The following is a 72,089-nucleotide window of genomic DNA, read 5'->3' as shown; positions in this document are numbered from 1 at the left end:
GGAATAGCAGCTGATGACAATGGCAATGAGAAGGTAGACTCACTGAGGGTGTCTTGCTCAAAGGCCCTCCAGAACCTGGAGCTGGCACTGGCTTGGATTACAGTCTGAGCCAAAGAAGAATTTTGAGATGAGAAAGAGATCTTGCTTCATAACAGAAGCAAGCACTACAAGTCCGGAAAAAAACACATATTCCAAACCCGATCATACCAGAATTCAACAACACCATTAGGAACATAGGGAGCTGCCTTCTACCTTCGTCCATCTAACCCAGTATTGCTGACACTGACTGGCAGCAGCTCTCCAGGGTTTCAGGCAGGAGTTTTTCCTGCTGTACCTCAAGATGACAGGGGTAGAACCTGGGACCTTTTACATGCAAAGCAGGAACTCTACCTCTGAGCTTCAGCTTTACTATTTTCTGTGTGACCAAAGTGTGGCTCAAACTCATTTTATCTTCTGCGGCAGGAATGGAGGCCTGTGGCCCTCTAAATGTTATCAGACTACAACATCCCCAACCATTGGCCATAATGGCTGAGGCTGATAGGAGTTGGAGTTCAACAAGATCTGGAGTGCTGGAGGTTCTCCATCCTTGCTCTGTGGAGTATTCCAGCATGTCCCTTTTCAATTACCATAGTGGAATATCTCATTCTCAAATAATGGAGGGTAGCTTTGCTGCTGTTTGCATCATTAACTCCACAACAGAAGGAGGAAATGAGACATTTACAAAATGGTGGATTATTATAACCTCCTCTTCTGTTGTAGAGCTAGATTTCTTTTAATATTCCACACACTAAACATAAGTATGTATGATGAGCTCTACTGGATCAAGACAAGGGTCTGTTTAGTTCAGCAGCCCATTCCTAGCAGTGGCAAGCCTCCATGAATCTTGCAAGCATGGCACAAAGGCAACAACCATATCTGACTATTTGTCCCAACACTGGGTATTTGAAGGTAGACTGCCTCTGAATGTGCAGGTTCTATTTACCTAGCATGATGCTGATAGATGGATTTTGCCTAACCATCCAATGTGGTGCCCAGGGGGATCCAGGAAATTACAGGCTGGTTAGCTTAATGCCTGTTCTGGGTAAACTGGTAGAAAGCATTATTAAAGATAAAATTAATAAGTATATAGAAGGACAAGTGCTGCTGGAAAAGAATCAACATGGCTTCCACAAAGTTAAGTCCTTTTTCACCAACCTTCTAGAGTTCTTTGAGAGTGTCAAATAAATATGTGGACAGAGGTGATCCAGTAGATATTGTTCACTTGACTTCCAAAAGACTCCTGAGCAAGTTTAGCAGTTATGGAATAAGAGGAACGGTCCTCTTATGGTTCAGTAACTGGTTAAAGAACAGAAAGCAGAAAATAGGAATAAATGGTAAATTCTCTCAATGGAGGGATGTAAACAGTGGGGTTCCACAGGGACCAATTGAGACTAAATTGAATTGAAAATACTCAATTGGTATTGAGACCAATGCTTTTCAACTTGCTCATAAATGACCTGGAGTTAGGGGCAAGCACTGAGATGTCTAGGGTGGTTAAAACAAAAAGGGATTGTGAAGACCTGCAAAAGGATCTCTCCAAACTGGGAGAATGGGCACCAAAATGGCAAATGCAGTTCAATATAAGCAAGTGTAAAGTGATGCATGGTGGGGCAAAAAATCCCAATTTCTCATATAAATTGATGGGATCTGAGCTAGCAGGGACTGACTGGAAAGAGATCTTGGGGTTGTCATGGACAGCTAAATGAAAATGTCAGCCCAGTGTGCAGCTGCTGTGAATAAGGCAAGTTCCATGTTAGGCATAATTAAGAAAGGAATTGAAAATAAAACTGCCAATATCATACTGCCCTTATACAAATCTCTGGTGTGACTTGGAATATCGTGTACAGTTCTGGTTACCACACCTAAAAAGGATATTGTAGAGCTGGAAAAAGTGCAGAAAAGGGTAACTAAAATTATCAAGATCTGGGACTGTTTAGCTTCGAGAAAAGGTGAGTGAGGAGAGACATGACAGAAGTATACAAAATTATGCATGATGTGGAGAAAGTGGATAGGGAGACATTTTTCTCCATCTCTGAATTCAGAGTCATCCCATGAAGCTGATTGGTGGAGGATTCAGGACAGATAAAAGGATGTACTTCTTTACACAGTGCATAGTTAAACTATGGAATTCACTACCACAATATGTACTGATGGCCACCAATTTGGATGGCTTTAAAAGGAGGATTTTCATGGACGATAAATCTATCGATTTATCTACTATTATGCTACTAGTCCAGTTGCTGAGGAACATGAGCAGGAGGGTGCTGTTGCACTCATGTCCTATTTGTGGATTTCTCACAGGCAGCTGGTTGGCCACTGTGTGAACAGAAGGCTGGACTAGATGAACCTTTGGTCTGAAGCAGGGCTCTTATGTTCATCATGTTCTTCTGTTCTTCATAAATTTAAAAAAAAAACTAATGTGGGAGAGAGCGAAACTGAAAGATTTGCTCATCTGCAGTGTGTGTGTGTGTGTGTGTATACATACATACACACACACATATAGAGAAAGAGAATTTCTTTCCTTATTTAAGGAGAATTGGGGTTCCTTATTTAAAAGCAGGCCCCAAACAGACCATTTTTTTTAATAAGAGAGTTGAACCTGAAAGTGGTATGAGGAAGATTTCACTGCTCATGGCATCCATATTCACTTTCAGTCAGATTTTGCCGGGTTTTGAAACAATACAAAAACCTACAGAACCTGTTTCTTGGAGGTAAGAGTGGGAAGTGTCAACACGGCATGCCATGAACATGCAATCCCTCTTTCAAACCACCTTCAATTCGCTGAAGAAACTGAAGAATATTTTCTTTTCCACAAAGCCCTGATTAAAGCCCAAGCACACAAAGACATTCAAAAAGATTTTGACTGTTGTCACATTCATTCAGGCTCTCTACTATACATCCATCCATATGGAGATGTATTTTCCTCCTTTTGTAACAGAGGGGCTTCCGCTTCATCTGAACAAAGGATCTGTTTTCTAATTTTGTTATTGACTGCTTGCAATGCAGAGTGTTCATTGGCTTCCATTAACTCTGGTTTTTGAGAAACTCCAATTTATAACTCTCTATGGCTGAAGAAAACAATTGTTTTTAAGAGCGTTGACAAACACTTGAAAGGGATGTTGCTTCCCCACACTTATTCTATTTCCCTATGGAGGGTTTTTCAACAAGACACCTGCAATGGGTCCCCTCCCTCAGTGAATCTACCTTCTCATTGCCATTGTCACAGGTGCTATTGCGCCACATCATTACTCTCTTTTACCAGTGCAACCACTTGCTTCCTTGACAGGCAGTGAGCAAGTAGGCAGGGGCATCTACTGTTCCTCCTTCTCAGCACCCCCGTTGTCTAGGCCAGAGCAAGAGGCAGATGAACAAGCAGGCTGCAATGGTGAAGAGGAGGAGCAACTCCACAGTGTTCATGTCAGTGGGCCCTTGCTGGAGTATGAGCCCTTGGCAGGTGGCCAACCATGCATACCCTTGACACCAGCCCTGAGCAGAACAAAAATACAGCACAACAGTTTACTAGAGGCAAAAGTGGGGTGAGTGTACACACCACAAGCAGCAATCTCCTTTTCAAATGACTTTCAGTTCTCTGAAACAAACTGCTTTCTTTCTTCAGACTCTTTGCCACAGAATTTGCACTTTCAAGATAGAGCGAGTTGAATGCATGCAAAACTCTCATGGGTTTGAATCTGAACTCTTTTAAAAGGTCTTTGCCAGTTTCCTTGCAATGTGTATGCATGAGAAGGGCGGGAGTGTGGCAGTGGATGGATTCTTTGAGGTCTGATTCAGAAGGCAGCAAAACACGCAGTTTCCATTGCCTCTTGATCACTCTCTGACCTCCCTTCCAGTGCCAAGATGGTGATGAGCAAGTTGGCAGTAGATGGTGTAAACAGTAAAACAGAAGAACAGCGAATGCCCCCAATCAGCAGTTTTATGAGAGAGGGGCAAGGGGGGGCATTGTGACAAGGGCCACGGGTATTTTGGGTAGGACTCACAACACAGTGGTGATCTGGGGGAAGAAAACACCTACAATTGTGTGTGTGTCTGTGTGTTGTGTGTGTCTGTGGTTGTGATTTATGTTTGCTCTAGGGGACTGTAAATCTTTTCAACAGCCCTGGTCCCAGTCCAAATGGATAAAATCAGATCACATGGTCCAAATAACAAGTTATATTGCTACCACCACCACTCAAATATAATTAGTACAGTGTCTCCCAAAATGAAGAATTTGAGCTTTTCTTCTCCTCCCCCCTTTTTTAAAAGAGCAATTTATTTTCTTCTTATTGGTCTTCATGTTTGCTCTGGGGGCCCATAAATCTTTTCAACAGCCCTGGTCCCACTCCAGATAGATAAAATTGGATCACATGGTCAAAATAATGAGTTATATTGCTACCACCAGCATTTCAAATAGCGTTACTACTGTGCTCCCCCCCAAAAAAAAATTTACTCTCTTTTTTAAAAAGAGCAATTTCTTTTCTTCTTACTTGTCTTCTGGAACTGAAGCCTTTAGTCACATTTTATTCCATTCTACACATGTTGATACACTATAAAATTCAACAGAACATGATGGAATTCACCTTGTGGCATTGGCTAGGAGAAATATGATGAGTTGGAAAGATACAAGTAACAGGATCATCGGAGATACTATGAACGCCTCAACAACTGGAGTCTAGACTTCTTCCTTTTTTTTTTTTTTTTAAGGAAAACTAAGTACTTATTCATATATGCATCTGCAATGCGGTACAGTCTTCACATGGTGACTCTTTAAGTTTAATATGAGATGTTTATTTGAAACTGCCCTGTTCAAAAATAATCCCCATGCCAATGAATTAAAATCAGATAGAAGGTTTGATCTAGTATTCACTCTCTGATATAGTTAAATTAATGATATGGAGGTTATTTTCATGGGCGGGGGTTACTTTAAAATGAATAGCTTCTCACATGAAACTTGGGGTGGTACAGTTGCTGTGTGAGGACTGTACCATCCCGCACAAACAGTTGTCCCTAAAATTCCAATTTAATCAGGACAAAGTTAAGCGGGGCTCTATAGAAAATAGGACTTAACAATCAAATCCTTAGAGTGGTCAACATAACTTAACAGCACTCTTTACATTAATGTCTTTGCTATGACAGCAGGCCTTTAAGAGATGGAGGTGAACTTAAAGAAAAACTTCTACATGCAAAAATAAAAAGCATTTGGCACCTGTGCATTCCAGTGCTTGACACTAGAGTGACAGATCAGAATCCAAAGGAACAGAATAAAGGCGCACTGCAGCCCCGTCGCGCCTCTGTCCCGGGCCATCCTCCCAGCTGCAACAGCATCCGCTTCAGGCCCAGACAACAATTCTTACCAAGTCCTTTGCACAGATTTCTCTCTCTCTCTCTCTTTAAAATCCCCCCCCCTTTTTTTCAAACATATCATTACAGCAGAAACAAAAATGGTGGGACAATAACGCTATTGATACAGCCTTCTCGTCCCCCTGCCTCCCTCTTTGGTGCGTGCCAGCACTCTTTCCACCCGCCCAGGGCTGGAACCAGTGCCAAACAACCTCTGCTAATAAACAAGAGGAACCAGATAAACCGGGAAGACAATAGAGCGATTTGTTGCACTTAGAGATGGTGGGAACAATGTCAACGTCGCGCGCAGCTGCATTTAGCCCCCACACACTCGCAACCAAGCCAGTATGATTTATGAAAGGTCAAGGTTTGTCATGTCTTAAATGGTCCCTTCTTTACATCACTTATTAACCCTTCCTCTATAATGGGTCCCTATTTTGTAGGGTGATGGGTTTGTATATACAGTATTTCCTTTGAGGAATTGAGGAAGAGGAGCTCAAAGATTAAATTGTAGGCATTCTTCCATCTTTGGGCTCCCATTGATGGTTGCTATCAAGCTATGACTCATTTTACTTGATTCCAGTGATGATAAAGGAAAACTAATTAATAACGAACACAGAACGAAGGAACAGTCTCTGCCCCAAAGATAGTACATTATATATCTAAAGTCAAGTTGACCACGCATGGATACTACAGATGGAGGGGGAGCAAAGAGAAGCAATGACATGATAGAACAGATCAACATACTGGTCAGTTGACTTCACACATTTGATGCTAGACTGCTATTAGTTTTTCAGTAGGGATCACAGTAAATTAAAAAAAAAAATGGAAAAGGTATTAGCAGAGTTCACTTAAAACTGACTCCACAATAATTTTTAAAATGTGTTGGCTAGTTAAGACTGCGCTGGTTCAAGGTATTCATACATACATAACTCGATCTCAGTACAAACTCATTTTAAATTTGCAAACGTTTACATAAATCAGCACATACAACATAGCAAGGGCTGCTCCACTCTCCATATTGACTGTATAATGTGAAGCAACCCTGTGGATAGTATGGTGGGCATGTTTATAAGAAAATGGATGGAGCTTACACTGGTTTGAGACTGATTTGTGTTGGGTATATTACTTGCAAATGATGGGAGAACCCTATGAGTCAATAAAAGCTTTATTGATGAAGGACATCAGGCTGTTGAAAGTGAGTAGGAAGTGGGGAGGATTGTAACATGCTGGACTTCAAGGACTTTCCCTTCCAGTGATTCAGGATTTGGAACCAATTAGTACTTCATCAACAACCACACCATTCTATTGGTGGATCCTGTTTCTTAAAGTTTGGCAATCATTCTTGTGTACCACAACATAATATATAAGCAGATTAGATCATCATCTCCCTTGGTACATTTTGGATGTCAGTTGGGATTAGTTGTCAAGCTGGAGAGTGACCATAACTGCTGGCCCCAAGACTGCTGCTTCATGAAGTTATTACAAATCTTCTTACAAAACAAAAACACTCCATGACATTGCAACTTGCTAAATTTCATTTTTGGGATTATAATGGCCTTCAAAATATAATTTGCAGGACCAGATAGTGTAACCATTAAATTTATTTCAGCCCACTTGAGATTGGATTTACTTTCAAGTAAATATTGCTGACTGTTCTGAATTTGTATGTCATATAGGAATGTATTCATTGGATGCACCTATCTGGCTGCCTCAGTATCATCTGTGATACTAGGAAGATTAATCTCAAGGCTTCACCAATGTATGCAAGCCTGGAATTGTGAAAGCACGAGTGTTCATGGGGAGTAAGATGTTATATGACTGCTTTTCCCAACCTGGGATCTTCCAGGTTGGCCATGCTGGCTGGAAATGATGGGGGTTGCTGTCTGACACATCTGGAGAGCACCAGGTTGGGGAAGGCTGCTCTATGACAACAAAAACATTAAAAGCATGCCTTTAGGGAACTGTGTGCTGCTCTAAGAGTAATATATTTCAAAACCTGTTTTTGCAGAGCTTGCTTCCAGTTCCTGTAGAAGACTTGTTTGATTATGAACCCCATGTTTATTTAAGCCAACAAAGTTTAGATTCTCTACCAGCAGGGGAAACTCTTCCACATCTATTTGTCTGCTGATAAATTCCACATTGTAGTCGAGGATTAGGAGGTGTGTTCTCTAGGAGGACATGTTCTTAGTCCATGCAGGATGATACTGAGGCCTGCAGGATAATACTGAGGCCTGCTGGGCCCAGGGCATCACCCAATGCTTCCCTATGGCTGTGCATTTTAGGAAAAAATGGCTATTGCAGCGTTTCAGAAGTGTGGTTTTTTTTTTCTGCTTTCATCAATGGACAAGCACAAGCTTTATATGAAGAAAACTAGGGCTGTGCATGGACCCCCCACCTCCACTCTTCTTTAGATGCCACTTCGGATCTTCTGAAGTGGCCCCGCTCCACTTCAGACTATTTCGGTCCCCCTCCACTTTGACTCAGATACAGATCTGAAGCAAGATTCGGATATCCGAATCACTAGTTTGGGGCATTTCCCCATTGACTTGCATGGGAAAACACAAACAGCCATAACTTTTCAGTTTTTATGATACATACATGAAATTTGGGGAGGGGACTCCACCTGTCAAATTTCAGACAGTTTGGGCCAGTGTTTTTTGTGCTAGGTGCAGGTGAAATTTGTTTTTTTTTCCACAAAAACTCTCAAAGCAAAGAGCTTTAACTTTTCACCGTTTCTGCATAAGTGCTTGAAATCTGGGCCCCTCTCAGCCCCGCTGCAGGGCATCCCCCACCAAATCTCAAACAGTTTGGCCCAACAGTTTTTGTGCAAGGTGCAGGTAAAATGTGCTGTTCTCAGAAACTCAAACCAACGTTCATAAAGGGATAATCAAGTTAGGTGTTGAAGCGGTGAGGAGGTCGCTATCCCTAAACTCTGCTGTAGGTTTCTTTGGTGCAAATAGTACTACTTTCCTGTTCACAGTCAATCACCCCAGGGTCTCTTTGACTGAATTGCCTGGGAAAACACTGGCTGGTAGGCAGGAAGCAAACAAAGACAGCAACCCTGCCAGGTGGGCACATTGACTTGAATGAAGAGCAATCTGCTGGACTGATGGAGGCAGGAAGTAACACAGCAACCCTGCCAGGGGGGCACAGTAGCACCTCACCCACCTCTGCCCCTGCAAAGACCCCGATGATGCCTCATATTGGGCTTGCTTGCTTTGCAACACACAGTGTAGTATTATATTATTTAAATAATAGCTGTTAAAGTGTGTAGTCCTTTGCCCACTGTTTTGGGAAATGTGGACTGTGTGTACTCCTTTGACACACACTGTTTGCTTGTCCACACAGCACAAGTACACACACATACACACATGAGCAAAAGAAAAGCAAACACTAAACTACAAGCAAAGGGGTGGGGGTGGGGAAACTAACTCTATTCCTAACAGAAGAGAAAGGGGTGTGTTTTTTTTTTTTATGGAAAAGAGATCAAAAATGGGAAGGGAAGGAATACAAGCATTGAGAAGGAGAGGTGGAGGGGAGCCAAGAACAAAGAAAAGAAAGTTCTCTCTCTCTCTCTCTCTCTCTCTCTCTCTCTCTATCTATCTATATATATATATATATATAAATCTAGACAGAATCAAAGTAAGGGCAAACTAATGGTTGAGAAAGAATTGAAAAGGTATGTGTGTGGTGGGGGAGAGATAAGCAACTACAGTGAATTTTTCTGGATTTTTACATGAACAAAGAACAAGAATGATTGGTAAACCTATTACAGAAGGGTGGGGTGGGGAGACACTAACATAGCTGTCATAGCACACGTTTTCTTCTTGGCTTCATTCTGCCAAAGGAGAGTGGGACGGGTTTAGGCTTCCTCTGCCATACCTGGCAGAGACTGGAGCAGTTGCTCCCAGTGGGTGCAGCAGAGGCGGGATAGGACTGGAGCGGAGAGAGAAATGCCATGGAGCTTCCCTCTCAGTTTCCTCCCATCCTGCTGCCGCCGCCACCACCACCACCATCATTGGACACAATGGCAGCTCTTCAGGGCAGCAGGAGGCTGCTCAATTATCAGGCAGCTCGCACACCCCAATGGATGGACTTGCACTCTCCCTGGGGTGCGTGCACCCCACTTTGGAGACCCCTGCTCTAGCCAGATACCATTCAGACTGTCCTCTCCAGTAACAACACCTCTCTCATAATAAGCAAACAGAGGCTGACTCACAACAAAACTTACTCACTACTCCTTTTCCTCCTCCTCTGCCCTTCCCCCTCCCTCCTCATCTTCTGCCCTTCCTGGTGGCTGGATCTCTCTCAAATTGATACATTTGCTGCCTCTGCATCCTCTCCCCTTCTGCCCTCCCTCTTCTTCCTCTACATGATCTTTCAGAAGCTGATACATTTTGGAGACAGCTTGTCTGGGCTGCTCAGAAGACATAAGAGCTCCAAATCTCTGAGGCAGACTGTCTGAGGTACCTCATAGGTGACCCACTTCAGTTTGGGCCACCTAGGTGCTGTTCTGATCTGCTTCATAGCAAGACAAGGCACCTCCAAATCAGCCCGCTTCGCCTCATTATTTGGGTTTCGGACTGAAGCAGTGCACAGCCCTAAAAAAACCCAAGTGTTTAACAGCCATTTTAGCAGTCACAGGTGGCTTCTTCTTCCCACACTGCCCTGGGAGACAGATGGTCCCTCTTCCAAATTAACTCTAATTGACCCACAGTAATTGCTTGTATTTTCTTTACCACATAGGTCAGTGTTACCTGAAATTCAGCCTATCCCTATAACCAATCTTCTTGTCACAGAATCCCAGTGTTATTTTGTTGTTGTTGGTAGCTCCTTTAGTATCCTACCCTGATTCCAAGGAGCTCAGGATTGTATATGTGGGGAATCATACCATTTTATTCTCACAACAACCCTGTGAGGTAGGATAGAGTGAGAGAGCATGGCTGATCTAACATCACTCAGTAGGATGGCCACTTACATGTCACCAGAAAAGAGGAAATGCATCACCCTAAAAATGGACAAAAGAGGACACAGTTTCACAGAAAAATTGCACAGGCTAATTTATATGTATTGATGCACCTTTAGAAATAATTACTATAATTAAGTAAAAGTAAAATACATCTCAGCATAGCGGGGAAGCTGTGACGAGGTGAGCTGCATGCTTGCATAGTCTGCTGTCCAGGTGCTCACTGTTGATGGGAAACTTCAAGGCCCCTGCTCCTCTTTCTTCTTTGGTTCATTGTCTCTAAACTGGACTTGGACTGGACAGCCCTTCAGATAGTGGACATCTTCAAATAGAGGATAGTCCTGTGTAAAGGACATAGGAGACATACCTACCCTATCACTCAGTAAGCTTTATAGCTGAGCGGGGATTTGAACGCTACTCTCATCATCCAAGTCCAACACTCTAGCTACTACACCACAGTGGCTCGCCACTGGATTCCTCAATCCCCTTGCCTGAAAACCTTTCAGATATATTTAAGAGTAACTAATGAGGGTGCAATCCTATCAGGGTAGTCAACTGCCTCCGAAGTCAGAGGCAGCCGGTCATCCTATGCAGGGCAGGCGAAGCACGGAAGGGATCCTCTCCTCCGTGCTCTGCCCACCCTGCTTTTGTGGCTAGATGGCCGATTTTGGCTGTCTAGCCAGGACGCATGGGAGTAGGGGAGGCTGCGCATGCATAGGAAGCCACATAAGCGGCTTCCACAGTCTCCTCCCCTCCCCGCCCCCAGGAACACCCCCTATTCACCTGCTCTGGACTCTGTTTCCGAGTGCGGAGACCAGTGAGAACCGTACCACTTATGAGCTGGCGAGGGTGGGGAGTGCGGTTCCTGGCAAGCCAGCACTCCAACCTTGGTTCCTGGGAATGGAGAAAACCTATGGCCCACTAGACACTGTTTAGTGGCAGTAGGATCCCCAACCGGGTGCCTCCAGATGTATTAGACTAAAACTCCCAGTATTCCCAGCCAGTTTTAAACCCTCTGTCTAAAGTCCTTATTCTTCCTTCTGTTTCCTGCTATTTTTGGCCCTGCCCCTTTTGCCTATGGCCTCACCCCCTTTAGCTCCACCCACCGCTGGGATGTGGCCCACAAAAGCTTCTGTGAAATTGAATTTGGCCCTTGGGCTGAAAGAGGTTCAGCACCCTTGAGCTCGGTAGATATCATAGATCAGCCTTCCCCAACCAGGCACCTTCCATATGTGTTGGATTACAGCTCCTATCATCCCCAGGCAGCCATGTTGTTGGTAAATGATGGGAGCTGTAGTCCAGTACATCTGGAGGGTGCATATGGGCAGCTGTTATAGAGCAAATAGGTCTGAGCTATTCATGGATTTCTCAGGATAAAGTAAAGTAGGAGCTTCAGCAGGTAAAGAAAAAGAAGTTGCCTATTATAGGACAGAGAGGAAGAGTGAATAAAATGGCTGGAGACATCCAGTTCCTAGTATAGATGTTGAGGTTCAGAGTTTAAAAAGGAGAAATGTCTCTCTGACTGAATACAAGTTTATATCTCTAGATACCAACAGAACTGTTTGTGCCCTTGCTTTAGCATCTCAGCCTCGGGCCTTGTCCTCTCTCACATGTGCGCACACGCGCACACACACACACACACATTCCTTTGGGAGCCGATCAGGGCTTGAATGACACCCCAGATGACTCTTTGCTATTAATTCTTGAAAACAGAAAGAACTCCTTGTTCTCCCATTCTTATTCCCTGGGAGGAATTACAGGGAACAAGGCAGCAGACTAAAAAGTTCCTGACTTAACCCTTCCCCTGACTTCCTGGGACGCTCCACAGAGCAAGGGAGCCAAAAGCAGAGGAGTTGCATTACCCTGGCATCTCTTGATTCTTGTCCAAGAGAACCACTCTTCTTGCCAAAATATGCTCCAAACTATGGTCCCAATATGGTCCCTTCCCCGCCCAATACATTAGTTTGACATTTACAAACTAACCTCATTCGATTAATCCCTCTTGAAAATCCCATGTCACACAGTTTTTACTCTTTGTTGTTTTTAAAAAATTTTTAGGGCTCAATCCTATGAATGTTAAGACAGAAAAAAAAGTCCTGCAACTCCTAGCATTCTCCAGCCAGCATAGGATTGCACCCTTAAATGTTTTTACTGTCCTTGTTTTTATTGTTGCAAGGTTGTATTGTTTTAGATTCTTGTACACCACCTTGACCCCTTCATGGATCACTGCCTTGTTGTGGCGAAGGGGCTTGCGTAACTCAGTGAAGCCATAAGCTATGCCGTGCAGGGCCACCCAAGATGGACAGGTCATGGCAGAGAGTTCTGACAAAATGTGGTCCACTGGAGAAGGAAATGGCAACCCACTCCAGTATTCTTGCCAAGAAAACCCCATGGAACGTATCACAAGGCTAAAAGAGATGACGCCGGAAGATGAGCCCCTCAGGTCGGAAGGTGTCCAATATGCTACTGGGGAAGAGCAGAGGGTATTTCCAAGTAGCGCCAGAAAGAGTGAAGCGGCTGGGCCAAACCCGAAAGGACACTCAGCTGTGGATGTGTCTGGCGGTGAAAAGAAAATCCGATGCTGTAAAGAACAATATTGTTTAGGAAGCTGGAATGTAAGATCAATGAATCAAGGTAAGCTGGAGGTGGTCAAACATGAGATGGCAAGATTGAACATCGACATTTTGGGAATCAGCGAACTAAAATGGACAGGCATGGGTGAATTTAATTCAGGTGACCATCATATCTACTATTGTGGGCAAGAATCCCTTAGAAGAAATGGAGTAGCACTCATAGTCAACAAAAGGGTGGGAAAAGCAGTACTGGGGTACAATCTTAAAAATGATAGAATGAAGCAGTGACAGATTTTACTTTCTTGGGCTCCAAGATCACCGCAGACGGTGACTGTAGCCATGAAATTAAAAGACGCTTGCTCCTTGGGAGGAAAGCTATGGCAAACCTAGACAGCATAGTAAGAAGCAGAGACATCACCTTGCCGACAAAGGTCCGTCTAATCAAAGCTATGGTTTTCCCAGTAGTAATGTATGGCTGTGAGAGCTGGACTGTAAGGAAGGCTGAGCGCCGAAGAATTGATGCTTTCGAACTGTGGTGCTGGAGAAGACTCTTACGAGTCCCCTGGACTGCAAGGAGGTCAAATCAGTCCATCTTAAAGGAAATCAACCCTGACTGCTCATTGGAAGGACAGATACTGAAGCTGAAGCTCCAATATTTTGGCCACCTAATGCGAAGAGAAAACTCCCTGGAAAAGACCCTGATGCTGGGAAAGACTGAAGGCAAAAGGAGAAGGGGACGGCAGAGGATGAGATGGCTAGATAGCATCACGGATGCAATGAATATGAACTTGAGCACGCTCCGGGAGAGAGCGCAGGACAGGAAGGCCTGGCATGCTATGGTCCATGGGGTCACGAAGAGTCGGACACGACTGAACGACTGAACAACAACAACAACAACACCTTGATGGCTTTTTAGCAGATAAGGCGGTATGGAAATGTGAATTAATAGTAATAATAACAATAACAACAACAACAACAGTAATGGCCCAAAGCATATACAACTCGATTATAAACTCATGTCCCTCCCTTGAAAGGATCTTGCCTACATATGATGATAACATAACCCTGATAAAACCTGATACTCAATTCAGGGTTCTTTACATTGGTACTAGCAACCTAACAATTCTCCATCAGGACAGGAGTGGGTTAAGAGCAAAGGAACAGGAGGTGGGGTACCACCTGTCAGAACAGGTAGCAAACAGGCTGGGCTCAATTTCCCCTTTGATCTCCTGAGGCCCTAGTTATGCAAACACATTGAATCCTTTAGCAATTTTAAATCTTTGTTCTATCTGCTAAACAGCCTTAAGATAATCAGGTATGTGTGTGGTAGATTCCTGATTAAAACCAGGCTCCCAAAACCTCTCCTCGATTCTTTTGTTGAGTTGTCTGTCTCGGTAGGCCATTATGAGTGAGGATGATGCAACATATTTTTGGTGCATTCACCGAAGAGCTGCATGGCATGGGTCAGCCTTCCCCAACCTGGTGCCCTTCAGATGTTTTGCACTACATCAGACCCAGGCAGCATGACTAGTGGCCAGGGATAATAGGAGCTATGGTCCAAAACAACTGGAGGGCACCAGGTTGGAGGAGGCTGACATGGGTAGTGCCCCATGACCATGTTCTTAAATTCTGGCAGAGTGAAAGATATTGTTTCGGGTTTCCTATCAGACTTCTGAGAGGAGGGCTATTAGTGTGGGTTGCCCTGAGGCAGGGCCGGCCCTACCATTAAGCAGGGTGAGGCAGCAGAAGGAAGGTGTTCAAGGAGTGTGTCTTGCAGCCTACTCTGCGCCCCTAAGTTATCCTGCTGCCTTCAAGTTCAGGGTAGAATGTTGTCCCATCATTCATGTTGAAGGCAGATTCATCTGCCAGTCCAGTCAGCTTCTGTACATTGAATGGGGCGGCGCTATCTTGTCCTTCACCTCAGGCAGCAAAATGTCTTGGGCCAGCCCTGCCCTGAGGCAATACCTGGACTTGACAAAAGAGTGTTGATAGCTCACTATGGTAGGGTTCTCATGTAACAAGAAGCCACTGTAGGGGAATTTCCCTGTTGGATTTCTTATTGCTGCTACAGCTGCCATTTTGAATATGCAAGCCGTGGCAGGGGCATACCATAGCTTGTCGTTATATGTGAATCCAGTGAGGGTGGGTTGATGGAGTGCTTGGCAAGTCACCCAGAACCATGGGCTGTTTCAGGGTTGTGGGTGGCTTGTCAAGCACCCGAACAACCCACTTACGCTGGTTTGCATGCAACAACAAGCTATGATTCCACCCCTCCCTGGAAGCTTGAATATTCAAAATGGCAACTGCTGCTGCAATAAAAAGCCCCATGGTGGCTTCTTGTTATGTACAAACCAGGTATATGTCTCTATGGGAGCTAAGGAGGCCAGCTGATGGTCAGAAGAGATGACTCATCTGGATTTCTCTCCCCACCCCCCACCCCTGCCCCACTCTAACCAGGGAGAGAGGGCAGGGTGTCTCTGTGTGAAATGAACAATAGACTGCAGTTGGAATGAGAAGCATAGAGAGATACAGAGAGCTAAGTTTGGGTACTGTAAGCATCTTAGGAGGTTGGCTGTCCCCCTAGAGATCTGATGTGAGAGCAGTGGACTTTGGCTGTATGTTGGAGTGTTGAGCCTATCTTCTGCCTGTGTATTTGTAAATAAACACAAATATTACAAAACACCAGTAAGCCTCTAGTGACCTCCGTCCAAAGGGAACCAAGCCTGGGCAACTGCTGTGTCTTTGGAACTTCTCACCCCTTGGAGAAGCGGGGTGAGTGTAACAATCTCTTGTGGCATCTCTGGTAGGCACGTCAACAAATATAAACGAGCATAGATGACTGGGGGTTTCTGGACTATATTGGGGTTCTCAAATTTGTGATTTGGACAGGCATCTCCAATCCATCCAGTCTAGCACTTTCTACCTTGACTGACTATAGCTCTCAGTGGTCTCCAGCCGTAGCCTTTTGTGGCTTTGCTATCTGAGATCGTTCAATGAGAGATGGCAAAGTTCAAACTTGAGACCTTATATATAGAAAAGAATCATAGAATCATAGAATAGTAGGGTTGGAAGGGGCCTACAAGGCCATCAAGTCCAACCCCCTGCTTAATGCAGGAATCCAAGTCAGAGCATCCCTGACAAATGGCTGTCCAGCCTCGTCTTGAAGGCCTCCAGTGTGGGAGAGCCCACCACCTCCCCAGGTAATTGGTTCCATATCATGTTATTAAAATATTTTTATCTCAGCTTTCCACTCCAGCATCCAGGGTGGCTTACAATCCTTAAAATTAACATGTAAGACAGAAGCAGTGCAACTATCAATGAAAAGCAGCAAAGAACAACACAAATCATTATCCCATCATTGCCAGCAGCAGCAATGCGGCCGCAGAGGGCCCACAATGGAAAGGTGCAATCATCATGCAACTGCACCAAAGGCACAAGAAAAGAGTTACCTTGTCCCAGTGCCTGCATGATAACAGTGCCAGCATTCGGTGGACCTCCCTCTTAGTCATGGACTTTGGGCAAACAGATCAAAGGAAAATTGGGGGGTGGGGGCAGATTTATTGCATGAGGCTAAAACAGGAATTCCCATGGCCAGGAGCCATGCTGGCTGGGAATGTTGGGAGCTGTGGTCCAACACATCTGGAGGGCACTAGATTGGGAAAAGCTGGCTTGAAACATGTTTCTTTGAGGTACCAAAGCAAAAGGGCTGGGGGAGGGGGGGTAGCTGGCTACATGATTGATCCCCATCACTAATCCGATGGCCGATTCCAGAAGGTGGTGCTGGGGGATTATTGCTCTGTGCCATGGCAATTATGCCATGGGGTTCCACAGGGCTCTATTTTATCCCCCATGCTGTTTAACATCTACATGAAACCGCTGGGGGAGGTTATCCGGAGGTGTGGGCTGAGGTGCCATCAATATGCAGATGACACCCAGCTCTACCTCTCTTTCTCATCAAAACCAGGTGAAGCAGTGGCTGTTCTGAATCAGTGCCTGGGCACGGTAATGGACTGGATGAGGGCTAATAAACTGAAACTCAATCCAGACAAGACGGAGGTACTGTTGGTGGGTGGTTCGTCTGCCCGGCTAGGTGATATTCAACCTGTTCTGGAGGGGGTTGCACTCCCCCTAAAGGATCAGGTTCGTAGTTTGGGGGTGCTCTTGGATCCAGAACTGTCACTTGAGGCACAGGTGAACTCAGTGGCATGGAGCACTTTTTATCAGCTTAGGCTGGTATACCAACTACGCCCTTATCTGGACAGAGATAGCCTTGCTACAGTTATTCATGCTCTGATAACTTCTCGTCTGGATTACTGCAATGCGTTATACGTGGGGCTGCCTTTGAAAACGGTCCGGAAACTTCAGCTGGTCCAAAATAGGGCAGCAAGATTGTTAACAGGGACTGGCCTGCGAGCTCATATTACGCCAGTACTTTTCCAGCTGCACTGGCTGCCAGTCCATTTCCGGGCCCGATTCAAAGTGCTGGTGTTAACATTCAAAGCCCTTAACGGCTTGGGGCCAGGTTACCTGAAGGATCGCCTCCTCCCATATGTGCCTGCCCGGACCTTAAGATCATCGTCAGCGGCCCTTCTCCGTGAGCCCCTGCCAAAGGAAGTGAGGCGGGTGGCTACTAGGAGGAGGGCTTTTTCTGCTGTGGCACCCCGGCTCTGGAACGAGCTCCCTAGTGAGGTTCGCCTGCCGCCTACATTGTACTCTTTTCGGCGCCAGGTGAAGACCTTTTTATTTTCCCAGGCATTTTAGCATTTTAGCTTTCTAAATTTTTATCTTTGCTGTTTTAAATCTGTATTTTAAACTCCTGCACTGCTGCTAGGTTTTATTGTGGTTGTATTGTTATATTGTGGTTTTAATGTTCTATATATTTTAAATTGTTTTATTGTGTGATGTTTGGTTTTAATTTTTGTGAACCGCCCAGAGAGCTTCGGCTATTGGGCGGTATAGAAATGAAATAAATAAATAAATAATTGATCAAATTAACACAAAGCTTGGCACTTTGATTATTGGATCAGTTAAAGACACATGGAGTCCCATTGTGGCCAGGGTGGCTTCCAAAAGTCCCCTAGCAACAGTGACCCATTTTAAAAGTGACGCAAGGTGCATAAATGGAACTGACTCGTGTGGATGAATGCATGGTCAGCATCAAATTAAATCAGCTGCTGACTCCTATACATGGAGTCTTAGTGCACACCAGGGAAGCATCGCCCTGGCTGTGGATTTCTGGTGTGCCAGCTGCACATGCTGTGTCCCATGGCCTGATTTAAACATGATACCAGCCACAGGTAACCCTGGACAGGTACATTTCTTTTACACATCTAGCATCATTTTTGAACTGGGCTCACCTCATGCTTTGAGAACTACTGGACTGGACTAAACTAGGGATGTCTGAGAATTTTGTTTCTGTTCACATATCATGCAACGACTTTTAAAAAAAGAAATGTTTGCCAGTTTCCGAATTTGCAGTTGCATTCGAAAAATGTGCATTTTTAAAAAGAAGATGCATTTACATGCTTTAGTCAATTGAGGAGACACTTTTGAAAAATATGCACCAAAATGCACACTTTCCCCATTCAAAATGCATACTTTTCCCTTTTGAATGAGCTGAAAAACAGGTCAAAAATGAAAATGGGAGCAAGCCAAATCGAGCTTTGAAGTGATTTTCAGAGAATTTATGTGAGCTCAAAAATCCCTGGTTCTCTCATCTTTATACTAAACTGATCCCTTTTCCAAGTGGTTTCAGAGATATCACAGAACAACCTTCCATATGATACAAATGCTCACATCTGTACTGGCCTTGAAAGCAAATCGTAGCCTAGATATGAAAACTCTACCTTCAGTTCCCCAAGAGATACTTCCGCACTCGTGAAAGGCTTTTGTAACTCTCACAGACCTTACCGTGACTAGGATTTGGGGTGAATCCTATGAATCCTAGTTAAGAGAACATCTGTCCACCTTACCCAGGCTTGGGTCAAACCACACATTACACTAAATGCCTATTCACGTGTGTGTATGTGTGTGTGTGAGAGCGTGCATGTTTTAAGAAAATAGTGGGGGGCGGGGGCTGACCTGATCAGGACCATGGGCCACATGTGTAAATGCCTAACAAATATGTGTATACATTGCTTTCTTATTTGTGTGGTCACTGAGCCCCCAAGGCATATTAGAGGTTGTACTTCAAGCGTTTCCACTTAGCCACACAGATAGAAACATACTTTTTAGAAATGATTGCCAAAAACATCATAAGACTCATGGGATTGATTATGTGGTGATAAGCCACTAGCCCAAACCATTTTTATTATGGGTGGAAATCCAGTAAAAGCGATAGTATTAACACTGCATGATCATCTTTGGTCTGCACCTGAGTCAAAGTCACAACAGATAGTCATTTTACCCACTAGACCTTTTTCCTTTTGCAGACTCAACAGAGTCAAGAACTAGAAAATATTATAGGAAAAGTGGTTCTGATCAGACTATGGCCTCTGCATTTCCACTTTGCCCACAGAGGTCATTATGATCTCATGTCTCTGTATCTCATTTTGTAATGAGGAAGAAGTATGTTGATTCAGTTGACTGGTCCCATTGAGGGCATATCTCTCCACTACAGATTTAACTGTCTCTCACACACACACAAACACACATGCACACACACCAGAGAACTCTGGGAGTTTTAATTCTATGAGGGGAGCTAGGAAGCTCTAACAGATGATGATGATGACGACGACAGCAGCAACAACAACAACAACTTCTCAGCACCTCACCAGATTACAAACCCCAGGATGCTTTTTTGGGCAGCCATGACAGCCATAGAATGGCATGAAACTGGTATATGTTTGTCATGTAGATAAGGCCCTCTAGACATCACACTGTCTCTTAAATAAAATGATATTACTAAAATGGAGTTGAATGCCTTGCAAATGCGGAGGCATGAATAGAGGAGTCATGTAACTAGTCAACCCAGTTACATTCATGTTCAGAATTAAAGCTGGATGCTTTACAAGTGTCATAAAGAAGGCATTCCATTTCCCCTCCCTTCTGAGCATCAGCCTAAGACCTACTTTACACAAAGAGAATGTTTTGCAGGCCCTTTGCAAATTTGTCTGGCTATTTACTGGCATTTCCCTTTCATAGTCTTGATGATTATTCAGATAGCTGTGTGTCAACAGAATCTCTCTCTGTCTCTCTTCCTGTAGAAGAACACCCATCCCAGACTTTTCACTTAGAGGGACATGAAAGGCCCCTGCAGCAAATGGGTATCACTATCTGTAATAGAGAAGGGATGTGATAAAACAGAAATGCATGCAATGGGCAGATACTAAGGATGGAAGGGCACAATCAGGATTAGAAAGTTGCACACACAAGTATCATTGCTTCTTCTTCAGGACCCTGCTGAGGGCCTTATTGCCTCTGTGATGATGAAATGTGATGTTAGCAACACTGCCTTGTGTCACCTTCACGTACAAGACACCACTATTCTCAAAGGCATGTTTACTTGAGGCAATGGATCATCTGGAATATGTTGGATGGCCTCTCATTTGTAGCCTCTGCTTTGGCCCTAGTCTGGAAAGATCCAGTGGAAATCTCCCATCTTTGCCACTCATATCTTCATCTCATTGACTCTGGAAACATGCAACCCTCTCTCCTTTCTTCCAAGCCAAATTACGGAAAAAAGAGTGAATGTTAGTCTCTGATACAGCCGCTTCTCCTAGGGAAGAAGACAAATGTGTGCATGAGTGTGAGAGAAAATGCTTTTTGGGTGTGGAGCAGCAGAGGATGGGAATGAGAAGAATTTGGCTTTCCAAAGCATCTAACCCACCCTTGCCCAAGGCAGTGCCCTCCAGGTGTGTTGGACTATAACTCCCATCATCTCCAGCCAGATGGGATGGTAGGCTTTGTAGTCCATCACATCTAGAGGGTGCCACTTTGGGGAAGGCTGATCTAACCATATGAAAGACTCCGCAAACCTTGAAGAGGAACTTCCAATCTTCACTTTAGGCAGCCCCTTCTTCACCTTCTATAAATGTGCAATGTAAAAGGGGAAGCAAACAAACAAATACAGATGACTGACCTTTTGCTCTCTTCGCCATCCCCCTGCTTTAGTTGCACTGAGACTTCACAATATCAGCCGTGACAGATAGACGCAAACAGACAACCAAAATCCATGCCAGTTGAAGTCCCCTGTCAACAGGGCCTGGGTGAGTGGAGAGTCAGACAGCCACATGGAGGTGACCACAAAACCAGGGAGAACAGCATCAAGCAAACAGGCTTTCAGAGTTCCCTCAGAAACAAGCAAAAAGGCCTCTCCTCACATCCTCCAAATATCTGGTGCTGCTTCTCTCTCTGGCGAGGAAGCATTCCACTCAGGAGGGAGGCACAGAGTGCTGTACCTTGGCCACAGAAAAAGGCAAAGATGCAGCCCTGTCATGGCCTGTAGTCCAAGTCTTGATGCCTCAGCTCCTCTTGGCCCTATTAGCTCTTTGGTTCTTCTGAGGCAAGACAGGACGGGCCTTTAAAAAGCTTTGTGCATGTGTGTGGGGAGTGTGTGTGTATTAATCACATGATTGTTGTTCACCTGTATCTTGAACAAAGACAGTGCACTGTTAAAAAGCCCAAACAAGAAAGCAGGCAAGAGAAAAGAGGGGCGGGGGGAGTACAGAGAGAAATTGAAGGGGTTGTTGAGAGAAAGAGAGAGCTCTTATCAAACTTCCAATTCATGGGTCTCCCGTTCCGTCAGCACACTGGTGTTATTGTTCGGCTGCTGTGCGTCGAACGTCTCTCCCCCCCCCCCACCGTTTATACTCTACGGTATAGAAATATTTAATTGTGAGCCCCTCCAATTTTCCCAGGCAGCCTGGGGACAACACAAATCCTGTGCCCCCAAGACAGTAGGTAGCCCACACAGCTACCACTGTCTTCTTTAGACTGCTATTCAGGGCACAGCCTTTCGCGTGCCGATAATGCATCCACACCTGTGCATACAAGTTCTCTCAAATGTTTAGATGAGATGACTGAGAAATAAGCAGAGGGGATGGAGTTTTGGTGCTTGAAATGTTTTCCTTCAACATACAGAACGCCTTGGGACTTCACCGTCTTCCTTCAGTTTCAGATAGTTAAACTGTGAGAGAGATCGTGACTCAGTGGCAGATCACCTGCTTTGTACGCAGAACGTCCCATGTTCAGTCCCCAGCATCTCCAGGTAGGGCTGGAAAAACTCCTGCCTGAAACCCTGGAGAGCCGCTGCCAGGCAGTGTTGGCAATACTGGGCTAGACGGACCAGGGGTCTGAGTCAGTATAAGGGTCTGACCCATCTCCATATGTAGATTTCACTTCCCAGTCTCTTCTTCTGATGGATTGTTCTTCCACCATGTTCAACTCTCCAATGAGTTCCTAGCAGAAAACTAGTTCAGCGGTGAGAAGGCTAGACTAGGCCATTTCTTCCTGATGAACTAAATTTGGGGCAGGTCAGCTGTATGGTCTGGGTGAGACAGCCACCATTCAGTGGAGGCTGGTGGTTCCAATGTCAGTGGGGCGGTAAACTAGTCAGAACATGTCAGGAATGTAGAAGCAGCTGTAAAGCATGGAATGGTGCTTGGCCGGTAGAGAAATGTTAGTTGTGTGCCTCACAACTGAAGTAATACACGTAGCCGCTGAAAGAGCCCCCCCCCCCAGATCATTAAGTCTAGGATCTAAAATTATCTAGCTAGCAGTGGAGGCTGGTGGCTCTGATGTCAGTGGGGTGGAGAATCCACTCCAGGTTTCAGTCAGAACCAGTCAGAACTCCAAAGGAGATGTCCAAAGTATGAAGCATAGCTAAGGACACTCCTGATTCTCAGCCCAGTCTTTGGAGTTACAAATAGGTGTGAAGCACCTCGGGTAGCTTCTTTATTGTTCTGACTGAAATCCGGACCAGATTCACTGCCCCACTGACACTGGATCCACTGGACTCCACTGCCACCATTATGCTGGAGCTTGTACCAACATAACTGGATATGATGCCATGGTTTCCAAGAAGCAACATCAAATGTATACAAACAGTAGCAGGAAAAAAAGTGGCAACATATCAGCAACATATCGTCTGCCCGGCTAGGTGATATTCAACCTGTTCTGGAGGGGGTTGCACTCCCCCTAAAGGATCAGGTTCGTAGTTTGGGGGTGCTCTTGGATCCAGAACTGTCACTTGAGGCACAGGTGAACTCAGTGGCATGGAGCACTTTTTATCAGCTTAGGCTGGTATACCAACTACGCCCTTATCTGGACAGAGATAGCCTTGATACAGTTATCCATGCTCTGATAACTTCTCGTCTGGATTACTGCAATGCATTATACGTGGGGCTGCCTTTGAAAATGGTCCGGAAACTTCAGCTGGTCCAAAATAGGGCAGCAAGATTGTTAACAGGGACTGGCCTGCGAGCTCATATTACGCCAGTACTTTTCCAGCTGCACTGGCTGCCAGTCCATTTCCGGGCCCGATTCAAAGTGCTGGTGTTAACATTCAAAGCCCTTAACGGCTTGGGACCAGGTTACCTGAAGGATCGCCCCCTCCCATATGTGCCTGCCCGGACCTTAAGATCATCATCAGCGGCCCTTCTCCATGAGCCCCTGCCAAAGGAAGTGAGGCAGGTGGCTACTAGGAGGAGGGCTTTTTCTGCTGTGGCACCCCGGCTCTGGAATGAGCTCCCTAGTGAGGTTCGCCTGGCACCTACATTGTATTCCTTTTGGCGCCAGGTGAAGACCTTTTTATTTTCCCAGGCATTTTAGCATTTTAGCTTTCTAAATTTTTATCTTTGCTGTTTTAAATCTGTATTTTAAACTCCTGCACTGCTGCTAGGTTTTATTGTGGTTGTATTGTTATATTGTGGTTTTAATGTTCTATATATTTTAAATTGTTTTATTGTGTGTCGCTTGGATTTAATTTTTGTGAACCGCCCAGAGAGCTTCGGCTATTGGGCGGTATAGAAATGAAATAAATAAACAAACAAACAAACAAACAACAATGGCTGCTTCCACAGTTTCCCTAGCCATTTTGTTGCCACTCACCAATGAATCATGTCACTGACAATGACCCCCCTACCACCCATAGCCACTCCAAGTTAAGCACTGAAGGTGCCAAACAACATATAGCAATGGTGGAAAGACTGAGATGGTGTCACAGAAACCATTTCTTCTCCTACACACCTTATCCTACACCAGGGGTGCGGAACCTCAGGCCTGTGGGCCAAATCTGTCCTGCCCGGGGTTCCAATTTGGTTCTCCAAGGTTCCCCAGATTGTCATGCCTCCTTCCCCTGGATCCCCCCTTCCTCCCTGGACCCCCCCCCCCAATCAATTGTTTGCTGGTTTCCTGGCTTTAATACAGGTTTTCCCCCATTCTCAAAGCCTGAAATGCCTCTCCTAAGGCTTAGTTCCTAGCAGTAAGAGCTTTAAGCTAAAATGTGCTGGCCTTTTGGTCCCACCCGCTTTGCCTTTGGCCCTGTCCCATTTTGCCTTTGGCCCCACCCACCACTGGAATGCATCCTCTAAGAGCCTCTCCAAAATTGAATTTAGCCCTTTGGGCTGCAAGAGGTCTGACACCTCTGTCCTACACACAAGACACAAGCACAATGCTGGGAAGAGTCCACAGCCCCTTTCCCAGCATGAGCCTCCCATAGCCCAGGAAACAGGAGGGCAACAGCTGACAGCTGCAAGTGCTAGACACAGATCTGAACCCATTCTGACAGCTGGAACACTGCCAGTAGCAGGAGTGATTGGAAAGGCCAGGGCAGAAAGGGTTGCTCTTCCAGTCTCGACAGTCAGCCAATACCAGGGCCCTGTGGTCAGGAGGCCAATCAGTAAGTGACAAGCCCTCCAGTAGACAGGTTTCAGCCTTATTGCACTCCTAATGATACTACATGGACGGTATGCCTGTAACACATTTGTACTGGCATTTGCACAAGGGGAAGGACCAGGAGCTTTTTCACATGGAGCTTTTATCCTGCTATTGAGCTCGCTCACTCATGGAAGTTTGCGGGTCCTTTTCATGATGTCGTCTACCTCCAGGGCACATCCAGAGGTATTTCCTGGTTATTCCATCTCCAAAAGATCTGGAAATAATGAACTATCTATTTAAGTCGGATTGTTACACTATTAAAACAGCCACTAGTTGGTGCTGTTTCATTGATCTCTATGGAACCTTGAAAATTAAAAACTTCCCCTCTCAGCAATCACATGGTCGCTGTCTGGGAGCCCGCTGGAAATGCGGGAAGTCTCCACAACGGGAGGACTGCGGGTTTTTTCCTTTGTGTAAACATAGCCTTCAGCTCAATGCTAGAGTACTTGCTTTGCCTGCAGGAAGTCCACTGTTCAGTTCTTGGCATTTACAATTAAAATGGACCAGTTAGTAGCAAGTGATGGGAAATAGCTTTGTCCGAAATGTTGGACAGCTGCTACCAATCAGAGCGGGCATATAGCCTGACCTGGCATAAGGTGGCTTCCTACGTTGCTCTAACAAGCATTTTGCAAAGGAGATGGATGGAGAAGGTCACAGGACAAGGAAGCATGGACACTGCAGGAGCAAGTTCATGGGAGGCAATGCAGGGAGCTGGCTAGTAGCTTCATGAGAGGTTGCCCCTGGGCGAGCAGCTGAGTCTCAAACCGCACAGATCCACCCTCCTGCTGCTGCTATACTGCAGCACTATATTTCTTGGTGCAAAGAAACACAAGGCTGTCCTATGGCAACCAAGGGAAGCATCATTCTCCTGCCTCCAGTCTCTCTCTCTCTCTCTCTCTCTCTTCTTTTTTCTTTCTTTTCTATTCTTTAAAAGGAGCTTGAAGCAGAGTTTCAGATGCAAAAATGTCTAAAGCTGACACTGACCATAGTGCAGTACTAAGTTTCTCTCCGCTCCAGCATTTACCCTGGAAGAAAGCACCCTTTGTTGAGGTTTAATAAGTTTGCCAAGATAAGAACATAAGAGTCCTGCTGGGTCCAACCAAAGGCTTATCTAGTCCAGCATTTTGTTTATGCAGCGGCCAAGCACAGGTCTATGGGAAGCCCACAAACAAGACATGAATGCAGTAGCTCCCTCCAGCTTGTGTTCTCCAGAAACTGGTATTGAGAGGCATACTTCCTCCAATACTGGAGGTAGTATATAGCCATCATGACTAATAGCCATTGATAGCCTTTTATTAATTTGTCTAATACCCTTTTAAAGTCACCCAAGTTGGCAGCCATCACTACATCTTGTGACAGTGAGTTCCACAGTTTAACTATGCATTATATGAAGAAGTACATCCTTTTATCTGTCCTGAATCTCCCACCATTCAGCTTTGTGGGATGACCAAAACTGGGAGAATGGGCATCTAAAATGGCAAATGCCGTTCAATGTAAGCAAGGGTAAAGTGATACATGTTGGGGTAAAAAATTCCAACTTCAAGTATAACCTGATGGGATCTGAGCTAGCAGTGACACGATAGCAGGCACAAATGCATGATAGAGCAAATGCGTGATAGAGGCATAGAGACGTGAAAGAAATCTCCCATCCAGAAAGAAAGAAGTAAAAAAAAGCACACCTACAAAGCGGTTTTCAATGTCACTAGGTCACTATAACGCATTTGTCCAGCAATAGAATCATAGAATCATAAGGTTGGAAGGGGCCTACAAAACCATCGAGTCCAACCCCCTGCTCAATGCAGGAAGCCTGATTCCCAGGCGGGCTCTCATCCAACTATTAACCAGGGCTGACCCTGCTTAGCTTCCAAGATCAGGAGCATCCAGGAGCTACGGCCTTGAATAGTGACATAGTGAGGTAATGAGATAGTGACATACTGAGCAAGATATGGGGGAGGTGTAGGTACTGCCGACAAAAGCGCTGTGTCAGTTTACCACTTTTCTTTTTAAAAAGAAGTTAGAGGTTGCCCAGTTCTCTGACAGATAGCCCTGAAATGGCAGAAACAGTGGGGAAACACAGGCAGGGAAAACATCGGGGAAACGCCCCTTGACTGGGGTCAATGAGGCAAAAGACACACCCTTGGGCAGGGCTATCATGCCGGAGTAAATGGGGAGGGTGGAGCTCACCACAACAGAAGCACAGACAAGCCAACTTAAGGAAAACAATCGGACTAAAAGTCGTCTCAGAAGAACCGTTTTTTTGGCGCGAAACTCCAGAGTGACTGCTAGATGGCCACGACATCACGTATCCCTAATGACGTCCAAACAGCCAGCTCGGAATAAGTCACTTGGAGACACCCCCTAGGCTGCAGCCAGAGCAAGAGAGAGTCAGGCAGGGACAGCCAGAGCCTGAAGTGAGAGCAGGAAGAAGCAGCCTAGAAGAGTCGAAGGACAGCTAGGGTAAAGGAACTTGTGTTTTGCAACTTTTATTTTCTTTTGTATCAGCTCTATTGTGTAAATACCTTTAGTTGTAATTTGTTTGCTTTAAATCTGCTAGTAAACTGTTGTGATTAAACCCTGTGCCTATAGTGTCAGTCACCCCACATCTACAGTCTAAACCCCATGTTATTGGAAAGGGGAAGTTTAAAAGAAGGAAGGTGAGACTCTTAAGGAGGCAAGAGGTCCTTAAGGAGTTGCTCAGGGGGTCTAGGTCATAAGGGGAACCCCGACAACCATCTTGTGCTTTCTTATCCCCAGTTCTTTTTTACAGTAATTTTTACACTCCAAACTGTCTTTTGTAATCCCAAATCTTTTATATTCTGCATTGTACCAGTTGGTACATTCTCCATGACTGTGAATATAAACTGTCCTACTCAGAATATGCTATCAAGACCTGCCTGTCATATCCATATCAACACTGGACAAACCCAACTTATGTTTTGAATTTCTTAGGTGTTCATTACCAGGGCCCAAGCATAATGGGGGGGGGGGGATAGGACGACGATGGACAGTACACATTTAAAATACAGTCCCTCTCCTACCCATATACCATGATCCCATCCAACATATATAATCTCATGATTCATGAAGGAAATATTTCTGTTTTAACTCTGAAATGCCATTTCCTGCATTTTTGAAATTACACTATCACTCATGCTGGGACTTTTAAACCTCTGCATTGGTTTTATTGTGGTTTGTATTTTATATCATAGTTTTAAGTTTTTACATTTTATATTGTATTTTATGATGCATTATGAGGTTTTTTTGAACTGCCCAAAGAGTTTCAGCTATTGGGTGGTATAGAAATGTAATAAATAAATAAATAAATAAATTTTCTATCAGTCCCGCAAACATCCTGCCTCTTTTTTGTTATTTTTGTTCAACTTAATATGGAGTGTGAGGAAGAGTCCTCTAAAGCTTGCTTTGTAACTATGTTGTAACATTTTGATTGGCAGCAGCGCTGGCTCCCACTGTCCCTGGGATCAATATCCCTGATTATTATAGTCCTTTGTCCTTCCCCCTGGCTCTTGCCTATGCCCAGGAAATCTGGGACTGGCAGTTCTTGAGAGCATGTCACATGGGGAAGAACAAATCTCTCTGTCTCTCAAACTAGCCCAAAGAACTACTTGCAGCCCTGGCACGGGGATCCTGTGGACCATCAGGAATTACAACATGTTTAGGGTGCTACACACTGTTCTATACATTATTGCTCAGTGAATAAATACCTCCACTTGATCGGAACGTAGGAATCTGCCGTATACTAAATCATACCATTGCTCCATCTACCTCTCTATTGTCTACACTGACTGTAACTCTCCAGAGTTAGAGACAGGGGTCTTTTCTAGCCTTATCTTGAGATACAGGAGATTGAACCCGCAATCTTTTGCACACAAACCATGTGCTCTCTCGCTGAGCTACAGCCCCCTCAGTGTTAACATAACCCCCATTGCAGCTGTAATGTGTAGAGTTACTAAATACATCCTCACCACCTCAGGCACCTCCACATCAGTGCCACGCATTCCCTGAACAGAGCTGGCCATGGTGTGGGGATGTCCTATGCTATGAGGAAGCAGCATATGTTTACCAGTGCTTAACATTCAAGCTACAAAGCAAGCAACCTACCATACAGAGGAATATTTACATAAGCATAAAGAGTAAACCAGACTGCAGATAAGCCCAAATTAACTCTTTAAAGGTGCAATCCTATGCACGTTGAAACAGAAAAAAGTCCTAAAATTCCCAGCATTCCCCATGGCTGGCTAGGGAATGCTGGGAGTTGGAGGATTTTTTCTGCCTAAACATGCATGGGGTTGTGTCTTAAGCTTAATTGCATTACTTGTTCACCATCTATAAGATTCCTGAGACTATATGATTAGTGCTGGGATATTTTAGGGTGAAGGGTGGGCTCTGACTATTTATTTTCTTTAACATAAACCAATTCCTTGCACTCTGGACAATTGCTCTGGACAATTCCTTGCACTCATGACTGTCTATCAGTTCTACTAATATGCCATCCCTTGAGGGTGCTATTATTCATCAGAGGGTCTACGAACAAAACAAGTTACATGCATCCTCAACCTGTTGTGGTACAAATAAACCATGGCATGTATGTGTCCCAGTTTTCCAGAAGACTTTGGATATGAAAAATTGTTCTGATTGTCAGGTCCAGACCTTGAGAGGATAACCTAAAACTTTTAAGGGTTTCATGAAAAGGAAAACTGGGCCCAGTGAGGCTTCTCGTGTCTTAATGTCATAGCGACAGAAGAAACCACATTTACTGGATTTTTTCCCCCAATTCTACACAACAACCTTCCCCAAGCAGGCACTCTCCAGATGTAGTGTTGGACTACCATTGGCCATGCTGGCTGAGGATGATGGGAGTTGTAGTCCAACACATCTGGAGGTTGCCAGGTTGGGGAAAGGCTGCTGTACAACATTGGGGGTAAAGACAGATATAACAGAAGAACAGAGCTCACAGCAAATTCTACACAAGCTTGGGTTTACAACTGAAATAGAAAGAGATACATATAGCAGCAAATCAAACGCTGCATCACTGCTTCCCTACTTTAAGAGGGGTGTCCAACTTTTAAAAATAAAATTTTAAAATGCCACCTTAAAGACTAACACATTTGTTATGGCAAATGCTTTATGACATAAGTGGACAATAGTCCATGAAAGCTTATGCTATAATAATTTGGTAGTCTGTAAAGTGCCACAAGACACCCTGGCTGGTAAGCTTCACAACTACGAATCTTTGAAGATCATGCCTGAATTAGAAAAAAAAAAACATTGCGAAGAAGCCCCAATTCTGTGAGGATAATGCCTTAATTAAAAAAAAAACATCCGGAGTGGGAGATAGGAGGGGGTAAAATGTAATCTCATTTGAAGGGATAGAATAACCCCCTGCTCAGCGCAGGAAGCCTGATTCCCAGGCGGTCACCCATCCAACTACTGACTGGGGCCGACCCCACTTAGCATCCAAGATCAGACAAGCGCGCGCAGGAAAACAGCGGGAAAACAGCACAGCGCTCGAGTGTGAACCCAGCTCACGCATTCAACAAAGCACTGCAATGGGGAAACTGGGTGAGTGTGAATAATCATGTTTTAATGCGAGAGCGTTTAATCTGACGGGACACCGAATTCATTGCGATGGCGGGCGCAATGTAGATCGGCCCCCTGTTGTTTTTGCTGCAACGGACTAGCACAGCTACCCTTCTGGAAACTGTTACATGAAGATTCATGTATTCATTTATCCATGAGTTTGTTTGTTGCCTTTGATTTCTTAAATAATAAAAAAGGAGCCTGTGCTTAGCTGGATTTCCTTCAGACCTGCAGGACTGTGTGTTCTCTCCCCACTTCTTCAGAGCTTGCTAGGGATGTACAAAACAACTTACCTGTTTCGTTTCGTGACATCCTTGGTGGGGGGGAGGCGCTCCGTCCCTCCCCGCGAAATCCTCCCCAGCTGGCTCCGCTCCATGGCAACTCCGCGGATCCGCTGGCCGGGGCCGCCCACAGTGACATCCGGCCGCTGCTGGGCTGCGCAGGGACACAAATGGCGGCCGCTGTAGCTGCCGCCATTTGTGTCCCTTTTTTTCGCCGTGATAGGCTACGTAAATATTTATGTAGCCTATCACGGCGAAAAAAAGGGAATGCAAATGGTGGTGGCTACGGCAGCTGCCATTTGCATTCCCTTTTTTTGCCATGATAGGCTACGTAAGTATTTACATAGCCTATCACGGGAAGAATCGTGAAGCGAATGGCGACCGCAGATGCAGCCGCCATTTGCAAAGCAATGCGAACAGCACCAGGTAGGTGCTCCGTTTCGAGCGCCTTTTGTGGGTTGGTGGGGTAGAGGGGGCTTCATTCTGCCACGGATTTTGGGGGGCCGAATACACTGGCATTCGGCCTCACTGAGATCCATGGCGGAATTCTCCGCAATCCCTAGAGCTTGCAGAGGAACATGTAGGACACAGTGATGGTGTTTCTAGGTTAGTCCATCTGCTCCAAAGAAATGTGTGTCTTCAGCCTTAAAAGTACGGGATCCCTCTCAGGGTCTGTAGCTTTTGTATCAGTCACAGTGTGCAGCTGTGACATACTGATTACAGAATTAATGTCTTAGGCAGGGTATTTTATGCACATTTATTTGAGAGTAAATCCCACTGAACTCAGAATGACTTGCTACTGAGTGAACATGCATAGGTTTAGGCTGTTAAACTCTTTCTCTCAGATTATATTAGTAGGCTCTTAATACTTAAGAAACAGGAAAGCAGACACTGGGGTTGCCAACTTTTTCCGGTAAGGCTCCATTGCGTTTAACAGTTGCATCAGGTGCAGTTCAGTACGTGAAGATTTTCCCATCACTGAATTTGCATGTCATTAAAAAAAAAAACTTCACTTGCTGATTTTTAGTTTGTCCTGTTAGCTGTTAAAAGTACAGGAGCTCTGCCAGGAAAAAAAGTTGGTAACCCCAATTAATTTTTTATTTTATATGGGAGTTTTAAACTTTTAAATTGCATTTTACTGTGTTGTATTTCATAGTTTTAATTGTTGTGAGTTACCCAGAGAGCTTTGGCTATTGGCCATATAGAAATGTAATAAATTAATAAATTTGTTAATGAGGACTGGCCAATGAGATCATATTATGCCAGTACTTTCCCAACTGCACTGGCTGCCAATCTCTTTCCAAGCCTGATTCAAAATGCTTGTATTAACATTCAAAGCCCTAAATGGCTTGGGGCTAGGTTACCTGAAGGATTGCTTCCTCCCCCTGTAACTATCTGGACCTTAAGATCATCTTCAGGGGTCCTCCTCCAGAAGCCCCTGCCAAAAGAGGGAAGGCAGTTGGCCCCCAGGAAAAGGGGATTTTCTGCTGTGGCACCCCAGTTGTAGAACAAACTCCCTAGAGAGGTTCGCCTGGTGCCTACATTGTACTTTTTCTGGTGCCAGATAAAGACCTTTTTATTTTCCCAGGCATTTTTTGCATTTTAGCATTCCAGTTGTTGTTTTTTTTAGCTCTGCTGTCTTAAATCTACCCTTTAAATATCTGCATTGCTGCTGTTTTTACTCCAGTTGTATTTTTATTCTGTAGTTTTAATCTATTATATTTTATATTGTTGTATTTTTGTGGTTTTAATTTTGTGAAGCAACCAGAGAGCTTGGGGCTATTGGGTGGTATAAAAATGAAATAAATAAATAAATAACTGAAATAATATAATCCCAAGAAGGGTCTCCTGTCCTCTCTGTGGTGCAGCAAGAGAGAGGTACAAAATTTTGAAGTGTTCTTTTCATTGTGCTAGCTCACCTGGGCAGATCTTTCCCAGACTTTTAAGATATGAAAAGAAGGGAAATTGTCCCCAGGGATAGCTTTTCCCATCCCACAGCTACAGTTACAGGAGAAGCAGCACCTTGTAGAATTCTTCCTTCTACACAACTCTTAAAGGTACAGCCAGGAGCCCTCTCAGGGTCTGTATTTGGCAACTCATCATCAAGCAAGCTCTTCTGCCAGCTGACGTCCCTTTCTCTGCTGTTTGACCATGTAATCCTGTGTGCCTGAGAAAAAAATATAGGCCATCCTAATTCTCTTTTTCATCAGGAGGTCAGCAGGAGGAACCTGCACCTGGGTGTGGGGAGGGCTGCATGCCTCTCCTCTTTTCCATTGTTTCCCACTTTGCTCTTCCCCCACCCTAAGTTGACATTGAAACAATTGGGCCAGTGTTCCGGAGCCATGGTGATATCTCAGTGGGACCAGGGGATGACCCCCTTTCCCCTCCCTGAGGCTGTTCCTCTGTCTGAAGATCCTTCCATCTCTCACACTGGCTAAAGATGAGCTTCACTAGCAAGGGGAAATCAGCTCTTTGCAGCTGAGTTTCTGTGATACAATTGCATTGTCTAAAAGCATGCCATGGAGATTAGTTATTCCCTTGGGTAGATTTTACCAAGGTATGTTTGTTTCTTGTTCATTGATAGGATGATCCCCAAAGATCCTGGTTTTAAAAAGCCAAACAACTCCCTCACCCCACTCGGCTGAGTGCAAGACTTCTCCACATGGCTTACCCCATTCTCTGAAGAAAACATGGAGGAAATTTACACACAACTATTAGGTGTGCTAAACACAGCAGGGCATGAAATGTAAAGTGTTTTGCCAGTCACAAAACATAGTCAGCGGTTAAAACAATTTAGATGCAGGTGATAACTTAAGGTGTTCTTGAACATTCCTCCCAATATATGTTCTCAAAATGAATCACTTTTGACAAAACATCGGGTGTTCATGTAATGACTTTTGGAAGTCATGTGCAACAGTTAGCAGACGGGGTTATCCACAGACATTTTCCAGGCATCATCCTAAGAGCTAGTGAAAAAATATAGGATCTTGTTCAAGGGATCGTCTGGTAATATTAAGATGGATAGCTCCTTCCAGTGAAACTTTTCCAGTGTATCTGCTGAAGTGATGCTGTCCATCTTTTTTAAAAATTAAATATTTAATTATAACGTAGAAAGAAACCACAAACACACAGACTTCTAACAGTTCACACGAAGAGAGTTGTATCCAGAAATTCTCTGTCTTGGTGATCATTCCAATAAACAATAAATGAGTGCCATTTTTGAACAAAATAAATCAGTTTTAATTGTCCATTTCTCTGTTATACTGTTTCTGTTCATCTGTCCATTTCGGCAATGTCTAAGACAGCCTTCCCCAACCTGGTGTGCTCCAGATGTGTTAGACCCCCAACACTTGGGGGTTGGACTCGATGGTCTTTCTAGGTGCCTTCCAATCCTACTATTCTGTGATTCTTGTGAACACTCATCATCCTCATTGGCCATGGTGGCCAGGAATGATGGATGTTGTAGTCCCACAAATCTGGAGGGCACCAGATTGGGTGAGCCATTACATCATTGCTCTTATTGCTGCAGGTTTCCAGTATCTGGCAAGAAGAACAGTCTTTGCTGCAGCCAAGAGATTATTCATGAACAATGATATCCTTGGTCTTGCAGGGCAAGGGATTATAGTAGAAGGCAGGAAAGGAAAAGTCCTCACCCTACTGTTGACTCTGCTTTGCACCCAAATCTCACCATTGCATTGCTCTTTGGCACATCAAAATGCTAGAAGTGCACAAACCTGCAAGCTAACACTCCAATGGAGCGGCCGGTTGATGATAATGGCAAGATATACATTTACACTCAGGCCGCTGGCTCCCACTCTGCTGGCTTACCATGTGCCCATTTGCACTCACCATCCCTAATTTCAGTCAGTTCAAGTGAGCAAAGTTAGGTATACTTGTACAATGCCTGCACATTTTCCACTGTGGGCCAAATAGCAGCTTTGCAGGGATCTTAACTGAGAAAACAGGGAGAAAGGGATACATTCCCCTCCCCCAGTGTTATGGTCCCAACCCAATCCTTCCATTGATTTTTTTTTTTTAAAGAAACACTGGACATCCTAACCACAGATCCCCTGTGTCCCATCTAGTTTGGCCCTAAGAGAGCATGGCAGGGGGTGAGGCTAGATGACGGGAGTGAAGAGTTAGTTGCACATGAACTAATGGCCTGGAATCTGCTGCAGCCCTTTGATCCTTTTTTGGGTCCATGCTGTTTTACATTCACCCTTACCCTGGTTCTCTAGCCTGGTGCCTGTACTTAGGTTCTTGGGCAAGTTAATTTTCTTTTAGCCTCCCCAGTTTACCTTCTGGGAAATGAGTGTTTTGTGACTCACCATGCCTATGATGGCAGCCATTTTATGAATGAGCAAGCCCACCTTCCATGGCAGCCATTTTGTGAGAGCACCCATAACAGTCTCTCAAAATTCCCACTGAACCAAAAAGTTTGGGGACCTCTGCCCTTACCTGTATGGTAGGAAATTCAGGGCCACATTTTCAAGCTCTGTTTCCTTTTGGAGGGATAGGAGGCTTGCAGGGTTTTTGGTAATAATCTGTTTAGGTATAAGTGTACTGGGAGTGGGGGGATCTTCACAACAATGGAATGTGAAGCATTACCTGGATTTTCATGGAATCAGCTTTGGTCTGTCAGGGACACATGAAGCAAGAAAAACCGAGTGTACCACTCCTTAAAAATCCACTTTTCATGGGTCACACAGTGCTTGAAAGCAACATACTTCTGGGTTGGGTTGGGGGAGTAAAACTGAACGTCATCAACCTGGCAGGTGCTGCTCAGCCAATGAGAGAGGCTTGTTTCCCGCCTTGTCCAGGCTCTCCCTGGCTACCATGTTATTATCCCTGACAGCATCTGAAGGCTCCCCATGACAGTACCCCCAGAGCAATTTTGCCCCATTCCAGCCAACCGTCAGGGAGTTAGAGCTCTCACCCCCTTTCTCCTTTTCCAGGGAGCAAATACAGGGATCTAGCCATTTCACCCATTGACAGTCTGCAGCCTGTGTTGCCCAGTCATAAAACTCCAGCTGTGCACTTCCACAGAGTAAATACAGTGATCTAGCTGCTTCACCCATTCTCAGTCTGCAGCCTCTGTTGTCTGTTTCCCCCCCATTGAGAATCTGTAGTGTCTTTTTCCCACTGAGAGAATCGGAACTGTGCTGTTTTAAGTACTAGCTATCTAGTGAGAAGAGGCAGCCAGGAGTGGGAGACTGCAGCCCTGGTATTTTGCTGTATCGATATGGCAATACAGTGAAAACTAAAGAATGTAGGAGAGGGAGGAGAGGAGGAGGTCAGCAGAGGCAGCAGCAGTAGCAGAGGGAGGCAACTCCAGTCAGCCCTTTCCTTCTGTGCAGAGAAGCAGCGAAGTAACACAAGCATCAGAGAAGTGCATAATCTTGGCTCTCAATGGAGATGGGCTGGGAAATGGAGGCTAGTTACTCCCAATGGCAAAAAGGAATTACAGTGCAATTCTGATGGCACAGAAGAGCGCTCTATCCCTGATGAGTTGGAAAGGCAGGCTAGTTACTCTAGTTACCTAGGTTACCAAGGTCACAGTTTGGTGAAAGACACACCCCTAGGAACGCCCAATCATACCAAATTGAAAGCAGAGGGATGAGCACACAGCAGCTGAACTGCAGGGGGGCTGAATTAAAAACAAGGGAGTAAAAGTACCTCTGCCAAAATGCGACTTCCCCACAGGTAAACTCCAGGGTGGCTGTGGACTGGCCACGATGTCATGTGTCACAATGGACCTCCAAATGGTCCCAATCTACAGCAAATTACCCATGAAGACAGGCCCATGGTTGAGCCTGTATTATGGGGACACCTAGACAGGTAAGGCTAGATTTATAGGAACATCAGTCCTAAAGCAACAATGGTACTCCTGAAATCCCAAAAGTGCTTTTCACCCAGATAGAGATGTGAAGGCTTGGGGGGCAAAAACGGTGTGGGGAGGGGGCAGAACAGAAAAATTTGGAAAGGACATGTTTTTCCCTCAAATTTTCAAAAAACAAAACAACAACCCTGGAACAAATGGGAAAAATATTGGTTTTCTCCCCCAATTTTTCCAGCCCAGCCTCCCCCACACCTACATTTTTCTGGGTTTTTCCCAGGTCTTCCCATCTCTAACTCAGAGTTCTCTTTGCAATTCTGCCAGACAGCTCCAAGCTCCAATTGTTTCTTTTAGCAACTCTAAAGTAACAACAGAAGAGCCCTGTTGGATCAAACCCAAAGTTCCCTCTAGTTCTGCATCCTGTCCATAGTGGTTAACCAGATTCCTCCAGGAAGCCATAAGCAGGGATTGGAGGCAACAGCATCCTCCCTGGTGTGTCCCCCACCCCCAGCATTCAGTAGCATACTACCTCTGAATATGGATACATCTCACTCTCCCTCACACTCAGAATGGACCAACCATTTTCAAAGTCCTCTTCCACCCAGAAAACTGGCTTCCAAGTTGTCAATTGTCTTAAAAGATCAGTGGTAAACAAAATAAGAGAAAATCCAAAACTATCTGAAACTAAGTACCAGTAAGCACTTTAGCAACAGTAATACCAGTATTAGATCACCACCACTACTGTTCCCCTTTACTCTAGGGTTTGGGGAAGGGCTTAAGCTGCTCTCTGCATATGCCCATTTTTCCTTCACATATTCCAAGATTCAACCCTAGATTGAAAATAGATGACAAATCATCTAGACCTGGGCAGGATGCCATTTTCTCTTAAGTTTGTGCTGAGGCTTTGTTTGTGGAAATTTTAAGAAGGGCAGTAATATGAGGCAACACCTGCATCTGTAATATCTGCGGGAGATCCAGCCTGCTTACACCGTTGCCAGAGACCATGCCTATAGCAGTGGTAGTTGCAGAGAGAAGATGCAGCCCCTGTGCTGCCTGCCCATTCTTCCAAGATTTCCTTCACCTCCCCTTTGCCTGCTGTAGCAAGTAGAACTTTACTTTTACCCCCATAAAGGGCAGGAGAGAAAGGTAGGCAAAGGGATGAGACCCACAAAGTAGCTGGGTGGAAAATCAAGCAGCTACTACATTATCCTTTCCTACTTTGGACTTTTTAAAGCCTTCCCCAAGCTGGTGCCCTCCAGATGTCTTGGACTACAACTCCCATGGCTTGCTGGGGGATGCTGGGAGTTGTAGTCCAACCTATCTGAAGGGCAGTAGGTTGGGGAAAGCAGTTTTAAAGCTACAGGTCTGATTTCTGGATTAACATCTGGAACCCTGATCTGTAGCAAAGCATGAGCCCTCAAAAAGCGGCACTGATTGCCCATTAATTAGCACCATTAATTAGCACCAGGCCATAACAAAATAAAAGAGGGCTTTGACAAGCAAGACAACACAGGTTATAGCACTATAATACCAGAATGTGCCAAATGCCTCAGATATATTAATAAGTAGGGATGTACGAAACAACTCAACTGTTTCATTTCGTGACATCCGCGGTGGGGGGGAGGCGCTCCGTTCCTCCCCCTAAAATCCTTGCTGGCTGGCTCCGCTCCGCAGTGACTCCGTGGAGCTGCTGGCTGGGGCCACCCGCAGCGACATCTGGCCGCTGCTGGGCTGCGCAGGGACGCAAATGGCGGCTGCTGTAGCTGCTGCCATTTGCATCCCTTTTTTTCGCTGTGATAGGCTACGTAAATATTTACATAGCCTATCACGGCCTCCGCAGGGACGCAAATGGCATCCCTGCATTAGCCGTGATGGGCTATGTAACTATTTACGTAGCCTATCACAAGAAAAACCGTGAAGCGAATGGCGGCCGCGGATGCAGCTGCCATTTGCAAAGCAGCGCAAATGGTACCAGGCAGGTGCTCTGTTTCGTGCACCTTTCGCGGGGTGGTGGGGCGGGGGGGGCTTCATTCCGCCACGGATTTCAGGGGGCCAAATGCACTGGCATTCGGCCTCACTGAGATCCGTGCTGGAATTCTCCGCATTCCCTATTAATAAGCTGATTTCTCCTATAATATAAGTTGGGGGATCTGAAATGGGAACTTTCACACATCACAGTTAAAATGCTTACTCATGTGGTCAAATTAGTGTGCTGAAAAAGGATGGAATGGATCCCTGTGGCATTCAGCAAATGCTTAGCTCACGAGCCAACCCAGATTTTCTGCAGCAGTGCAGAACTACCTAGAGTCACCCCAAACTGCCCGAAGTATGGATTCCACAACTGCTAATAACAGGATTCCAGTCTATATGCACTCTGGTCTTTAATGCATCCCTCTGTGGCTGCCAATTGCGGATTCTACCTTAGATATTAATTGCCCTGTTGGTTTTGGAGATTAATGAAGTTAAAATAGGTAATGCAAAGACCAAGAAAGATGCAGCAAAACAAATACGGTTCTCACTGAGAATGTGGGACAATACTAGGGCAGGTGGCTTGAATCCTTGTTTTCTAAGGACATGATTGACATCAGTCCCCCACCCCACCCCAAACACTCACACACAAATCTCTATACTCCCAAATATTTATTTTTCATTTAAAAAATTAATCTTTATTTCAGAGGATGGCTTCCCTTCAGATACAGCCTTCATCACTATAAATCGGATTCTCCTGTCACCCGCCATCCATTAGCAATACTGTTGTCATGATTGTGTAAAATGTCTGTGCAACTGTCACAGACCCTTATTGTACAGTGTCCATTACGTCACGTATGACAAGTGAACAGCTCTCTACCCCAAGGGATTTTTGGATAGTGTTAAAGAGGGTTTTTTTTATGTGGGGCGGCGGGGGTTGGTTTTTATATTTTTTATTCATAAACTGATGACAATACTCTTCCACACAAACCTTCAAGTAGGCCTTTAAAAGTCAACCCCCACTATCTTTTAATACTGGATTCTACGACTGCCTGGAAGCCGTTTCTGTGGAAGTCAGATATGGCACCTGGCAATGGATAGAAACACATCTTTAAGACTACAACAGTTTCTATAATATTCTATAGCATTTCTAGAATATTCAGTGCTATTTGTGCAAGAAGAAAGCACCTGTCCTGAAGATTTACAGAACTCTCAAGTAAAGACACTGGACTCAAAAAGTTATATGCGTTGAGATGCTGAGGAGAAACATGGGATAACAATTCACACATGCTATACAGGTTCTACACCGAAGGCACTTCCAGTAGCTGTGCCCACATGCAGATTGTCACATGTGGTGACTGCGCATACAGGTTTTCGCTGTGTGCACACTGCAATATTGGGGCTAATTACAGCTTTGCAAAACGTGCAGTGAAAAATCAGTCTGTGCAGTTCTGAGGTGTAATGTCACACAGAGGTTGTTAGAATTTTATAATGTCTGGAGCAGCCCCTAAACACTCTCTCATGGCAAAGGCCTAAAATAATAATAATAATAATAATAATAATCAACAACAACAACAACAACAATAAAAATAATAATAAAACATCCAGTGTAAAACAATGTAAATAAAAATTGACTGCAGCACTTCCCCAAAAGCCTCTCTCTGAACAAGTGTTGGTTTGAGATGGGGGCTGAAATGTGTGTGTGTGGGGGGGGTTGTCTAAGAATCTCCTGCCTGCATACAATGAATGTACTTGGGCCATAAAGAGCTCTTAGCTCCACCCTCTGCCTTTCCCTCCCCCAGTGTTAAACAGCAAGCCAGTCACAGAGACATTCATGCAGGGTATTAGGAAAAACCAAGCCGCCCCCTAGGAATGGCACTTGTCTGAGAGTTCCCTCAGCACACAGCTCCTGAAAGCCACCAGGCTTGTGAAAGGAGAACAGAGAGGCTATTGGGATACAAATTACTGCTCTCTCAGGATTTGCCCGACAGACCCGCCGACGTAAGTTTTCCTACCTGAGTTTGGTAACTTGCTTCCTCTCTCTCAATCGCTCTTTCTGTTTCTCTCTTCTTTTTTAAATAACTGACAGCTTTTTCCTTCAGTTTTTCTTCATCAGATAAAAGTCATTGCTTTTGTTCAGATAGCTTGGAATGAATAACTGCACATTTAAAAGGCAGTCAACTTTTTCTGTGGCTATTTTCATAGGGAACTGGTGGTGGTGATGGTGTGAACTTTATTTTTTAGGTTTTTCTTTCCAGAGGTTGAGTAATATTGGGCAGAAGTGATAGAGGTGAGCAGTAATGATGACCCAAAGCTTCAAATTTTCTAGAAGTTACATATTGAAAAAAAAAATTGGAACATAAGTTGAACAGGAAGAGGACATGAAGCCAACATATTTTCATCCTACTCTATGGCGCCTCTTACCTGGTCTGCTTCAAAGGGGATAGTGTGCTAGAGACATGCTCCGAATGTACTTCTTACACAATCATAAGGCATTTTTGTTTTGATCCTTTAATACTAAAACCACCTATTTATCCTCCCTTGCCGATACGCTTGACTCCAAGCTCAGAGTGAGTTTAGATTAGAAACTCCAGCCCTGTTTAGAATTTAGAAGGAGAAATTAGTAAGAAGGTTTTCCTTTCTAGTCTTCTTCCCCTCCAAGACCTTCCCAATCTTTGTTTGTGGCCAAGGTGCTCACCTCAAAGTGGGCTTTCACATTAGAAACTTTTACATCACGTATTGGAAGTTTCCAGTTTAATCTGAATCTTTGCCCACCCTTGAATGCAGATTTTGCAGGTCCCATAAAATGACGTATAAGGCAGTCTGCTTCCTGGGTTTTTATTAAGTATCTATTGACTCTTTGCCAGATTATTGGGAGATTTCGAACATTTCTAGCTTTAGTGCTCACATTTGGCTTTTTGTTTTTTTACGGTTCTAGTTTGAAGTCGTGATTTCTGAGGAGTAAAACCAAGAGGAAACCATGACGGATGACCAAGACCTTTCTGAGGTTGAGATGAGTCCCGTGGGTTCTGAAGACCCCCACTGCCTCTCACCTGGACCTTCCATGGCATCGGACGCCAGCTCTCACCTTAGCAACCCCAGCAGTGGTGAGATAGGGAAGGTGAAGAAGGAACAGCAAGACTCCGAGGCGGATGACGATAAGTTCCCAGTCTGCATCCGGGAGGCCGTGAGCCAGGTACTGAGTGGCTACGACTGGACCCTGGTGCCCATGCCTGTGCGGGTCAATGGAAGCAGCAAGAGCAAGCCCCATGTCAAGCGGCCTATGAATGCCTTCATGGTGTGGGCACAAGCTGCCCGGAGGAAGCTGGCAGACCAGTATCCTCACCTCCACAATGCAGAGCTTAGTAAGACTCTTGGGAAGCTCTGGAGGTAAGAACAGCTGGGGGTAGGTGGGGCGGGGGGGAGAAACCACATAGGGTGAAGGCGCACTGGGGACATTGGAGAGTGACAAGCTCAGGAAGCATTGGTTCATTGGGTTTACCTTTATGCTTCATGCTGCTAAGGGGAGAGCAGGTGTGATGACTAAGGAAATGAGGAACAGACCAGTGTATGATAGAATGAAGCACAGAAGGAGCTTCCTCTCTTGACTATGTGTTGCCAGTATAAAACTCATTCCATGTTTTGATTTTGCATATTTTGTTCCAAGACCTAGTTCATCTGGCCGTTAAACCACAGACCCACAAGTCAGTTATTCAGACATTACATCCTTCTCCTCCTGCTCTTTACCTGCTGCATTGCTTCTGTCTTCACTCTTGGTCTTCTTCTAAAACTTTATTCCCTAGTCAAACCATGCAGCTTCCTTGTGCTGGAGAGAGTTTAGCATGGGACTGATGATGCTCATGAATGTGACAATTTAATTTTGAAGTCCAAAATGAGTCTAGTCTTATGGTGGGAAAATAAAAGCAAATTTAAACTCAAATTCATAAACTTGACTGCTTTCCTTGCTGAGGGAAACACTACTTTCGTGGACTAGAGGCTGAGCAGCAAAATGACAAAATTACATGCATGCCCACAGACACACACACACATGTATGCAGACACACATGCGCACACACACAGGCGCACACGCACACACACACACACACATCTTCTTTTCAATTAATGATTTTAAGTAAATCTCATGATCTGTGGAAATTCAGTTTGGAGCTTGTGGAGTTTGATGTCCCTGTTGGGCCATTATCCAATGTGCTTTTTACTTCTTTAAATACATTTGGACCCAAGTCTTGAAGACACAGGGGGCTACTGGTGTGTGTGTGTGGGGGGGGGGAACAGGTATGGCAAAGAAAAGCGTTCTGTCCCTCTATTAGAGACCATTCCATTGTTGCTTAGCCACAGGTATCAATAACTGGTGACTGTCTGAAAGTGATGTGGATTTCTAATTTGGCAGCAGGTAAATGTAGGGACAACTGAAGAACTGTGAAAATAGGCTAATGGAGTGATAAGGAGCTAAAATAAGACGATAAGGTCCCTTATATTGTGAATGAGCCATGCTCTTTCTTTGCGAATGTGGTGCTTTTGGCTGATCAGACTGTGAGAACTTAGGGTCGTTTCTTTTTACGGAACAATATTATTCCATATGTAGTAGAAACAAGCCAGCATCATTCATATAGTGAGCAAGCACATGACACTCATGCGCATATGGATGTTCATTCAGCAGATTCCCTAAGATTGCATTCCTGTGCACACTTACCTGGCAGTAAGCCCCACTGAACACTCTGGGACGTACTTCTGAGTAGACATGCCTAAGTTTGCACTATTAAAGGTTTTCTGAATTATCAGTTTATTGTGCATTTGTTGTGCTGTTCTTGCTCTGTGAGATCCAGGCATCTTCCTTTAAGGACGCACTTCTGTTTCAGAGACATAGCATCCATTCCTCTACATTCAACCCACCCGAAATTGCTGCTGGGGGAATGTGATTGTTTATGCCAGCTAGGAGGGCTGTTGCAATTTGGAGTGTTGTCTAGTTGTGAGAATATCAGGAGAGTGCCCATGACATCACTGATTAATGCACTCACAACTCTTTCTCTCTCTGCACCCAGGAGAGAGGACTCAGAAGGGAGCTGAAACTAGCCAGTTTCAAGACAAAAGCATGAAAAAGTCCCCTGTTAGTTTTATCCTCCCAGCAGCCAATCTCTATGCCTTGCTTTGAGTCTTTATTTGGACTCACTGCCTAGGTGAATGTGACATGGGCCTTCCCCACACCTGAGATTAGCTGGTTTCAGTTTCCACATGGATCCTGGCTTTGCAGGAAAAGTGCTTCCTCTCTCATATATTTGTAGCACACACATCTATCAGTTTTTTGTTTTGTTTTTTAAGATGGGTGGGAAAGCAATATGGCATGTCTCTTGGCAGGAATGCAAAGACCCCATGCATTTTGTGGGGATGGATATTGCATCATTGCCTTGGGAATTGGAATGCGCAAGACAATCCCACAAAAGTCTAAAATGCGATGGGGAATACTTTGAACTGATCATCCAAGTATACCTTAAAGTTCGATTCTGCCAACCCAGGAGATCCCTTTGACTTCAGCTTCAAAGTGGCACAGCTTAAGAACTGAAAAATCACAAACTGCTTGGCTAAGCCTTATTATTATTATTATTATTATTATTATTAATTTTGTTGAATCCTCAGGGTTATAATTAGGATTTCAGCTTTTATCTGAAAACCTGAATATTAGAAAATATTTTCAAAACAAAAACGGAAGATACACTTTTCATAAAACCATGTGAATCTTGGCTTTAGATGGACTGATGAAATATAAACAACATACAGATTGAAATCCCAAGATCGTCATTTTCAAGTCCTTCTTCCATCCACACCCAAACCATAATTCCTTCAAAGGATCTAAATAAGCAGCCAGATCTAGTTCATGTGATTAGCTTTGCTGAGCGATTTGTCTATGGGGAGCAAAGCAGCACACATGTGATGCAAGGCCAAGAGTTCTATTTCTTTTCTGGCTCCTTGTTCATGAATAACTTCAGTCAGTGACTGGAAGAGGAAATAGAGCCCATGCTTTTCATGCAGAAGGTCCCAAATTCAATTCCCAGCATCTCCAGGTAGGGCTGGGAAAGATCCCTGGAGAAATGCTATCAGTCAGTGTAAAAAATACTGAGCTAGAAAGACCAATGATCCAACTCTGTCTAAGGCAGCGTCCTGTGCAGAAATACTCTTTTGTTACCTCCTTAAAAGTGCAAACCTATGCATGTTTAGACACAAAAAGTCCTACAGCTCCCAGCATTCCCCAGCCAGCCAGGCTGGCTGGGGAATGGAGTGAGTTGTAGGACTTTGTTCTGTCTAAACATGTATAGGTTTGCACCCTAAAACTGTCAGAAACATGCCCCAGTTTGATACTGGGCTTTTCTTTGTTAGTCTGCCTGAAGCAGAGGTGTTAAAAATATTGGTTGGTGAGAGAGAACAGCACTTACGAGATTCTGTTTTCTTTTTCTTTTCACTTTTTATCAAACCAAATATATTTTCCTAATTCTCCTGCCTGCAGTACAACTCAAACAAAATGGCTTCCTCAAAAAATTAAATTCAGAAAATATGGTAGGCCACAAATAAGATTTTTGAGGCTTGGTGCTGATGAATTTGTTCTGTCCATATCTTCCTTTCCCTAAATCTATCCCGTGAAAATATTTTGTGTAATGATACATAAGCTGAAATGTTTTACCAGAACTCCATAATGTTTTCGAGACATTTGTACTCTTTCTGCATACGTGCACTGCTACATCTACCAACAAAACAACAACAATTTTGGGGGGTTAAATCTAGACTAGCCATTGTTTTGGCATCCAGACAGGTTTAGGTTGCAATCTGAACACACTTACCTGGGAGTAGGTCCCATTGAACTCAATAGGGCTTACTTCTGGGTAGACACATGTAGGATTGCACTGTCACTTTAGTTCAGTCTTAGGCAGGGAACAATTTTAAATGTTAAATTTACAGGAATTAATCCATGTAATTAATCAATGTTCTTTATCTCTGAGGCTGTAGTCATTATTTATTTGTGGAAAATTCCAATATATATTGATTTTATTGATGCTTGTCAAATGATGATTCTGTGTGTGTCTGAGCGTGCACGCACATTCTTTGACCAGGTACAGATTCAAGAACTCAGTTTTTCTGTTAGTGTAAGTATAGATTACTTACAGATAAATAAGTATAGAATCTGTTGAGATATAAACCAATAAGGCAATCAGTGTCTCAGTTGCATTGCTGTCAGTTCGACACACATGTGTGTAATGGCTAGGTTGTAGCTAACACATTCGCAGTGAAGGGTAGACTGAGTGGCAATAAAGGTCAACTCTAAATGTACTTTGTCATGCAGTCCCAGGCAGAAACCGATCTTTCATCTCCTTTTTTTATATGATTTTTCAGCATAACAAATATTTAGCCATTACAAAAATGTAGGGATACAGGAAAGTAAAATCTTATAACTTATGTAAGAAGAAATCCAACAAGGAAGTAAACATCTGAAATATATCTGTTTCTGTGGTGTGAAGGGAGGCAAAACTAATAATTACTTTAAAACAAAGTAGAATAGCAGCCACTTCCCTAACTACAAACTAGTGAATGTGTAAGATTGTAGCTGCTGGTTTTTGTTAAATCTATCTAGAATTAATCCAATTTGCAAAATGGTAAATGCAATGAAAATAATATCTTTGGATCTAGGTGGTTGTACTTACTGTTGTTGTTGTTGTTGTTGTTGTTATTATATTTGTCTTATTATGGTCTTATTAGTATATCTTCAACAGCTTTAAGCAGCAATCCTAAATTCACTGACCTAGGGAGTGAGGCGCATCGAACTCATGGAATTTATTTTGTAGTAAACATGTTCATGATTGCACTGTGCATCATCACCATCCTGTTTATGATTAATTTGTGCTCCCTATAGTGAAGAGAGCTGGACACTACTTGATACCTCATTCCTAGTATTAAGTGGTACTGAATATTGACCATTTAAGGCAGAGGTCTGGAAAATGTTCAGGTCCCTTTTACCCTTATGGTCCCATGATAACGGTTGTTGTTTACCTTTGTCCTGCTTGCATAGTTCTGGCTCAGGGCCAACACAAGACGTTTTGCTGCCTGAGGTGAAGGACAAGATGCCCCTCCCTCATTCCATGTATAGAAACTGGCTGGACTTGCAGTTGAATTTTACTTCAACACCAGCAATGGGGCAGTGGCCTCCACTTCACCTGAGGGCAGCAGGCTCATATAAGGGTCATAGGGCAGGCCGCGTGGAGCTCTGTCCTCACTCCAACACCGCTCTGCTGCTGCTTCCCACCTCAGCCCCGGGCATCTGCCACCTGAGGTGGCCATCTCACTCTACCTAATGGTAGGGCCAGCCCTGATCTGGCTTTAGAAGAGTATTTACAATGTGTCCTAGTGGCTCTCATGAGGACAACCCATGGGCCAAATCAACATGGCTGCCTTCCAAAACCCCCTGATTTATACCTTCACTTGCTTTGCCTTATTTGCTTTTGCTGACAGAGACTTCCTTGTCTTTCTCCCCACTAACATGGCTCTACATGCTTTCCTCGTTTTTTGAACTACCCAGCTGCCAACACTTCAGAATCAGCAGAAATATTTTAAAATAAATATTACCTCAAAATACATTTCAGTCTTCTTCTTCTTCTTCTTTTTTTTAAAGTACTTGTTCCCTAAATGAAAAACTGAAATGCAATTTTACTTTGTCATTTCGGCATGAAGCTCTGATGTGGCAGCATTTACGTCTTTAAAAGCTACTTCGGAAGCAAGGTCATTTTCTGTTCTGATTCTAGGGACACACAAGTCAAAAAGGTCACGCTGTCCACCAAGTACTATGGCTCTGCAGCTTCCACTCCGTTCACTGGGGCTTGTGCGAGCCCCATCACAATGAACAGAGGCTGTACAGCAGCATAGCACTTGGTGGATCAGTCCCACGATAACTCAGTTTACTGGTTCCACCTGAGTTGGAAAAGGAAAGAGATAACAAGCCTAAGTACAGATACCACTGCAGGGGTAGGCAACCCAGTACCTCTCCCCTTGCCCCAAATGTTTTGGATGACAACAAGCATAATCCTTGATCATTGGTCATGCTGGCTGGGGCTGATGCGAGTTGTAATCCAAAACATCTGGAGGGCACCAGGTGGCCTACCCCTGTGTTACTGTATTAAAGGCTAGTTCATGAGACTTCAACTGGTGGATCACAGCTTTCCCTATGGTAGGCTAGGCCAGCAGTGCCTCCGATATTTTGTAGGAAGAATGGGGGAGAGAGAGAGAGAGAGAGAGAGATAGCAAAATAATTTATAGAGGTTTAAAACTAATTCTCATATTGTGCAGGTTGGGTTAAATTTGGGTTCTTGGTCTGGAAAGGTTGAAGCTCAGTGATCCGAATCGAAAGCCATCGTTTAAGGCTGTTTTCACACATATGGCTTAAGCTGCAAATGCAAAACCTGCATTTGGCCAGAATGCCAATTCACATTACGAACGCTACTCCTTTGCACTGTCTTTCACATGAACAACAAACAGATGTTAAAGTGCAGGAGAGCTTCAAGGCTATGTAAGACACACGTATTGCAACTTTCCATGTACTGAGAATGCAACAGATTTGGGATCAGAATCGATGTGACCGTTGGTGCCATTAAAGTTTGAATCACTTTGGCAAACTATAAACATCTCTTGCTTCTCTTGTCTTGACCTGCAGAAAGCCTGCTGCTGCCCTTGCTCTGTTAACATTCTTTATAACTTTCTCCTTCTTTCTGTGATTCCACATTCTTACAAAAATAGGAGTTCTAAGCTGTTTTTTCTATTTATTTCTTTTAAAGATTAAGGTTACTCAGTAGTCTTCCCTCTCTTTTGAGGGATGGAAATCCACTGACTGTGTTTCCAGATCTTGCTGAGTTTAAGAGACATTCCATAATATCATTCACAGTCCCATAGAACATAGCAAATACTGGTAACAGCAGGGCTGTTCCACAGAATCATAGAATAAGACCATCAAGTCCAACCCCCTGCTCACTGCAGGAATCCATTTCTTTCCGTACTTTGCGTAAAACCTAATGGATGCCCATCATTTGACACTCCGTGATTCCGAAACATCCCTTATTCCTGAAGTGTTGATCTGGCAACCCTTGTGACACCAGGTCCATCCTGCAATGCAATACCCCTCAGACGGCCAGGATCACGCATTGATATAATGACATTGATTTTTTCTGTTGCAACCCCCTATTTTGAGTGGTAGACTCCAGAGGATAGGAGTAGTTCCTCTCCTTTTAAAAGTATCTTTCACTGGCAATATATAAAAGGGATTGCTTTTTCCAGTTCTTCTGGTGCTGCTACTGCTGCCTGCCAGGGCCAGGAATAATTTTCACGGTGGTTTGTGATCCCTGTGGGAGAGTCGGACAACTGCAGTTTTCTTCAAATGCACGCAGACTCCCCTACCCCTGGATTCAATCAATGCACTTTGGGAGCCCCTGTTATAAATGTCTATAGATGTAGACATCAAGTGGCGTTGCATTTTCATGTGGTCATATCTGCACATCAGTGGAACATGGGGGTTCCTATGGGGAGGGAAGACCTGTGACTACCCAGTACACTTAAAATCATAGTGCTTGCACCACTTTTAATATGCAATGTGCTTTAGCTCCTCTTCCTCCCAACAAGCCTATGAGTTATGTTTCTAATGTTCGCATTTTACAGATGAGAAGCTGAGAGTGGCTTGTCCAAGACTCCCTCTCTCCTGCTACACACGCGCACACATATTCACTCACTAATTCTGCAGCTGAGCTGAGGTTTGAAAATGGCCTCTCAGCTACTGGACCAAAGTAGTTCTAAAATGTAAAGGCCGGTGACTCCACGCATGATGGATTTCCTATAGAAATACATATGTTATTTAGGAAATCACATGTGTGTACCTCATGCATGCATTTTCATATAAGAAGAAGATACATGTCTATTTTATCACATGTGCCTGTAGGGAAATAGGTGCATGCATTCATGATATGTGATTGCCAAGACATGTGGGGTACATATAATTTGCTATAGGGGCTTCAGGGGGGAAAAAAAGTGTATATCCATGGAGACCATCATGCATGAACAAACCATGTGTGTCTTTTTGGCAGCATGTATGCATGTTCAGAATCCTAGCCTTTTCATGTGTCTTTTTAATCTGTGCTCCTCATTTTGCAGAGAACTGTTTAGTACACTGTTTTCAGGCAGTGTAGGAAAATGTAGCAAGCTTGGGGTAACGATACATATGTGGCATCCACAATTGCATTGGCACTGACAGGTTTATTAGTGTGGGAAAACAAATGGGAGTGAAGTACACTCAACCTCCATCCATTCCAGGGGCAATTCACTATGAAACCACACCTCTGGGAAATGTAAATAGGCCCTTATGTGATTTTGTGGTGAGTCTCTCATTAGATTATCATGTGCTTTCGCCTTACAGTGTGACCCAAGTTTTTTTTTTTAATGATTAGTGATAATAGGGGACAGCTAGAAGTGATTCAGCCTCTGTGGTAACATCTGTGATGGTAACTACTTCTGTTTTATGCTGTAATTAACTGTTCCAATTACTTCCCATTTATTTAAGCTCCTCTCTTCCTGTACATCATGCTGGGAATAGCTATCCCACAGAAAGTATAGAACTGCTGAGGAAATTATTATTAATTGCATTTATATCCCGCCTTTCTTCCATGATAGTATTCAAAGTGGCACGCATGGGGTTTGCAGACTCCCATGCAACCACTGATCAGCCTCTGACTAGTTTCAGCAAGGTTGCTGCATCATGCATCTTCAGACCATGCCCTAGACTGTTCTTGATCAAGGCTACCTATTAGCTGCCAGAGGTTAGAATTATCTGTATTGTGAACTGAGATAAAAATGTTATGAACATCAGTAGACAAATATCTTAAATGTTTCCCCTCATTTGGTGCTCCGTATTACTGTTGGACTTTCCAGTGGTAAATCATTAGACTACTTTTCATAGGCTGCAGAGCTATGCAGGGCTCACTGTGGCTTAGCCCTGTAACTAATTTTTAGTGCTAAGGATCAGTTCTGGAATATATAGAATTATAATTGGGTACGTCTTGTTTTATTTTATATCTGTGCCATTATTGCTATGATGCTGTGACTTCCCTCTCTCTTTTAAGCCACGCTGTGGGTGAGGGTGGGATTTAAGCAGGGTATAAATTATTTAAAAATAGAATTATTGTTTCTGTTATTATGTCTACACACTGGGACAGGGCAACATTTTCAGGTCTTACAGACTTCCACCATATTTAAACGGTTAAATAAAGAACTTATTTATTTATTTATTTATTTATTATTTTTATATATTTCTAAAAATTTATTGGTGGTGGTCGTAGAGACTTACAAATACATTTTTCCTTCAACTTGATGTCTCATCACTTCATGACCTGTCAATGACTCCTGGCTGAATGTGTCAACAGTCTGCATTACGCGGTATTGCTTTAGTTGTTGTCAGGATCAGACAATGTGAATGTTCTGGCTGCAGAAATGAAGCTGTGATGGTGGATGCAAATATGCAAGTCATCTCTGGATGTTTCTGTTAACCAGTATGAGTGCACATGTCATCAGAAACTTGAATGTAGTAAAAACTGAATGTTTTCCTCTCTGTTTTGCTAACTTCAGTCAGGATAGAGAGAGGGTGATACCAAAAGGGCCTGCTTAAAGAGAAGGTTTTTTAAAAAACAAAACAAAACCCCACACCCTAGAGTATTTTTGCAACTGAGTCTAGTTGCTTAGCTGCTCCTTTTCACCATCTCCCATGCAACAAAATGGCATCCAGTGCCCAGTGGAGGCTGTGGCTGTGATTTTGGTGCGGCTGTGAATCTATTCTGGGTTTCAGTCAGCACCAGCCCGAACTCTAAAGAGCTATCTAAGGTGCTGAACATATTTTGGGGATAGGGTTCAGCATCTTGGATAGTTCCTTTAGAGTTCTGGCTGGTTACGACTGAAGCCCAGAATGGGTTCACAGCCCCACCAAAATCAGAGCCACCATCCTCCACTGCCAGTGCCTTAGACTGAATGTAAGGAAATTGCTGGACCCAGGATAGCTGCTGAATTCACTTTGGATGCTGCAGTTCAGGGGCAGACAACATGGTGCCCTTGAGCATCAATGTGCCCTCGGACTCTTTTCTTGGTGCCCACCAAGGTGCCCTACCCCTCTCACTTAATTGTGTTTATTAACAAATTTTCTTACCATCAGCTGGGATTGCTGTGAAATAGGTTTCCGTTGATGTTGAAAACTGTGGATTCAAGGGGTTGTTTAGTGTGCTGGGGCTCAGACCCCACCTATCTATCACAAATTATTTCTAAGGTGGTATCCTGTCAAGGTGGCATACAAGGTAAAAATCACACAAAGTAGATACAGCAAAAATCCATTAAAACATATTCAATAAAATCCATAAAAACAGAGATTGCCAATTAAAATCAATAAAAACAAAACCTACTAATAAAAACCATCAATTCAGACTTGCAGAAACACCAGAAAAAACAAGTGGGACTTCAGAGCTTTCCTGAAGATCTATAAAGAAGGGTCCTGATGAATCCCTGATGGAAGTTGATTCCACCGGTACAGGGCCACCACTGAGAAGGCCGTCTGCCTTGTACTCAGTCTTTTGGGAAGGTTACCTGTCCTTTGCCATGCCTCCCATGTCAGCCATTTTGTGGTAGTGCCCAGGACAGTTTATCAAACTGCCAAATGTGTCCATGGCCCAAAAAGTTTACCTATCCCTGCGTGTAGTGCCATTAGATTTTTCTAACCTAGTAAATTGCTTGGGATGTGGAATCCTTGGAAGACATCTTTTCTTAAGAGGCAGAGAGAGACAGAGATGGGTGCTACAGAGCCAGATGGTGATCCTCAGTGGTGTCAGACAGTGCTGTGGGAACTAAAGTTCCCTTTAGAGGGTGGTGGGCTTTCACTTACTTATGCGCGCGCGCCTACACACACATTATATACATGCATTCTGTGAAATGCCTGTAAACAGGAGCCTCACCCATTTGGAAACAAGACTAAACGATTATCAGAATCTGGTATAATGTAGTAGGAAACCACACTCATTCCTCTGTTTGAAAAACAGAGGCCAAGATACTGGTGTCCAGAGCACCCTCTCCTGGGCAAGAGATCAAATAACAAATTCCAACCAGAATAAGTACTGGCCGCAGGAACGGGTTCCTGAGGAGTATGTTTGTTGCAACAAAGGAGGCAAAAAAAGAGAGTGCTGAGGCAGATTAAACACTAATTGATTGGTTGCAATATGAACTGAGGACCATAAGAAGATGAACTAAGGTGTATCAGAAATATTCTCTGGTGCAGCTTAGTCCCTGCTCTGTGTGTCTAGGAATTTACAGGAATATCTATAAACAACCTGATCACAAAGGGTTTTTAACTTGGGGACATTTCTACACTACAAAGATATATCACTTTTATACCAGTTTAAGACTTCCCCCAAAGACTCTTGCGAATGGTAGTTTGGTGGGGGAGCTGAGAATTTTCTGTTAGAGATTCCTAGCCCCCTCACAGGAAAAAGCCCTTTTAAGCCTTAGGTATGTTCTCAGTGGCTTTCCAAATGATAATTCAGTGTATCCCAGCCACATTTTATCCATTCTGCAATTTTTGCACAAGGGTTGTGTCCAGTGGTATAGCTATCTGTGGAGGCTGATGGCACTGATAACAGTAAAAAAAAAAAAAGGTAAAGGTAAAGGTGTCCCCAACCAGTCGTGTCCGACTCTAGGGTGTGGTGCTCATCTCCATTTCTAAGCCGAAGAGCCAGCGCTGTCCGAAGACGCTTCCGTGGTCATGTGGCTGGCATGACTGAACACCGAGGTGCACGGAACGCTGTTACCTTTCCCGCCGAAGCAGTACCTATTTATCTACTTGCAATTTCTTGCTTTCGAACTGCTAGGTTGGCAGGAGCTGGGACTGAAGACAGGAGCTCACTCCGTCACACGGCACTCACGTCTCGAACTGCTGTCCTGCCGACCTTCCTGTCTGCAGTTCAGCGTCTTAACCACTAAGCCACCGTGGTCCCTACTGATAACAGTAGGGTGGTGAATTCTCCCCAGGTTTCAGTCAGAACCAGTCAGAACGCTAAGGCTGAATCCACACATAGCAGTTTTACCGTTATCATACTGCAGTGATAACTATTGGTACCCATTGGTGTCATGTGCACCAATAGTTATCATTGCAGTACGATAATGGTAAAACTGCTGTGTGTAGATTCCCCCTAAAGGAGTTATCCAAGGTGCTTCGCAGCCAGAAACAGGCAGAACTGTAAAGAAACTCCAGAGACTGGGCTGAGAATCAGGAGTGTCCTTATCTATGCTTCACCTTGGACAGCTCCTTTAGAGTTCTGACTGGTTCTGACTGAAACCTGGATTCTCCACCCCACTGATATCGGAGCCACCAGCCTCCACTGCTAGCTAGATAATTTTAGACCCTAGACTTAATGATCTTAGGGGGGCCTCTTTCAGTGGCCATGTGTATTGCTTCAGTTGTAAAGCACACGACTAACATTTCTCTACCAGCCAAGCACCATTCCATGCTTTACAACTGCTTCTACATTCCTGATATGTTACAACAACACAACTGCTTGTCAAGCCTGATTTTAAAAACAAACTGAGCACGTGCATTTTAAACTCACTTAAATCATAGCACCATCATGACTACAGGAATAAAATGGAACTCCATTTCGTCTGCTGCCCTGCTGCCCTGATCACCTGCTGCTCTCAGAATGTTCATTTGCCCCCTCCCCGCTTTGGTCCCAAGGCCCTGCTCTACCTGTACCAGTGGATGTGTCACCAATAATGCATCAGGCAGGCACCATTGTGTTCCTTCCGGCTCCTCCTGAAGACATTGGCTTTCTTCACACGGAGCTTCTATCCTGCAATTGAGATTGCTCCTTCACGGAAGTTTGTGGGCTCTTTACATGATGCCGTGACCCTCCATGGCGTCTCCTGCACTAAATGCCCTTTGTTCCGTTTTTAAATAGATTGCAGATAATGAGCTATCAAATTACCCCATTGTGTTCTGCTTGAGTTCCCTCCATGAAAAGAGGAAAAGCAGCAAGAAGAGGAGTGAGATCAGTGAAAGATAATGGAAGACTCAGATACAGGGGAGGAGGGGGAAAGGGGAGGTGGAAAAGGAAGCACATGAAAAAGGGAGTTGTTGTGATACTGCATTTAAAACAGAAGCAGGAAGCCCCGTTTTAAATGCAGGATTTTAGGCTGGTATAGAGATGCCCATTGTTATTTCAAGAGGCCTTCCTTGCATGACCAGCCACAGTTTATTAAATTTGACCTTATTGGAATTTGTCTTTTTAAAAAAAGGTTTTAACTGTTTTAACCTGGTGTTTTATTCTTTTACCTTGTTCATCACTCTGAAATCTTCTGATGTGGAGCAGTATATAAATATTGTAAATAATAAAATAAATAATAGCTCAGTATTCCATAAGAGATGTAAACACAGCAGGTGTGTTGTGGAGGTGTAACCTTGTTGCTGTTCATTCCTTTCTCTTTTTTAAATTTTACAATGCATATGCTTCTGTCCATGAGGTGGGGAAAGCACACAGGCTCTAAACAATTAAAAAAGAAACCGTAACAGAGGAATGGGCAACCTGTGGCCCTCCAGAATTGTTGGACTACAGCTCCCATCATTCCTGACCATTGGCCATGTTGGCTGAGGTTGATGGGAGTTGGAGTCCAACAACATATGCTCACCTGTGACCTAAAACAAGGCACGATTTAAAAAAAAAAAGTCTGGCAACCCATGCAATGTGAGAGGGAGGGGAGGAGTTGATTTCTGGATCAGAAGTAACATTTTAAGTTGGGTTCAAAAGGAGCCAGTGATGCTCATTCAAGAACAAGCTGTGCTCCATTTAGAAGGGCTATAAGTAGCACGTAGTGTTGTGCTTTGATTGAACAGATATTTGTAATATCCCAAGAAGAAAAACACAGCCTGAGAGCAAGGCACACAGACTATGCTCCACAAATGGGAGATAATTGTACACATATACTTAAGGGGTAGTGATGGAATTGAGACACTTGGGTGCCTGATGCAGCTTTGGAAGAAACTGATTTTACACATTCGCAGGGGTGGGGAAACCTGTGTCTCTCCAGATATTATTGGGCTTCAACTCTCATCAGCCCCAGCCAGCATGATGTGTAGAAGAGGGAATTTGAGCATGTGTTGCTTGTCATGCACTACTAAAGGTGCAGGAAACCTGACCTTTTTTGCATCTGGTCACCCTAGCTGTGTCTCAGGGCATAATATAAATTCGGGCTCCTCAGATCTCAGTTTGAGCATCTGATTTCAGTGCCAGACCGGAGACTGTGAACAGGTGAAATAAGGAGCAGAATACCTTTCCCTTACCAAAACCAGCAAAGATTCTTGTGGTGTCTTAAAAGCTAATAAATTATGGCACAAGCTTTTGTGGAGTAGAACCCCTTCGTCAGATGAATGGGCACAGTTGGCTGAAGAAGAAAAAGAAGTGGTGAAATGGCAATGAAATGCAAAAAGTACAGTATGTGACACTTCAATTAAGCCTTAAATGGATGCCAAAAGGGGGGGGGGGGCAGGAGCCATTCACAACAGCAGTAATTGCTGATAATAAAATCATCCTAGTTTTGCAAAGTTAAATTAACACCTATAATGGGGCAGGAAAACCACTATCTGTGTTCAAAACCAAATGGATAGCACTGAACTTCTTCATAACTCAGTTTCATATCTACTGGAACATTCTTTTAAAGGTGCTCCCAGACAGAGGGTTCTAGCATTACCAATTAAAAGGTATTGTGCAGCTATTCCCTTTTCATCCGGAATAAGAAAAGATGGAAGATGCTCTGTTGGTGGTGTGTAAAGAGAAATAAATTATCTGGCTCGGAGGTTAGAGAAGGAGGGCTATCCAAAACTAGATGTGGATAACAGCAGGATTTTTCTCAGCACAAGCAACCTTGCACAACTTTCTGTTGTTACTGTGCTGTCAATTTCCATTTCTCTCAGTTTCTTATTTTTCTAATCTTAATTTGGGTTCACCTCAGACACTGAGAATTCTCCAGTCCTGAACTTTGTTTTTGTTTTTTTAAGTTTGCATGAAAATCCTTAAGCATTTTTGTACACATTTTTGCCTAATGTAACCAAATACAATGCACGTTTAACATTCTTCTTCTTAATATATGAATGTTTGTATGCATATTTTGATTGGAGAAGTCCATTGGCAAAATAGGAGACATGTGAATTTTGAAGGATAATCGAGTTTTGGTTTGCACAGTGGTTCAAAATTGTGAAATTAGGTAATAAATTTACCCCCCATCCCTACTTGCAGCATCTGCATGTGTGTGCGTGTGCGTGTGCATGTGTGCGTGCACATATGTACATAGATACATATGATCTTGTGTTGTCTTCCCCCCTGCCCCTATTCTCATTGCTCTCTGTGGGATCAATGACTAAGCCCTCCTTACCACACTGAGTCAGCTGCAGCTGATACCAGTGAATAAAGAGTGGTGGCTGTGTGTCACAACTTAACTGTACCACTTACAATCAACCACTGGCATAACTGCTACACTTAATATGCTGCAATACCAAAATAATAAAACATGGAAACGTAGGTTGTCTCTGAGTATACAACTGGAGTGCAGATGCCACTCTGACTGCATAAAGCATTCTGCATTTTTGGAGGGGGGGGGCAGAGAGAAGGTTCAGTTAAAGCTGCCTTAAGACCAATGGCTTTACATGCCGATCTGTTCTCTCTTTTTCTCTCCATGCAAAAATTCCTTCGCATGAAAGGTCATGAAGTAGGGGGGACGCCCAGGCAGGAAGCAAGTGAAATCCAAATCCCCCAAATCTCTCAGCCTCTGCCTGCTCATACCAGTTTCACTTTGCTAAAGCTGATTTGAAGTTCTGATCCCTGGGAAGAACAAAAGGAAGCCAGGAGAGATGGAAGGAGAAGAGAAAGATAGGGTTGGGTGTGTGGCATGTACCTGGATGCAAAACATTCACAGAATTTGTAGAGAAGACTGAGAGATTGACATGATTTTGTTGTTGTTCAGTTGTTCAGTCGTGTCCGACTCTTCATGACCCCATGGAACATAGCACGCCAGGCCTTCCTGTCCTGTGCTCTCTCCCGGAGCGTGCTCAAGTCCATATTCATTGCATCAGTGATAGGGGTGTATAAAATTATGCATGGTGTGAAGAAAGTGGAGAGGGAGATGTTTTTATCCCTATCTCTTAATACTAGGACCTGGGGTTATCCCATGAAGTTGAATAGTGGGAGATTCAGGACAGATAAAAGGGAGTACTTCTTCACACAGTTTACAGTTAAACTATGGAATTTGCTATCACAAGATATAGTGATGGCCACCAACATGGATGGTTTTAAAAGGGCATTAGACAAATTCATGGAGGATAAGGCTATCAATAGCTACTAGTCATGACGTCTGTCATAATTAGCTAATCATGATTACCTCCAGTGTCACAGGCAGTATTCTTCTGAATACCAGTTGTTGGGCTTCCCATTGGGGCATCTGGTTGGCCACTGTTGCAAGCAGAAAGCTGGACTAGGCAGGCCTTTGGTCTGATCTAGCAAGGCTCTTCTTACGCTCTTAGATCAAGCATGCAGAGGAGTAGGGGTGGGTGGGAAGTTGAGGCTGTTTCTGCAGCATGTTTCCTCCTATCAGATGTTTCCATGTCACTGCACATAAGGTACTTTGCATCAGTAAAGGCCGACTGCATCTTGCTGTGTCCTGGAATCAGAAGAAACAGTACAGTTAGGTACACATGGGTGCAGTCATAGAATAATCCATTCTTTTTGCTTTGTGTGTGCACTGGTCCAAGCAAAGACTGGAAGCCCTGGATAGCTTGCAGGGACCTAGTTCTCTACTGACTGGTACTTGGTTAAAAAAAAAATCTGGATCCATTCCCAGTGAGTCTTTGTTTTCTTTCCATTCCAGGAAAACTCCCAAGAGCTTTCAGAATTGGTTTGATTCCCAGTCCAGGTTTCCCACTTCTTGGAAATAACTGGGAGTTAGGCAAAGTCAGGATGGAAACATATACAACCTTTTAAGACCCTTTGGAGAGCTGTTTGGAACAACTGAGGATGGGGAAATCAGGGTTGTTGGGGACGTTTGTGGGTGATCTATGGGGAAAGGAAGCGAGACAGGAAAGCTGGTGTTGAACTCATGGTGGCTCAGTGGTTCTAATCTCCTGGATTAAGGCAATGGTAGAATGCAGTTATGTGGCAGTGACCCACTCAGCACTGCCTGGTGTGAAGTTAGGTCAGCACCGTAAGAGGCTCCAGGGCAGGTCATTCTATATAGTTACTCCCTGAGAGAAAAAGAGAAGCTAAGTCTTATGTTTGCCATTACCTTTGCTAAGGTCTGCTTATGGTACATTATTCCTACCATTATTGTCCCTTCATCCTGAACTGTCTTACTTTATAGCCTTAGGCTGCTTCCAGACAGAGGCTGCTAGTACTACTAATTAGAAGGCGTTGTACTGCTGTTCCTTCTTTTCTTCCTTAATGGTAAGAAAAAGAAGAAGCAGGGCATTTCCAGACTGAGGGCTCCTGCTATTGCTAATGATCCAAAGGCATCATGCATCAATTCAGCATTTTCTTCCATAATGGATTTTCTGCGGTAAGAAAAAAGTGGGAAAACAGGAAAGCTACAAAGGGAAGACGACATCTTGGCCTCCTCTAAAAGCTTGTGAACGAGGCAGGGAGATGGCACCATAAAAGCCTCACCTGGAAGCACCCCAAGACTCTGTGAAAGGGTTAATTTCAGTAACACGAGAACCTCCAGCACTTGCATAGATGCACAGAAGCTCCTTCAGTTTATGTCAGGGTGGACACTGAGCCCATAGAATCCCAGAGTAGTTCTGATTCTGAGGAAGAGGAGTCGCTCCTGGGAGAGGAGCGCGCTCCTCTTTCCCAGGGCCAACAGCTGATGGAGATTCCTCCCACCAGCATTCCTAGCTTAGATAGAAGTCCTGGGAGTGACAGAGCGCGGGAAGCAGACTTGATGGATGCGTGACGCCAACGCAGAGAGCGGCGCCAAATGGAGGGCGCAGAAAGGAGGCGTAGTGCCCGGTTGGCGCACAAACAATGGCTGCGCCCAGAGGATCCAAGGGAAAAGGGGAGGGACTCTCCCTAGCCCTTAAGTTCAGGGGTCTGCCAGTAATTCCCTTTCAAACGGGGACCAACTGTTCCAACGTAGGGCATAGGTACTCTGCTGCTCATATCTAGTTGCTAACAGTAGAGTTGTTAAGTTGTAAAAGAGGAATAAAGCTTTAAAAAGAATCAGTTTGTCTGTGTCTGGACTTGGCTACTAGATTAGACTGAGAGAGGCCTCCAAGGAGCCCCTGACAGTTTAGTATCTCAGAAATTCTCAACTAGAGATCTTACGTAGAATGATGATTTTGCTCGTGAGATCACAGCTGTGCTTAGCTTGGCTGGAAATGTCACACCAAAAGAAATATATCTTGGGAGTGTTTCTGTTTCTTATTCAGTCTGGAACTTCATTTGCAGTGTGGGGTGGGGGAACTGAAAGAACATAAGGAGCTCCCATATACTGTGTCAGACCCTTGGTTCATCTACCCCAGTATTATAAACACTGACTTGCAGCAGCTCTCCAGGATTTCAGGCAAGGGTTTTTCCAGCCCAACCTGGAGATGCCAGGGACCATCTGCATACAAAGCATGTGCTCTGCCACTAAGCTATAATGCATAGACCCAGATTCAGATTTTATTCTTGCATGGGCCATTCACATATCCAAAGCAACTAAAACAAATCAGGGCAAATACAGCATAAAATCAAACTCTAAAATGGTTTCTACTAAACTAGATTCACAATACATAATTTAAAATTCATTAAAATTCATTTAAATTAAACTGCTTCCATATTTAAATGGATAATTATAATCTGAGAGTTAAGACAACTAAAAAAACCCATTAAATCAAGGCATCCCCAGCACAATCAACTGCATTTTCAAAGATAAATTTTGCACAAATTCTCGATGCTGCCAAAGCAAAGAGAGAGATCTTGTGAGCTCCAGTGGAATCTACATCAGACAAAAGATTAAAAAAATCTTCTCTGGAACAGTATTACAATACAGGTAAGACAAAATAAAACCCAAAAATGTAGACCTTGGTTCAGAATGTAAAGGGCAGGGCAGCAAATAATGTGGCAAGTCTTCGATGTCTGGACCCACTAAGTTATAGTCTCTCCCTAAAGTTAAATGATGGAATGATATTCTGAATGGAAGACAATACCAAAACTGGAGATCTTGAAATCTAGAACATGGTCAGAAGGCACATGAGGCAGCCACCTTGCTGAAGCTAAGCAGGTCTGGGTCTGATCAGTGCTTGGAGGGGAGCCACCTGGGAACCACATGTAGCCACCTTGAGTTCCACGATGGAAGAAAGGTAGGATATAAATGTAATAATAAATAATAAAAAATTATGCAAATTATGAATGTGCAAATTGGATGTGCTAAATTAGCATATTTTAGGGATGTGTACAGATGTACCCCAAAATAAAGGTTGCTGCACTCTGGAAACACACCCACCATGTTGTTATCAGGTGTGCCCATTTCTTTCCAGGCCCAACTCAGGGAAAACTGGTTCTGCAGGCTGGAAGCATGATGGGCTGGTGGGTATGATGTCATGCTCCCCCTTCTCAGGGTAGCTTTGCAACTAAAAACAAACAACTTAACATTGTGGTATGCTATGTTAATCACTAAACGTACAGGAGGTGCTGAAATAACTAAAATTAAAAAGGTAGATAGCCCACCTGAAGTATGGGCAGAGGGGCAAAACCAACAACTATCTCAGCATTCAAAATGGAGGCAAGTGCAGCTGCAGATTGGAGGACAAAGGCAGAGAGAAGCTGGGGATGTACTCTCCAAGAAAAAAAAGTAGCAGTAGCTCATATCTTTAGTTATGTCGGCATGCGCCTGAAGTTATGTTTTATCCTACAAGTCCTTTATCTCTATAATTTGAAGGGTTTATAACAGAGTTCCCAGCCAGCAACTGATGGATGTGATGAGAGGATGGAGCACAAGACTGGGTCTGTGGTCTGCTTCCCTCTATTTGGTTTTAGGTGCAAAGGTGGAGCAGTTCTGGAAACCTTGCTCCAGCTCTCATTTGTTTTAGGGGAAGGCCCTGGTTATGAAGGGCAGTATTCAATGCTGCCCAAGTGCCAGTGGAACCCAGCACTTGCACAACTGGAATTTAGTGCTTCAGACAGGAACCGGAAACATTCGTTTCTGGAAAGGGGCATATCAGCGGCATTCAATAACAGAGCTCCTCCAACCTGCCCCAGTCTGCAGATGAGCATTTCCGCTTGTTTGGGGGCTTGCTTTCTGATGCGCTAAATCCCTGTTGTGCAAGCGATGGGTCCCACTTGCACAACAGAATCAGCAGGAGTGCAGCAGTCCCACTGGATATTACCCTGAGTAACCACACCCTTCCCCCAAAGGATGTACAGATGACAGGGCACTCTGTACATTCTTACAGACACTCTTATTGATTTATGGCTGTCAATTGATTAAAGAACATTTAGGGTGCAATCCTGTGCACGTTTAGACAGAAAAACGTGCATAGGATTGCAAATAACTCTCATGGCTGGGTGGGGAATGCTGGGACTTGTAGGGGTTTTTCTGTCTAAACGTGCATAGGATTGCACTGTTAGTTGATTAATTGACAATTTGTTTGTCGGTGAAGCAATCAAAAGTATAAATAAATAGGGCATGTTACCAAAACCTCAACAATGGAGCCCTTTTGTGATATTTTAGGTAGATACTTCCAGGGACCAGTAGAAAATGGCATAGACAGCTTCATGTATCCCTAGCATATTTTACTGTGCATTTTAATTGTAAGCCACTTGGGTAGCCAAATAAATATAGATACTGATGGATGTGTAATATCACTTACAATGTAATAAACATAAGCCATTAGAATGGATGGTCATCTCCAGTCTTTTCTTGTTTCATTCTCCATTTGTGTAACACTCCAGAACCAATAAATAAGAATGTTATTAACTAGCATCTTGACACGGATTAAAATTAGCTCCCACTGGTTAGCAGACTAAAGCTTTAGTTGATTCATCTGCCAATTGATTCATCTACCAACTAAACCAATTAGAACTTGTGGCTCTAATAAATTGTTGCTTCTCGTGTTCCAAAGCTGATCCTTGCTATTCAGAACAGATACGAGGGCTAAAGCCTCTGGGTCCAATGAAGTCTCATCATTGCGGCTTCATTTACAGGCATTGTCCTCACAACCCTATTGCTCCCAGTATATTTTGTGTCTTACTACTATCATAGATAGGAAGCCAGGAGTGGGGCAAGACTAAGTCCTGATTAACATGTCTGTGGGTAGGCTGGGCCTTCTTGGAATGTAAATATGTAGAGGCATCTCCCATGCAGTAAGCTATTTTTAGGTTCCCTGCAGTTTTGGGAGCAATTTTCACCATGCCAAAGCATCCCTTCTTTTTTCCCCAGCAGGTTACTTTAGCATAGTGACAGTGGCCGAAACTGCAGGGAGAGCCATTTATCTATCCACCTGTCTGTTTGTCTCTCTCAGAGTCAAACCTATGGAAGCAAAAGTCACTGCTGTAATTGGTAAATAAGGGGAAGTGGGAAAATCCTGCTTCATAGGCTGCTACAGGGATGAAAGGGTTCCGTGTGTGTGTGTGTGTGTGTGTGTTTAACATATAGTGCTACTCCACCTCCCTATCTGTTCCTTCTGTTCTTTTTGAACAAGTTATATCCTTCAATTGCTGTATTCCAGTCATGGGGGTCATCCCACCAAGTTTCAGTTACACCTATCAAGTCGGGAAATCAACCCTGAGTGCTCATTGGAAGGACAGATACTGAAGCTCAAATATTTTGGCCACCTAATGCGAAGAGAAAACTCTCTGGAAAAGACCCTGATGCTGGGAAAGACTGAAGGCAAAAGGAGAAGGGGATGGCAGAGGATGAGATGGCTAGATAGCATCACCGATGCAATGAATATGAACTTGAGCACACTCCAGGAGAGAGCGCAGGACAGGAAGGCCTGGCGTGCTATGGTCCATGGGGTCACGAAGAGTTGGGCATGACTGAACAACAGTCAAGTCGTAATTTCCTTCCTGTACTAAGAATTGAATTTCATTCTGTTTGTTTCCCATATTCCAGCTGAACTTCAGGAAAAATTTCCAGACTGTTAGAGCAATATGACAGTGGAACCAATTACCTAGGGAGGTGGTGGGCTCTCCCACACTGGAAGGCATTCAAGATGAAGCTGGACAGCCATCTGTCAGGGATACTTTGACTTAGATTCCTGCATTGAGCAGGGGTTGAACTCGATGGTCTTATAGGCCCCTTCCAACCCTACTATTCTATGATTGCATGGATTTTGTCTATCAGACCAGAGGTTTTTCCCTCATTGGACAGAACAGAAAAAGGGAAGAGTTACTTTTCCCTGAGAGACACAGTTCTGGGTTTGGTTTTATTAGAATTTGAGTGAAATAATATGTTCTGCAGGCATTGAATGGACAGCCTAGAATCTGAGTATAATACAAACAATATGGAAGGCATACTACCATCTTCACTTGGCTCAGGCCAGCCCTACCATTAGGCAAAGTGAGGCTGCTGTCTCAGGTGGCACTTGCTGGGAGATGGGAACTCTGTGTGCCATGTAGCTTGCCCTGAGTCCCCTAAGTGAATCTGCTTCCCTCAGGGGTGGCGGTGGCCGCTGTCCCATTGGCAATGTAGAAATAAGATTCAGCCGCCAGTCTAGGGAAATTCTGTATGCGGAATGGAGAATGGCAGCATTATCTTATCCTTCGCCTCAGGCAGCGGAGTGTCTTGGGCCAGTTTGGAAGCCTCTTCTGCTGCCCCCTCCCCAAAGATACTGAAAACATAGAGGAGGAACAGCCATCTTTGTGTGCTTGGGGCACAGGCCACTCTAGTTTATGTCCAGAGGCCAGAAGTGTAGTCTTGCTGTACAACTTGGCCCACTTCATGAGTGCTCAGGCTGTAAACAACACCAAGCAGTGAGGGCTTCTCAGGTTGTACTATGAATGTATTCAGAGCTGGCCAAGCATTCCCCTAAGAAGGATAGGGAGAACCCCTTAAGAGTGAAATAATGAAATGAGAGCCAGTGTCGGGTTGTGGTTAGTATTGGACTTAAACATGGGTGTGCCAAAGTCCAATCTCCACTAGTGTGGCCTCTTGTGAATCATTAAAGAAGAGGACAAAAAGAGGACACCAGTTTGCATAAAATCTGCGTATGCTAATTTAGATGTATAGATGCAAATTTACAAATTACTTTAAATAGAAATACCATACATTTTTTATTTATTTAGTTAAAACATTTGTATCCCGCCCTACATCATTAAGATCTCAGGGCATCTCACCACAGTGCGGAAGACTGTGATCAGGTGACCTGTGTACCTTGCTCAGTCTTCTGTTCAGGGACTAACTGTGGATGGGCAACTTCAAGACCCCTGTTGCTCTCCCTTCTTATGGTATTTTATTTTTAAACTGGTCTTGGACTGGACAACATTTCAAATAGAGGACATCTTAAATAGAGGAGAGTCCTCTGACAGCCCTTCAAGTAGAGGACTGTCCTCTGTAAAAGAGGACACATGGCCACCCCAATTCCCCACTCAGACAGAAAGCTTACTGGGGGACCTGGGGCCAGCCCCTATCGTGGCCTAATATATCTCACAGGGTTGTTATAAGGATGAAATGGGAAAGGGGGACCATGTATGCTGACTCTGAGCTCCTTGGGGAAAGGGTGGGATTTTTAAAAAGTGTAGTAATGTATAGTTTCTCTCTCAACAACTTTTGCAAACTATTTTCTATTCCTTATAAATGAAACTGGCAACAAACATTTTAACCACACCTTCATTAAAATCACATATTGTTGCCAGGGTCCAGAGAAAAGTTATTTCAGGAGTACCAGCTAGCCATCCCTGGCATAGGGTGAAAAAATGACTGCCTTTTATAAGGGAGGTCAAAAGCAAAAACAAACTAGGCAAAAGCAAAAAGGTATGAGATTTTGTCCATCCCACGTCTAATGGGATGCGTGGCAAGATCCTGTCCTAACTGGAGAAAACTCAAAATGTTACAGGACTGACTTTACATTTCTATAGTGCCTTTCATCCAGAGTTCTACAAGGCTGTGCTATTTTTTAAAATTATTATTACTCCTCCAAAACAGTGTCTTCTAAAGCAGTGCCTGTTAAACGGACTGAAATTGAGTCCAAAACATAGTTGTTGTTGTTTATTCATTCAGTCGCTTCCGACTCTTTGTGACTTCGTGGGCCAACCCACGCCAGAGCTTCCTGTCGGCTGTCGCCACCCCCAGCTCCCGCAAGGTCGAGTCTGTCACCTCTAGAATATCATCCATCCATCTTGCCCTTGGTCGGCCCCTCTTCCTTTTGCCTTCCACTTTCCCTAGCATCAGCATCTTCTCCAGGGTATCCTGTCTTCTCATTATGTGGCCCCAAAACACAGAGACCCCCACAAAATCCAAATTGCACAGCTCCCAAAACCACACAAAACAAAGTATAGAATATACCACATCTCCATGGAATATGTCATATTACTCTGTCAAATCTCTCAAGACATGTTATAAGACACTGGAACTTCAGCAGAAAAACATGTATAGAGAATTCATAGAACTCCATAGGAAAAGACACACCCATGAAGGGCTTGTTCACAAAATCAATTTGTATATACCAGTGAATTTTAGAAAAAAATGATGTGTGACAAAATCACAATGCTTGCTATGTGGAGTTTATATTAGTGTTTATATGTGTTAAATGGAACTCAATTAACTATTTGGTAGTGAGTGAGTGAAAAGTGGGAGGGAGGGGTGTGTGTAAGAGGGAGAGAGGGAGAGAGAGAGAGAGAGTTGGTTAGATAGGGCTTTGGGGTTTGATTAAGGTGCATCTAGATAGTGGGGTTGTGGGAATACGAGTTAGAAGGGGTAGAGTAGGCAAGGTAAGACCAAGAACTGAGTGATTAATTATAAGACATAACATCTCTTGTATTAAATAAACTTTAATTTGTTTGTTTTTAACTTATAAAATCCCACTCTTGTTCATCTTTCTGCAGTACCAATAGCGTTGATATTTCCTGGGTACTTCTCCTGGTTGGGTAAAGGGAACTAATTAGGCATATTGGGTCTGTCTTTTACCTGGTGATTTTAGGGGCTGAAGCCTGTGGGACATTGTGAGGACAGCTGTCCCAAAGCGGAGGCAGGCAGACCTGAGGGAGGGTTACATCACACTGTGCCTATGGCAAACAACTTTGCTGGTGAGCTGAACTGCAAACTACTCATGGTGAATAGGTGGGATAGCTGATTAATTGAGGCATAACTCTCCCTGGGCTCATAAAGAGGTGCCTGAGCATCAAATACCTGGTAGTTCAGCCTTTCCCAACATGGTGCCCTTCAGACGTATTGGACTACAACCCCCATCATCCCCAGACTGCATGGTCCGTGGCCATGAGGGGGGCTGTAGCTCAGTGGTAGAGCACATGCAGAAGGTCCCAGGTTTAGGTCGGGCTGGAAAACCCCTGCCTGAAACCCTGGAGAGCCACTGCCAGTCAGTGTTGACAATATTGGGCTAGATGGACCCATGATCTGACTTGACAGAAGGCAGCTTCCTATGTGGGGATGATGGAAGTTATAGTCAAACACATCTGGAGGGCATCAAGATAGGGAAAGCTGTGGTAGGGTCCTTCCAGACGGAGGGGCCTCATGCTAACAGTCAGAAGGCACTGTGTAACTATTCCATCTTTTCTTAACACATTTTCCACTGTAAGAAAAAAGACAGGAAAAGCAGTGGGAAAACATGGGAGGGCTATGAGCAGAAGGAAACACACACACCCCATAAAATTCTGTGAAGGAGGCAAGGGTGATGGCATGAGAAAGGCTTTGTCTGGAAGCACTCACAGTCTCATAAACTGTCCTGAAGAGCCTCAAAGTGTAGCTGCAAAACCTTCAGAAAAGGGTTGTCCAAGGGCATGATGGACTAATCATACTTCAGAACTTCATCTTTGCCCATCTTCTCTCCAAAGGTGCGGTGATGTGAGATTGCCTCTGATGGGCTTGTGTTATTGGTTGATGTTGCCTTGATGTTTTGTGGTTCCACTTCTAACAAACCTGTCTCCCGCTTCCTCCCCCTGCTCCCGACTCTTTCTGGTCTTCTTAAGATTGTTGAATGAAAGTGACAAGCGACCCTTCATCGAAGAAGCAGAACGGCTGCGGATGCAGCACAAGAAGGACCACCCTGATTACAAGTACCAGCCGCGTCGGCGAAAAAACGGCAAGGCTGCCCAGGGCGAAAATGACGGACAAGCTGATGGGGAAGCTGGTGGAGCTGCTGCTATCCAGGCCCACTACAAGAATGCCCACTTGGACCACCGGCACCCTGGGGAAGGATCCCCCCTGTCGGAGGGGCACCCTGAACACTCCTCAGGTTAGTCCCATAAACACAGCTAACCCAGTAGCGAGATCCGCGACTCTTCAGGTTACTCACCCCAGCTACCTGGGAAATCAACAGCTGTCTAAACACAGGGCAGCATCACAAAAGCCACTTTGGGGGGGGGGGCAACATGACTCAGTATTTAGGCATGGCACAGGCGAGCTTGGCAACATAACAAAGTCTTAGCTCATCATTGCCAAAGCCCATTCCTGCTTCAGAGTCAGAGTGCATGAAATTGTGTTCCTCATTGGAAGGCCAACCTATGCTTGCTTTTCCTGTTGATATCTGGCATCTGCATTCCACTTTACATTCAGCTGCCATCTCGTTGTTGTTGTTGCTGTTGTTGTTTTTACTGGGTACCAGCTTTCTATTTTCCACATTACACCCAGCTGCCATCTTGTTTTTCTTTATTACTGGGTACCACCAATTTAATTTTTCCACTTTACACCCAGCTGCCATCTTCTTGTTGTTGTTATTTGTTTTTGCTGGGTACCACTTCCTTTTTGCCTCTTCACTAGAGGCTCTATAAAGGAATGACTCTATCAGGTCATAAGAGGGTAGAAAAGTCAACCAAGATACTGGTCTGTGCATGCTCCATCCTCTAGGACATCCTTCCCCAACCTGGTGCCTTCCAGATGTCTTGGACTGCAACTCCCATAATTTCCAGCCTGCATAATTCCCAGGGCGCCAGGTTGGAGAAGGCTGCTCTAGGAGGTCAAGTCTATGTGGTACCCTGGACATGATCTAGCCAAGATGTTCTGTTGATATATGTAACATGAGAAAGGTAATTCACATGTTCTCTCTGTTTCCTTCATGTGGTTTTCATCTCACAGGTCAGAGCCATGGACCCCCCACACCACCGACCACTCCGAAGACAGAACTGCAGTCGGGTAAGGCTGACTCCAAGCGGGAGGGGCGTTCCCTTGGGGAAGGAGGCAAGCCTCACATCGACTTCGGCAATGTGGATATTGGGGAGATCAGCCATGAAGTGATGTCCAACATGGAGCCCTTTGATGTCAACGAGTTTGACCAGTACCTGCCGCCAAATGGACATGCTGCTCACCCAGGCCATGTTGGGGGTTACGCCACAGCTGCTGGTTATGGCCTTGGGAGTGCCCTGGCTGCTGCCAGTGGACACTCTGCCTGGATCTCCAAACAGCACGGTGTCCCCTTGTCTGCTGCCACATCATCGGTGGTAGACTCCAAGGCGCAAGTGAAAACAGAGGGCTCTGCTCCGGGCGGCCATTACACTGACCAGCCCTCTACTTCCCAGATAGCATACACCTCCCTCAGTCTGCCCCATTATGGCTCAGCTTTTCCCTCTATATCCAGGCCTCAGTTTGACTACCCTGACCATCAGCCCTCAGGACCCTACTACAGCCACTCCAGTCAGGCTTCGGGCCTCTACTCGGCCTTCTCATATATGGGGCCCTCCCAACGTCCCCTATACACTGCCATCTCTGACCCGGCACCCTCAGTGCCACAGTCTCATAGTCCCACACACTGGGAGCAGCCTGTGTATACGACCCTTTCAAGACCCTAGGGAATGGGGAGCAGTGACCAAAGCAGCAGTGGAAAGCCTCCGAAGAATCAGCCCCAGAAGACGAGCCTCCGAGTTCCGAGGTCATTCGGTGAAATCCAGACGCCAGAACCCACAGAATATCCGGGCGTGTCTATCATGACCACAGTTATCGATGGCTCACCTGGCTGGAGGAACGTTCCCACCCACCCCTCATACTCCCAGTCCCCGATTGGCTTCCAAGATCCCGTAGGCCTTCTAGATGAGGGTGATTCTAGGCATGGAGCAACTAGTCATGGCAGGTTTTTGTCGGGCAGATCGAGGGTTTAAAAGGATATTATAACAATAATAACAGTAAAATTGAGAGATAATCCCCTCCCTTCTATTCCCCACCTTCGAGCTGTCCAGACCATCAGTCTGATGGTTTAGCAAATAACCAATGGCCATAACTTTGCCATTCACTGTGGGTGAAGCACGGCTAGTTGGGCACCCTGGCGGATAAGTTACAGGAGAAGTAGGGTGGTACAGCTGATGTGGACAGTACTTTAGGACATTCCCGCTTCAGAATCGCACATGCATGAAATTGTGCTCCCCATTGGAAGACCAACCTCTGCTTGCTTTTCCTGTTGATATCTGGCATCTGCGTTCCACTTTCCCTTGTCAATCCCATCACCTTTCTGCTGCCTGGCTCTCTTAAGACTTAACTACACAGTACATTGGACTCAGGAACTGCATTATATGCTCTGGCCACCTTTGCATCCCAGCATGTAAGCTTGTGTGTACATGTTGGTCCCTTGGACCATAAAAGGCAAAGGGCTCTGAATCCTACTTTATTGTTGTGAACATTTTGTATTCCTAGTTTGTTTCCAACACTTTGTGGCCCCCTTCTTAACTCCCCCCAGCTACCTTTCTAATACTCCTGAAGATACCCCGCCAAAGCCTTCTGGCATGCTTATGACTGTGTGTGTGTGTGTGTATGTGTGTGTGCACGCGCACACATGTGCAGAGGGGGATGAGGGAAGGTAGAAAGAGTTTAGTAACCAGAACAGCCAGTGTGGTTCTCCTGCTTGCTTAAATACACAACAAAATGTGCCACGACATAGGACCACAATGTTAGCTGATGGATCCTCGCTCTCATGCTGTTCAAGACATTTTGGTGCTGGAGGCAGAAAATTCAAGTGGTACTCCCAACGATGGTAAAAATATAATAGACTAAATAGCTGGCATTTGATGCCCTCTAATCATTCCCTAAAATCTGCTGTGTGAGAGAAGTGGCCTTGCCCTGCCTAATGGTACAGCCAGTCATGCTTGCAATTATTCAACTAAATTTTACAAGGAGGACATTGCTTGTGCAGCTGATGATGAATCACATTTAAAAAAAAAGAAAAAAGAAAAACTTGGGTTATGCAAAATTCAAATAAACCCAAGTTCCCTTTTGAGTTTTCAAATAGAGGCAATCAGTTCAGCTAAGCTGAAGTCTGCGTTCTTCTTTTCTATGGCCCTATGTGAAGCTCTGCTTGCCCATCCCACAGCTTCCAAACAAATAATGCCCCCAGTGCCATTAAGCATGTCATGTTGAAGGCTACCTTGACCAGGGCTGGCCCTACCAGAGTGTAGGCCTCAGGCAGCAGATGCTGGGAGGTGGCAGCAAGGCGTTGGAGGAGAGAGTGCCACGTGATCTGCTGTGTGCTAGCCTGCTAATTTCAGGTGTGGAGGAGGATACTCTCCCATTGTCAGTGTTGCAGAAAGATTCAACTGCCAGTCCAGCTGGCTTTGTACATAGAATGGCAGGGGAGACCACCTTATCCTTTGCCTCAGGCAGTCAAATGTCTTGGGCCGGCCCTGGCCATCACTGAGAGCATGATGGTATGAATGCACCATAGAGACATAGAGATGCTGTGCAAGTTCATGAAGATGGGCCCACTACTGGCCACAGGATATGCTGCAGTAGGTGCTGTTCTTCCCAACTCCTTTGGACTGAGATGGCTGAGGCTAACCTGCCCAAAGTTATGGACTTTGTATTATGCTTGCCTCCGTTTTCAGCTATGGATGATTACCTCTTTTCCATGGTGTTTGAAAAGGAGATGTAGTACGCCTGTACCCCTTGTATGCATGTAATCTATTAACTGCTCAGAACCTTTATTTATGCAAGTAGCACATCCTTCCCTGTCCCCAGAGCTACAACCCTGTGTTTTCCTAGCACCATTAACTTTGCATCAAATGTATGGAATAATAAACTTAAAAGGTTTCAGCTCTGTGTGTTAATTTCTGTTTTCTCTTGTTTTCATATCCCCCTAAAGGGGCTGAGAGGTACAGAGAACTATTTCTACACTACATATATGATCTTCTTGCTCACATATTTGTGCCCTACACATTGCTGAAAGAACATGAATGGAACATAAGAACTGCCTTGCTGGATAACAACAAAGGTCTACTTTGATAAACACTCCGTGCGCCATCATGGACTGGATTGTACCTTCCTTCTCTAGTTATGGCCAGCTAGATGCTGCTGCTGGGAAGTTCACAAGCAGGGCCCAAAGATTATGCCAAGTGTCTCCTCTAGTTCATCTGGAAATCTAAAGTTAACTGCCTCTG

The 72,089-nt window shown here is 44.4% G+C and overlaps 1 protein-coding gene across 1 annotated transcript; it reads left to right on the top strand.

Moving 5' to 3' along the window:
* Positions 1-41,413: 41,413 nt before the first annotated feature.
* Positions 41,414-70,868, top strand: SOX10 (SRY-box transcription factor 10). The gene is made up of 3 exons (XM_084809785.1): positions 41,414-41,865; positions 67,704-67,969; positions 68,809-70,868. Exons 1-3 carry the CDS (start codon positions 41,456-41,458, stop codon positions 69,516-69,518), a joined length of 1,386 nt encoding a protein of 461 aa, XP_084665911.1. The 5' UTR covers positions 41,414-41,455; the 3' UTR covers positions 69,519-70,868.
* The last annotated feature ends 1,221 nt before the right edge of the window (positions 70,869-72,089 follow it).

The sequence above is a fragment of the Heloderma suspectum genome, chromosome 7 (assembly GCF_057233095.1).
Source record: "Heloderma suspectum isolate Gila_16-S chromosome 7, 16-S_ref, whole genome shotgun sequence".
Classification (NCBI taxonomy): domain Eukaryota; kingdom Metazoa; phylum Chordata; class Lepidosauria; order Squamata; family Helodermatidae; genus Heloderma; species Heloderma suspectum.
This window is presented reverse-complemented; position numbering and strand designations above follow the sequence as displayed.

Excerpts from the sequence above, each read along its gene's own strand:
- SOX10 (XM_084809785.1), top strand. The coding sequence starts at position 41,456 with ATGACGGATGACCAAGACCTTTCTGAGGTTGAGATGAGTCCCGTGGGT. Across the intron at positions 41,866-67,703 it reads ACTCTTGGGAAGCTCTGGAG|ATTGTTGAATGAAAGTGACA; the intron begins GTAAGAACAGCT and ends GGTCTTCTTAAG. Across the intron at positions 67,970-68,808 it reads GCACCCTGAACACTCCTCAG|GTCAGAGCCATGGACCCCCC; the intron begins GTTAGTCCCATA and ends TTCATCTCACAG.